Source organism: Myotis myotis, unplaced genomic scaffold (assembly GCF_014108235.1).
Source record: "Myotis myotis isolate mMyoMyo1 unplaced genomic scaffold, mMyoMyo1.p scaffold_m19_p_4, whole genome shotgun sequence".
Taxonomy (NCBI): Eukaryota; Metazoa; Chordata; class Mammalia; order Chiroptera; family Vespertilionidae; genus Myotis; species Myotis myotis.
The window spans coordinates 114345232-114417320 of record NW_023416346.1 but is presented as its reverse complement, the minus strand read 5'-3'; the positions used below and the strand labels follow the sequence as shown (position 1 = coordinate 114417320).

The window sequence follows — 72089 nt, the reverse complement described above, 5'->3', positions numbered from 1 at the left end:
AAAACTAGCATCTCTATTTATAGATCCCAGGAAGATGACAAAGCCACCAGTTATTGTACCTTTCCAAAGAGGAAAAGTTCAGTTCTTCATTTCATTGTTGCATATCTTCAGTTACTAGAAGATATTAGCTTAAACTGAGCAGAAATTAGCCTTCCTATAACTTCTACCCTTTGGTATCCTCTTGTGCATCAAAGGATCATTTCTTTATTTTATATCCTCGAGTGCATATATTTACAAAAAAAAGGGTATGTGCATCAATATCTCAAATGTTTAGTGTTGTGGAGTAATTTGGAGAATATATATATATATATATATATATATTTAAGGAAATACTTTTATATTAAATATAAAGGGTGTCCCAAAATTCACGCAAGAAGTAATCTTGATAGAAAACACAGGTTTATAATTAAAAATTGTAAAATTCTTATTGATTCATAAAGTATACAGTATAGGGTTATGTATGGAATAGGATATTCGGTAAATGGATTATCATGTCGCGATAGCGAGCACCATTAACTGTTATTGCCTGAGCAGCCGCTTTTTCAAAGAAGAATGGTCCGATGATGCCTCCAGCCCAAAATCTGCACCAAACAGTGACATGTTGTGGAGGGCTTAGTTAATCGACAAAATTGTCGCATTTGGGGTTCAGAAAATCCACGAGTGATTGTTGAGAAACAAATGCATCCACAACGTGTCACTGTTTGGTGTGGATTTTGGGCTGGAGGCATCATTGGACCATTCTTCAAAAATGCAGCTGCTCAGGCAATAACAGTTAATGGTGCTCGCTATCGTGACATGATAATCCCTTTACCTGAGATGCTATTCCATACATAACCCTATACTGTATACTTTATGAATCAATAAAAAAAATTACAATTTTTAATTATAAACCTGTGTTTTCTATCAAAATTACTTCTTGTGTGAATTTTGGGACACCCTTTAAATACAGTATCTTAAACAGAGTACTGTATTCTGAACATAATTTATATTGTGCTCAGTGATTATAGGTGATTGCCATTTATTAAAAGAAATTATTGTGTTGTTTTCTTTAGAGTCTGGGAGTTGGTAGTAAAATCTGTCCCTATACTACATGTTCACAGAATGTTTATGTTTAGGGTGATGTACTTTTTCCCTCTACATTGTTTCCTATTGTTTCTTGGTATCCGATTATGTGATCTTGATCCTACCACTGGGCCTCCCTCTAGCTGAAGTCTCTGTGCTTCTAATCTGATGTGACCTTAGAAATGAAATAGGCAAACACATTACGAAGGTTTAAAAGTGCCTCTAGGTGAGAGTTTTGCATAAATTAAATACATAAAAAATGCACACTGTGTTGGACAGACTCTGAGGTGGCCCCATGACCCCTGTCCCAGGGTATTGAAGCTTTTGTGAATTCCCTTCCTCTTGAGTGTGAGCAGAACCTATGACTTGCTTCTAAACAGAATATGGCAAAGGTGATAGAACGCCACTCCCTTGATTAGGCTACAGTAATGGCACTGTGAAGGGATTTTGTAGATGTAATTAAGGATGGTAAATTGGTTGATTTTGAGCTATCAAAGAGAGACTCTTTTGGATGGGCCTGCCTTAATCAGGTAACATCCTTTTTAAAAATATTTTTTAATTGGTTTCAAAGAGAAAGAGAGAGTGAGAGAGAGATAGAAACATCCATTATGAGAGAAAATCATTGATCGGCTGCCTCCTACACGCCCCACACTGGGGATGGAGCCTGCAACCCAGGCATGTGCCCCAACTGGGAAACAAACTGTGGCCTCCTGGTTCATAGGTCAACGCTCAACCACTGAGCCACGCTGGCCAGGCTAGGTAACATCCTTTATAAGAGGAACTGGGCCCTCCCTGAAGATAGACACTCTCCCTCCAACGTTGCTATATTGTGAGAGGACCTATGGTGAACACCACGTGGCAAGGAGCTGTGGGCGACCTCTAGGACGTGAAGGCAGCTGACAGCTATTGGCCAGTAAGTGGAATCTCAATGGATTAGGATAATGCTCCTGAGAATGGTAGTTTTTAACCTTGTTTTATACATTACCATCAAAGGGGGAGCCCTAAATGGGTTACATGAAATCCATTGGTGATAGATGAGGGAGGTGGGAGAAAGCAGAGGGGAAACCTCTGGGATTGGATAAAAAGTAAAATGATAGACACATGCTTCTTTTACACAGGTGGGTACAGGATAGGTAACAGTCAACAATTAACATGATAGTAATAACAATGAGGGGCTCTGTGATATCTGTCCTGGTGCCCAAGGCATTTGGTTGTGCCCTGAGGGTTCAGGAAAAAAGGGAAGTTACAAGTTACTCTGACACATGGTACATGCAAAAACAAAATAGGCTCAGTTAAGGTAAAGACTGATCTTGTCAGGGAAGATACCGGTCTAGGATGTGATTACCCATCAAAATTGCTGTTAGTTAAAGTTTAACTTCAGACCATCCTTTGTGGTTACTTTAAGTCTTTGAGCCTGCAAGGCCGCCACGAAGGCCTTCCCTGATCTTGTCAGGTTAGCATGTGGCCCCTTTCGTCCACACCTCTGCCTTTTGTTAGTCCCATTTGTGTTCTTTTCCTGTGCAATGCTCGAGTGAAGAGAGTCTGTATCTGTTAAAACTTTGTCCATTCTCTATTTAATATTTTGGTAACAGTGCATGATGGGGAGTGAGAGGGAATTAGTAGCAACAATGAGAAGAAAGAAAAAGAACGTCCTTAAGTATTCCAAATTCAGTTCCAGAAAGTTATGGCCCACACCTGACTTTTCTTTTCCAATAAATTTTTACACTAAATGGAACTCCAAATTAATGGATTTCAGACAGCAGTTTACAAGGAGAGGTTAACCTGTGTTTCTTTAAATCATGTTTTCCCAGAGCTTAAATGGTATCAGAATAACAGTAACTACTCATCTCTCTAAAACCCTTGCCACAAGTTGCTCCAGCCTGCTACAAATTCCACTGTCTACCCCTATCCCAAGTTATATATGGGAGTCCCATGAAGCTGTTTTATGTGACACCATCAAATGCTCTTGCAGCAACTTGAGAATCTTCTAAGTCCTTCCCTTCTTTCTTTAACGACATCTCACCTAGGCCCAATAAGCCTTTTGTGTTATTTGCAAATATAAGCCACAGTTACCCCTGTCATCTCCTAATGCTGGTGCAGATACCAATCAATGTGATCTACAATTGGCATTGTGTCAATGACACAATGAGGTGTGTGTGACTTGGGACCCCATCTTAGAACTCTAATTCTGACCCATGAAGGTTGGCTAAAGCCTCATCCCCTACAGCATTAACATGACCTAGGAGCATGGGAGAAACGCAGAATCTCAAGCTATATTCTGGACCCTCAGACTCAGAACCCAAATGTTAACATGATTTGTTTGCATATTAAAGTCTGGGCTAAAGGCCCAATACCTGAGACAGATACATTGGCATCCTCTATAGCTGTCATAAATATGTAAGCTCCTCCTCCAACCTGTATTCCTCCTTTAGATCATCCTTATATCTTCCCGAATTTTATAGACTACCCTTTTGAAAAAACACTTGCATTTCATTTTTCACTATGCAAGGTTATACTAGAAGCTGTTGAATTTTTCACTAGAAACTGCTCTTTGTATGCAATATAAAATTGGACCTATTACCTCCCATTCTAATTGCAAAACCACTTTTTATCTATTTAAATCCCTGTTAATAAGATTTAAAATGTGCATACTTTTTAATCTGGCAATTATATTTCAGGGAATTTATCCTAAAGATTTGCTCAAACAAGTGCAAAATGATAGACATTCTAGGATATTCACTGTAGTACACTGATAATAGCACTGACAACTCTATAAATGTCAATCTATCAGGAAATGGTTAAAATAATTATATATCCATACTAGTGGCCTGGTGCATGAATTCATGCACATTGAAAGGAAATTAATTAGAAGAAATATTTTAATATCACTATTTGCCCTTTCTCTATAATAGAAGTGTCAACCAAATTCCTGATCAACAATGACAGATTGAAACACATGTGTGTGATTGGCGCCAGCAAGAGCTTTATATGTATTGCACATGCGCGAGTCAACTTAGCCTTTTATAGATATAGAATAAACTTGCTTAATTAGACCTGCTCTCTGATTTAGTTAAACTTTTTCCAGCCCAGCGAAGCACCCCAACTTCTCTTTCAGGTAATTGTCAGCAACACAGCAGTAAATATCAACACGAAGCAGATTATTATTGTAGACCACACAGGGAACAAAGGGTAAAATATTTAACTGCAGCAGTGTTTGACTATATTCTGCGCAGTGAGACAATCTGAAATCATTTTCAAGGTCCACCATTTCTTACTTCTTTTCAGTTGGGTCAAGTTTCTAAGCTTTCTAAATCTCCATTTTCCAGCTAATGAAAACAATATAGGATTCCACCGAGTCTCCTATATACCTACTCCAGGACTTCTGTGAGGATCAGATGAGATGAGGCATGGGAAAATGCTTCACAGACATTTGGTTAAAGTGTAAAATGTTTGCACCTAGCTATAAAGCAAGCCATGTTCCTGGGCTGAAGAAACTCCAAGGAGGCTAGTCGCTAGGGAGAGGAAGCTGGGCATTGCTATGTGACATCATTACCCAGCCCCTACAGCCACCATTTTTGTGCCAGGCTATGGGCCGCATTTTGCACCATGGGGTCTTGGCAGTGTTGGCTGCAATTTGGTGAGGTATTGCTCCATGGTGGTGGTGGAGCCTGTGTCCCACTTGGGGGAAGCCAAGTGTTGCTTTGTGGGCTCCAGGTCCATGGTGCCGTTTCTCTGTAACTGGGCAGTGCACATCATGGCAACTCCTGCGTTGAGGGTCTGTCTCCTGGTGGTCAGTGCACATCATAGCAACTGGTCGGACACAGCATATTAGCCTTTTATATATAGAGATAATCTTTGCCTTTACAAAGTATGAACAAAATCTGCACGTGCCTGATAAGTAAAGTAGTTCAATAAGTATTTAAGGGTACAAACCAAGCTATAAAATTATATTTTATATGCTATCATTTAAATAACATATATATATCTACATGTGTGTATATATCTATATAGCTGTATGGATATATAGATATAGATGTATGCTGTATAGTTGTGATGGTATATTGGCTTATCTCACCTCATTTTATACTCTCTTCTCTCCTACCTGCCTCTCCTACGGAGGCTGTAAAAGATAAAAACTTGATTTCCCAGACTTTCTTACAACTAAGGTTGAGCATGTAAAACTGTTATGGCTAATGATATATAATCAGAAGTCTATTATTGCTGCCTCTTCCTCATGTTGTACCCTGCCTGGAGTGCCACTGTGAAGTCTGGACATGCACCAGCCATTTAGTGATCAGAATGGAATCATGAGGACTAGAACCAACACAATAGGGTAAGAAAAAAAAATGTGTTTGAGTCTCTCATGGTATCCTAGGGCAACAAAACCAGCACTGGGATACCTACTTCTGTGTTTTTTACTATAAAAAAATAATTAAATCCCTGGATATTTAAGCCACCTTGTAGGGTTTTTGTTGTTTTTTGGTTGTTATTATTAGTAGTATTGATACAACTGTCAATTCTGGAGAGTGAGATGAGAGGAAGAGGCAGTATTTTTACTTAAAATGTTTACTCTTTGTGACATATGAATTCTGTAGTATAAGAAATGACACACAAACATCACACAAACCGATTTTAAAATGCAATTTAAGTCAGTGAGTTTCATGCATAGTTGTTTTAAGTCCTGGCTTCTAAGAGAACTATTTTCCCTCACAAAATTGTTTGTGGTATTTATAATATTACTAATAACAGAAATAATTCAATGTGTCATGTCATAGCAGAGTGGTTGTTAAAAGGACAAACATAATTACATTAGTGATTATACAGTTTAATTGACAAATAGTTACTCTCTCACAGAGAGGAAGTAATTTCTCTCCTCTTGTTTTAAAAAAGATTAGTTAACTATGCCTAATGATAGGGATAGGGACTCATAGAGTTGAATGATAATGTCCTTTATCTATTTCTTCTTCCTTTTTTTCATTGTTGTCAGTATTACAGAAGTCCCCTATTTACCCCCTTTTCTGCCCCCCTCCACCCAGCCCCCGCCCCACCCTAGGCCTTCCCCGAACTATTTCTGTGTCCACTGGTTATGCATATATGCATATATGATCTTTGGTTAATCCCTTCCCACCCCCTACAGCCCACACCCCACTGAGATCTGTTATTCTGTTCCCTGCATCCATACCTCTGTACCTACTTTGTTTGTTCATATATTTTGTTCATTAGATCCCACAGCTATGTGAGCTCATGTGATATTTATAAATCTCTAACTGCTAATTATACTTAGCATAATAGTCTCCAGGTCCATCCATGCTGTTGCAAATTGTAAGAGCCCCTTTTTAAAAGCCACAAAGTATTCCATTGTGTAAATGTACCAACGCTTTTATATCTACTCATCTACTGATGGGCACATGGGCTGTTTCCAGATCTTTATTAGCTACTGTAAATAATACTGCTATAAACATAAGGGTGCATATTTTTTTTTCTGATTGGTGTTTCAGGATTCTTAGGATATATTCCTAGAAGTGGGATCACTGGGTCAAATGGCAATTCCATTTTAAGTGTTTGAGGAACTTCCATACTGTTTTCCACAGTGGCTGCAGCAGTCTGCATTCCCACCAGCAATGTATTAGGGTTCCCATTCCTTCACATCCCTGCCAGCAGTTGTTGTTTATTGATGTATTGATGGTAGCCATTCTAACAAGTGTAAGGTGATATCTCATTGTGGTTTTAATTTGCATCTCTCTAATGATAAGCGACCTTGAGCATTCTTTCATATGTCTCTTGGCCATCTGTATGTCCTTTTGCCTGTCTGGTTCCCAGACAAAAGGCCCCCTGGGAGACACAGTCTGAAATATCCAAGCTCTGTGTGACTCTCTGGTCTCCCTGTGCCACTGAACTCTGCAGGATGGGGCCAAAATCCAAGCTCTGTGTGGCTCTCTTATCTACCTGCATGGCTAAAGTCAGCAGGATGGGGTAGCTAGGTGATTCTACTGGGAGAGTAAGAGGGAGGGGAGACAAGTCGTCTCTCCAAAGCTACACAGTTTAGTCATTGTCTGGTTCTCTGCCAAAAACATCCTCAGAAAAAATAGGACCCCTCAAACTCACTGTGGGGTGTAGCCAGAAGACACCTCTGCAGGACCCGAGTATGGCAACTTGGCCTCACCAGCAGTCAGAGCCCAAACCATGCACTTCCCAAGCTGGCGCTGTAATAATAGGAGTGCTCATCCCTGGGAGAGGGTCTCCCAGGCAGACTGAATCCCCACTGATTTCCACCACCAGATGCTACACAGACTCCTCTTCTGATCTGGTACTCTGGGTTGGGGATCCCTGCATGGGGTTAAGACCCCATGCTCCTAGGGGGATGGAGTTTTCAGCCATGATATCCCTTTGGCTTTTCAGCTGCTGCAGCACCTGATTACAGGGACTTTCCCTTTCTTTGTTTCTACCCTTCCTACCAGTCTCTATGTGGCTTGTTCTATAAATCCTTGGTTATTGTATTTCAGTTCAGGTAGCCTTCAGTTGCTAATTCAGGTTGACTGCTATGTAATTTAGCTTGAAATCCAGTTTGGGGCTGGGAGCAGTTAGGTGTATCCCCTCATTTTCAACAATATAAATGGAACTGGAGGACCATATGCTACATGAAATAAGCCCAAAACAAAACAAAACAAAACAAACACCTACTTGATCTCACTTATGTGTGCAAGCTAATAAGAGTCAAATACATAGAAGCAGAGATAGAAGCAGAGAGGAGAATGATGGTTACTAAGGTTGGGGAGGTGGGGGAAATGGGGAGATGTTGGTCAAAGTGTACAAAGTTGAAATTATATAAGATAAATAAGTCCAGAGCATGATGATTGTAGTTAATAATACTGTATTGAACACTGGAATTTTGCTGAGAGTAGATTTTAGGTATCCCTCTATGAGATCCTATCAACATAAAAAAAACATTAACTACTTGAGGAGATAATATGTTAATTAGCTTGATTGTAGTAATCATGTCTATGTATATCATATCATCATGCTGCACACCTTAAAAATATACAAATTTTCCCTAGACAGCATGGCTCAGTTGGTCATCCCATACACAAAAGGTGGCAGGTTCAATTCCCGGCCAGGTTGCAGATTCAATCCCTGGTTGGGGCAAGTATAGGAAGCAACCAATCAAATGTTTCTCTCTCTCTCTCTCTCTCTCTCTCTCTCTCTCTCTCTCTCTCTCTCTCAATAAAAATTATATATATACAATTTTTTAAGAATAAAAATAAGTCTTAAAAGTAGATTGCCAAGTCCAATAAAGCAATATATATTAAACATGCTTTTATTTTATTTCTATTCTCAGAATTTGTCATTAATTTTGTAGAATAAAGGTACCTGCTGAGCTTTTGTGTGGATGCATAAAAATTTATAACATCAACTGTATGAATTTTCTATGTCTGCCATAATAAATTACCACAACTTATGTAAAACAACATAAATGTATCCTTTCACAGTTCTGGAGGGTATAAGTCTAAAATCACCAACACTAGGAAGAAATGAAGATGTTGATGCAGTCATACTCTCTCTGGAGGCTGTAGGGGAGAATCTGTGCCTTGCCTATTCCGCTTTACATGGCTGCCGGAATTCCTTGGGCAGTTCTGGGCTTGCAACTAGTACATCCCACTCCAATCTCTGGTTCTATGCTCACAATCTATCTCATCATTCTTCTGTGCCAAATTTCCCTCTTCCTTTCCTTACAAGCACAATTTTGATTGCATTTACGTTTTATCTAGATAAACCAGGCTAACATCCACATCTCAACACCCTTAACTTAATCACATAGGCAAAAGACTCATTTTCTATATTTACAGGTTCCAGAAATTAGGACGATATCTTTATTTTTTTTAAGACGATATCTTTAGGAGTCATTATTTAACCTACCACATCAGCCAACTTTAAATTATAAAACAATATTCTTTATCAATCTATCCATTGCACACTTATATCTCATTAATAGGATGGAGTTGGAGGATACACACATTAAAATAGGCATGGCTTTCATCAACTAAGGAGAAAAAAATATAAATTCCATACATGGAAACACTTCATGGGAAATACCTGATATTGAAGGTCAAATCATTATCAAATTAAATACCACAGTTAATTCGAGTACTGAATCAGTGCCTATGAGACAGATTAACTGGAGTGCACCCAAGACCATATGCTTCTGAATTGCTAAATTAAGATCATCAACTTTTATCAAAAATCAGAAGCAAACAGGCAGTTTTTTCACTGTTAGAAAACCCAAAGTGACCAAATAGTTATTAGATGTAATTATTTATATATTAAAAGATGGCTATTTACATTCACCTTTTAGTGAGTCATATCATGATTCACCACACACTTCCTTTAAATGACAAATTCCATTAATTTTATTCTTGGTCATTGTAGGAATACATTATTGACTTCCTATGAGAAATTATCAATGATAAACTTGATGTCTCCTCCCATGTTAAAAAATGTTTTAAAATTTTTTGTTTAAATTATATTTTTCTTAACTAACAAGTTTTAATTTCAATATATTTTTCAGCAACATCATTAAAATATTTTCACTGTCTTCTAAATTTTTAAATATAATGTTTGCATGCATATGTATAAATGAAACTAATCTATAATGACTTTTATTGCTACTAGTTTATTAAATTTTTGTATAAAATTAACCTTGCTTCATAAAATCAGGAGATTACCACCTATTCTTTGGTGTGCAATTTTTAATAGTATTTGAATAATCTATTTTTACAAGGTGAGTTGTTAATTGATATGATGCCCTATGTTCTTTCAAATAATATTTTTAAAATATATTTTTATTGATTTCAGAGAAGAAGGGAGAGGGTGATAGAAACATCAATGATGAGAGAGAATCATTGATTGGCTGCCTCCTGCATGCTTCCTATTGCGGATCAAACCCGAAATCCGGGTATGTGACCTGACCGGAAATCGAACCATGACTTTCTGGTTCATAGTTTGATGCTCAAGTCACACCGGGCCAGGCTCAAATAATATATTTCTAATAAATTTTCTATAAGTTCTATGAAAACTAGCTCAAATAAATTTGATACTTTGTGTTCTGTTAAAAAATTATCCACCTCATTTTAGTTGTCAAACTGTCCGTTTTAGGTAACTTTTTTCTGAATTATTTTAAGCTCTCCAATACAACTGATGTTTCCCTTCATATAAATATCTTAATTAAGCTCATGAAATATTTATCTATTATATGTGATAAATACACAAATTGGAGTTCATCTTGCTAAAGCAGAAAGACCTGGGTAAACCCCCAGGCTTTTAGATGATTATCTCTGAACAACTACATTCTAGAACTAATAGCAAAGGAGAAGACCAGCTCTCCCAAACTATGAAATCCAGACTCAAATAATCTCAGATCCATTATATCACTAGAGGCCCGGTACACAAAAATTTGTGCACTCGCAGGGCAGGGGGGTCCCTCAGCCTGGCCTGTGCCCTCTCACAGTCTGGGACCCCTCGGGAGATAACGCCCTGCTGGCTTAGGCCTGCTCCCGGGTGGCAGAGGGAAGGCCTAATCCCTAGGTGCAGACCCTGGTCGGGCTCACAGCAGGGCTGATTGGGGAGTTGGGGCGCTGCCGGGAGCCGGTCCATGCTTGCTGTTTCAAGGGATCTGGCACATATGGCATACTGTTCTTAATATGTTTGCTCACCTTCTTGGCACTATGTGTTTTAACCAAGGTCTCCTCTCTGAGAAAGGTTGTTTCCCCAGGTAGGGATTTTCCCCTGAAGTTAGGGAGGGAATAAAACCTCTTAACTAAGTGCCAGGCAGGTAATTAATCACTTTAACTACGAACAATCGTGCTTAAGCTACATAATCTTTACTCCCTGGAATGAAGATAAGAAACGCCCTAACCTTTGTAATAGAGATTGATAGGATTGAATCAACTGGTATAAATACAGATGCAACAAGACAGAAAGAGACAGAACTCAGAACACAGAATGAAGAAGACAGAACTCAGAAGAAGGAACCTACACAGACAGAAGAACTTCGCTGGAGAGAACATGACAAAAGATCCTGCACTGAACCTGACTACAGAAATTGGCAAGAGAACCTGACTAGAACCTGGTGACTGAACCTGGCTGGAGAACCTGGACAGAACCTGGCTGGAGAATCTAGCAAGGGAACATGGCTACAGAACCTGGCTGGAGATCCGAACCAGAACTTCGCTGGAGATCCAGAGCAGAACCTCTCTGGAGATCCAGACCAGAACTTGGCTGGAGATCCTGGCTAGAGATCCTGGCTAGGCTGCTGATCAACGGAACACTGTCTCCGTGTCCCTCCTTCTTCACCGACTCTGTCCACACCTTTGGGGACCCCTGGACCTGCTGGGGTTGGACCCCAGCAGGGCGCCACCCCCTGTCATGCACAGAGCAGGGTGGATTGGGAGGTTGCAATGCCACCTTCAGTCATGCTCAGGGTAGGGCCGATTGGGGGGTTGGGGCACCGCCCCCTGTCACACTCAAGGCAGGGTCGATGGGGAGGTTGCAGCGCCACCCCCTGTCACGCACAGAGCAGGGCCAATCCAGGGGTTGGGGCGCTGCCCCCTGTCTCACACAGAGCAGGGCCCATCAGAGGGTTGGGGCTCCTTTCCCTGTCACGCACAGAGCAGGGTCGATCAGGGGGTTGGGACTCGGCCACTGTCACACTCAGGGTAAGGCCGATGGGGAGGTTATGGCTCTACCCCATCACACACAGAGCAGGGCCTGTGAGGGGGGGGGGGGGGCGCCGCACCCTGTCACACACAGAGCAGGGCCGATCAGGGGGTTGGGGCGCCGCACCCTGTCACACACAGAGCCGCAGGGCGATCAGGGGGTTTGGGCGCTGCCCCCTTTCATGCTGATCCCGGTGCTGGGAGGCCTCTCAGCTCTGCTGATCCCATTGCTGGGAGGCATATTACCCTTTTACTATATAGAGTAGAGGCCTCGTGCATGGGTGGGGCTGGCTGGTTTGCCCTGAAGGGTGTCCTGGATCAGGGTGGGGGTCCCCACTGGGGTACCTGGCCAGCCTGGGTGAGGGGATGATGGGTGTTTGCAGCTGGTCACACACCATTCAGGGTGGGGGTCCCCACTGGGGTGCCTGGCCAGCCTGGGTGAGGGGATGATGGCTGTTTGCAGCTGGTCACACACCCTTCAGGTTGGGAGTCCCCACTGGGGTGCCTGGCCAGCCTGGGTGAGGAACTGAGGGCTGTTTGCAGCTGCTCACACACCCTTCAGGGTGGGGGTCCCCACTGGGGTGCCTGGCCAGTCTGGGTGAGGGGCTGAGGGCTGTTTTCAGGCTGGCGGGTGACTGAAGCTCCCAACCGCTCCTTTTTTTCTTTTTCTTTTTTTTAATTCTGGGCCAGCTTTAGCTCTGAGGCTCCAGCTCTTAGGCCTCCGCTGCTGAAAGTAGGTATCTGGTTTGTTTCAGTTCGAAACAATGTATAACTCCAGCTCTGACTCCAGCTCTGAGATCCCAGCTCGCTGAAAGCTGGTTTCTGGGTTTTTTTTTTAGCTTCTATATTTGTTGCAATGTTTCAAACTGCAGGCTCAGAGGCCGGCAAGGCAGGCGGGGAACGTTGGTTTCCTCCGTCACTGAAGCAAGCAAGCCTCATGTTAGTTTCAAGCTGCCTGGCTGCCGGCCGCCATCTTGGCTGGCAGTTAATTTGCATATCACCCTGATTAGCCAATGGGAAGGGTAGCGGTCATATGCCAATTACCATGTTTCTCTTTTATTAGATAGGATGGTAATATACCCATATCTACCTTCTTGACAGAAAATCAAATCATCCCAGTAGAAAGATAACATTATCTAGGGTTTCTAGGAATTATTAAGCATTATGTCTAGCATTTGATCAAAATTATGAGGCATGTATGCCATGCAAGGGAATACTTACTAGTCATCAATAAAAAGGAATGAGCTATCAAGCAATTAGAAGACATGGAGGGAGTGACATTACCAAGAAGGAAAGGCAGGTTTTACTAGAATTAGCCCTTACAGAAAGAACAACTAACAACCATTCAATAACAAAACAACACTGAGAGGATCCTAGAACATGGGTGTGAGGCCGAAGCACCCCCTGCACCACGTTGACCACATTTCCCCATCCCCCAGGCCAGTGCAGCACCATGCAGAAAGGTCTCCCCTGAGCCTCTGGTTCCTCCAGTAAGAAAAAGAGAACATAGGAGGGCAATCAGCTCACCCCCAGATTGTGGGTCGTCTCATCATGGGAACCCTTATTCTGTTCTCACCCCATGGGTCCTGCAGGTGTATCTGCAGAGCTCAACCCCTGAGAATCTGACTGAGATAAAGGTGGGAGAGACTTGAAACAACCAGAACTCGAATCTTGACAGACCAAGTTCATACCTGCAGTGCCCAAGAAGTAATCCCAACCAGCAGCTTCATGATCTACAGAATAAAGTGGGTGCTGCACTCTGAATAAGAAACTTGTTGGGGTACAGCTCTGCCTGATTTGGTTCCTCAAATGAGGAGTTTTGCCAGCCCTAATGCCTGATTTTCCCACACTCAGGACAGGAGCTGAATTATAGCCCCATCCACTGTGGAGAGTGTCTCCCAGACACATATGACCAGAGGAGCTGCAGGAACACCTGGTATGGTTGCCTAGCAACACTCAGCTGAGAGTGGGTGGGCAGAGCAAAGCCAGGAGCAGGCATGGAGAGATCAGCTATACACAGACAGGAGGATAATTCATGGCCAAGCCTGAGGGCAGTGCATGGCCTCCCACAATCACAGAGCCTGTTTGGGAAACAGAGTTGCCTAGAGTGGCCCCTCCCCTTTCCATCCAGCCAAGGAAGCTGAGACATAGCCCACCATGCTGTGGCTAGCAGTCTCATCTGACCAAAAGGGCTAGTGAGAACCCCTGGAAGCTACTTTAAAGCTGCTTTAGCGCTGGTTCTTCAGCTGCTCGCTATCCAAGTGAAGATCTTGGTTGGGATCTGTGGTTGCCTAAATTCTCTGGTCAGGATTTAGACGGTCTGGACTGGGTACTATATTCAGTAGTAGGTGGCTACCAATTAGCTTCTCTGCCCTGGCAGGGTGGTACCAGGACAGGACATAGGACCTATATGGCTTATTGATTATGGACCCAAATCAAGCAAGAATGTGTACTGAATTCCATGATGAGGTGAGGCTACCAGTTTTGCTCTGCATTTGGGGAAAGCCACAGTCTAAGCTCTTTTCAAGTGCCACTGTAAGCAGGGCTTTGGGATGGGCTATGCAGCTGCCCATGTGCTCTTGTTAATGTCCTTGGGTAGGGAACCCAGGCAGTAGTCCTATCCAACTGTTCTCAGCCAACGGCAACCCCACCCCCATTCCTGACTGCAAAGCTTGAACAGTGGCCTTGCTCCAAAATAGACCATAGTGGCAAGCCCCACCTGCCCAAGGACATGACCAGCTGACACACCCAGAAATCTAAACGGCTGATGGTGCAGAGATGGCTCTGCCAAAGCAAACCTGTAAAGTCTGGAAGAGGAATCAATTACTCAAAGTACAGGTACCAATGTAAGAAATCAAGGATCACCAAAAAAAAGGGGGGCAGCTAATTATGAAACCATGACAAAAGGAAATGAATCACTAATAACATATTAAGGAGATGGAGAAATATGAACTGTCAGATAAAGAATTTGGAATAATCATGGAAGGGGGGGTCATTGGGGGAAAAAACAAAGAGGACACCTGTAATGCTTTCAACAATAAAGATAAATTTAAAAAGTAATTAATTAGTTAATCAATTAATTAATTAAAGAAGTTCAGTGAACTCTGAGAAGAGACAACTAAACAAAATCAGAAAAACAATTTATGAATAAAATGAGATCAACAAAGCAATAGAAATCATAAAAAAACACCCAGAAAACATAGTTAAAACATACAATAACTGAGCTGATGAATTCAATAGAGTTTCAAAAGCAGACTTGACCATGCCAAATAAAGAATCAACAACCTAGAGCAGTGAAGGCGAACCCTTTGAGCTCGGCGTGTCAGCATTTTGAAAAACCCTAACTTAACTCTGGTGCCGTGTCACATACAGAATTTTTTTGATATTTGCAGCCATAGTAAAACAAAGGCTTATATTTTTGATATTTATTTTATATATTTAAATGCCATTTAACAAAGAAAAATCAACCAAAAAAAATGAGTTCGCGTGTCACCTCTGACATGCGTGACATAGGTTCGCCATCACTGCCCTAGAGTATACGTCATTAGAAACTATGTAATCAGAGGAGCAAAAAAGAAAAATAATGAAAAGGAATGCAGGAAGCATCTGAGACTTATTGAGGCTAAAATGTGAGGCAGAGAAGTAAAAGTACAAGGTTTAGAAATTCCTTGAAGTTAAGTTGTTATCAACTTAAAATAGGGTGTTACAATTTTAAGATATTTTTTAAATATATTTTTTATTGATTTTTTACAGAGAGGAAAGGAGAGGGATAGAGAGTTAGAAACATCGATGAGAGAGAAACATCCATCAGCTGTCTCCTGCACACTCCCTACTGGGGATGTGCCCGCAACCAAGGTACATGCCCTTGACTGGAATCGAACCTGGGACCCTTGAGTCCACAGACCGATGCTCCATCCACTGAGCCAAACCAGTCAGAGCAATTTTAAGATATTTTTTGTAAACTTCATTATAACCACAGGGGACAAACCTATAGCAATTACACAAAATTACATGATAAAGAAGTTAATGCATACTGATACCAAAAGACATCAAAACACACAAAAAAGAGCAGGATGAGGAACAAGGAAAAATGGATTGACAAACAACAAAACAAGTAACAAAATGGCAAAAGTCCTTATCTATCAATAATTATCTTAAGCATAATAAACAGATTAAAGTCTCCAATAAACATACCTAGAATGGCTGAATGGATTTTAAAAAACCAAGATCCAAAAATGCAGCCATCATAAAAAAGACAATAGAAAACAAACACCGGCATGGATGTGGAGAAAAGGGAACCCTTGTGCACTGTTGCTGGGAATGTAAATTGGTGCAGCCACTATGGAAAACAGTATGGGAGATAATAAAAAAATTTAAAGTAGAACTACCATATGATCCAGCAATTCCACTTCTCAGAATATAACCAAAGAAAATGAAAACAATGCCTCGAAGAGTTACAAGCACATCCATGTTCATAGAAGCATTACTTATAATAGTCAAGACAAGGAAACAACCTGCGTGGCCACTGATGAGTGAATGGGTAAAGAAGTGGTTACACACACACACACACACACACACACACGGTGGGGCCAAAATAGGTTGAGAGTTATGAGTACATGAAACAGTTTACTCTTATATTATTACTTATTAATTATTGTATTATTTTACATACAAACAACTATAAACCTACTTTTGCTCCACCCTGTATATATATACATATACATATACTTACTAGACTACTATTCAGTCATAAAAAATGAGGAAATCATATCATTTGTGATGACATGGATAGATTTTGAAGGCATTATACTAAATAAAATAAGTGTCAGACAGAAAAAAAATCCTATGATCTCACTTATATCTGGAATCTAAAAAAATAAATGAATAAACAAAACAAAACAGAAGAAGACAACAGATACAGACAAAAAGCTGATGGTTACCAAAGGGCAGAAGTTGGGGAATGGGAATAAAAAATAATAAAAGTCAAAAATTTTAAAACACTAAACTCATAAAAAGAGATCACATTTGTGGTTACTAGAAGTGGGTGTTGGGAGAGGGGAGGAGGGGGAGGAAGAAGTTGGTCAAAAGGTATAACTTTCAGTTATAAGATAAATAAGTACTTGGGATGTAATATATAGCAAAATGACTGTAGTTGACACTATTCTATGATATATAGGAATTTAATGAAAGTAGATCCTAAGAGTTTTCATCTCAAAAAGAATTTTCTTTTTATTATATCTTTTTATCTTAATGAGTTGATGTATAACTGAAATTATTGTGGTAATCATTTCACAATATATGTAAGTCAAACCATGCAGTACACCTTAAACTTATGCAGTGAAGTATGTCAATTATTCATCAATAAAACTGGAAAAAAATGGAAGAATTTTAAATGCATATTGTTTAGGGATTTAAGTCAGTCTAAAAGGCTTCCTACTGTGTGATTCCAACTCTAGACATTTTGGAAATGGAAAACTATAGAGACAGTAAAAATACTACTGGTTGCCAGAGGTTCAGGGGGGGAGAGGGGAAGCATAGGGGATTCTCAGGGCAGTAAAATTATTATCTATATATATAAAGACATAATATGCAAATTAGGTCAGGATGCCATAACGGTCACAACCACCTCAGGAGGATGGGCTGGGCGGCTGGCGCCTGAGAGAACAACACGCAGCCACAGCCCAGAGCTGGAGAGAACAACCCTGCAGGCCCCAGCCCCGTGGCTGTGGCGCTGGGCTGCTGGGGCCGGAGCCAGCGGAGACACAAACCCGCAGAAGATGGCCCTGATTGGGCTGGTCCCTATGATGCCCAGTGTAGCCAGCAAACCAGCTGATCAGGGGTTGGGGCCTTTGGCCAACCTCGCAGCCCCTCCCCTCTGCCGGCCTGTCTCGGACTCTCCCATCCCGATCAAGAGCAGGGTGCACAGAGCCTGGAACCTTCCTCGTAGCCCTGAGTCTGTGGGGTTGAGAATTCTGATGGCCCTGCCCGGAGTAGAGGTGGCTGACAGGCAGGGACAGGAACCACAGGCCTCCAGGGAGCACCGCAGAGTTGGCAAGGAGAGGAGAGGGCCTGCGAAGGGGGAGGAGGTGAAGCCAGCTGACATCAGCTCAGAATTCAGCCCTTCCCCTCCGGAGGCAGCAAGACCTAAACCCAGAACCCCAGCCGGAATCAGAAGAGCCCGAAGGAGGCTTCAGGAAACTCTATGCAAAGCTGCACATTGAGAACTAGAGACTTCGTGAGGGCCTGACCCAGACCACGCTGGCGCAGCTCAAGGTGGAGCTGGAGCCCACCACGCAGAGGCAGGAGCGCTTTGCAGAGAGGCCAGCCCTCCTGGACCTGGAGAGATTTGAGCGCAGGGCCCTGGAGCGCAAGGCCGCTGAGCTGGAAGAGGAGCTGAAGGGCCTGTCCAACCTCCAGGCTGACAACCAGCACCTCAAGGAGGAGAACACGGCCCTGATCCGCATCATCAGCAAACTGTCCAAGCGACCCCGGAGGACTTGCCCCTGCACCCGCATTTATACAGCTGCTTCTGCCACATGCACCCCTTCCCCTCCCCTGTGTGAACACGAGTGACAGGGCTGCCGGGGAGTCTCTGAGAAGCCATAGCCTCCCCTCGGGACCTCCAGGCTGGGAGGGGAGGACAGAGCCCCCAGGAGCCAAGGGGGCCATCTGAGTCCAGGATGGAGACAGGAGGCTGATCCAGGTAGGGGGACCAGGGCTGCAAGCAGGACCAGAAAGGAACTGAGGACCAGTAGCCAGGACCAGAGTGGGCACCCAGAGGTCCCCTTTCACGTGTGCTGCCACCAGTCACCCCTCCAGCCCCTGAGCAGGGATCCGAGAATGTGCCAAGCATCCCGCCAGCCTGGGCCAGGTGGGCCTGTATATAGGGTTTGTGTGCAATAGCGAGGGACGTCTTCTATTTTTTGCTGGCCCCTCCCCAACACTGTCCTGGGCAGGAGGAGAAGGTAGTTTTGAGACATAGCACAGGCACCACAGATAAAAGTCGTGAAGTTGCAAAAAAAAAAAAAAAAAAAAAGAGCTGGCTGGCTGGCCAAACACCCCTTCCCTTCACCCCACCCTGGATCAGCCTGCCCCACCACAATAGGCCCACAGCCCCTTGCCGCTGCTGCCTGCCCCTGATCGTACCCCCCCCACCCCAATAGGGGGCTGGGTCGGCCAGCCAATCTCCTGCAGCCCCTCCCTCTGCCCAGCCCCACCCCAGATCAGCCCTCCCACCCCAATCAGGGGCAGGGCTGGCCGGCCAACCACCCATGGCTCCTCCCCCAAGCCACTGGCCCCTGATTAGCCAGCCCACAGACCACAGCCCTGCCCCCACTCAGTCCCCCAGCCCCAATCAGGCCAGCAGGGGGGGCATTTGGGGGCAATCAGGCCGGGGGGGGGGCAGTTGGGAGCAATCAGGCTGGCGGGGGGGGGGGCAGTTGGGGCAATCAGGCCGACAGTTGGGGGTGATCAGGCTGGCAGGCAGAGTGGTTAGGGGTGATCAGGCAGGCAGGCAGGTGAGCGGTTAGGAGCCAGCAGTCCCGAATTGTGAGAGGGATGTCTGACTGCCAGTGTGGGATCGGACCTGAACCAGCAGTCTGACATCCCCCGAGGGGTACTGGATTGGAGAGGGTGCAAGCCAGGCTGAAGGACAGCACAAATTTCATGCACCGGGCCTCTAGTGATATTATAATGGTAGACACATGACATTATGCATTTGTCAAAACCCATGAAACTACACTACCTAAAGAGTGAACCCTGCCGAGACCGGTTTGGCTCAGTGGATAGAGCGTCGGCCTGTGGACTGAGGGGTCCCAGGTTCGATTCCGGTCAAGGGCATGTACCTGGGTTGCGGGCACATCCCCAGTGGGAGATGTGCAGGAGGCGGCTGATCGATGTTTCTCTCCCATCGATGTTTCTAACTCTCTGTCTCTCTCCCTTCCTCTCTGTGAGAAGTCAATAAAATATATTAAAAAAAAAAGAGTGAACCCTAACGTAAACTATGAACTTTAATTATCAATAATGTTATCAATGTGGTTCATCAATTTTAACAAATATACCATACCAAGGTAAGTTGTATTTAATAGGAAAATTGTGTGTGGTATGGTAAGGAGAAGAGAGTATACATGGGAACTCTCTGTACTTTTTGCTCAAATTTTTTTATAAATGTAAACTGCTCTATAAAATAATCAATTAAAATAATTACCAGAGACTGGATCAAAGAAGTTAAAATGGAGAGATATAATATCAAAAAATGAAATAGGTCCACAGATGATGTAGATATTAGAGTTTTCAGACTTGAAAATAAATAAGATTAATTTGTACAAGAAAATAGATGAAAAGATGGATAATCCTGCTAGATAACTGGGACCTATAAATGGAATTAAATGGAAATTATAAAACTACAAAAGAACAAAAATAACTGAAGAATAATGTGTATATTATAGATACAGCAGAGGAGGAAAATAATTAAATGAAGATAAATCAGTATAGAATATTTTGAGTAAGCTTCTTTAAGTCTTAAAAGTAGAGAACAGTTAAACTTATGTAACCTGCAAATATTTCCTCCAAAAAATGAAATATATTTATTTTCAAAAGCAATACAAGATTTTGGGAGGAGGACAGGGATCAGCAGACCTTTATTAAAAATATATGCTAAATTATATTCTTTGGGCAAAAGAAAAATTATTTCAAGTGGAAGTACAGTAATGCAGAAAGAAATTAAGTCCTTAAGATAAGAAAAATAAAGAGAAATTTGAATACACATCATAATTTCAAAATATAAAATTTTATTTGTCTGTTGTATATAAAAAGCATATATGAGGTAAGCACTCCAAGGCTGGTAGGCAGCTCCATGTATCCAGCACCTTCTACCTTCCTACCCCATGACAACCAACACTTCACAAACTTTAAGATGGATATATCAGCCCATTCATCGCATCCACATTCCATCCAAGAGGGATGAAGAACATGCTTCTCCCTGATTCTAATTGGAACAGGGCATGATTCTTTACTAATTGGAACAAAACACTTCTATTTATATTCCATTGTATAGACACACTTGGCTGTTAAACAAGCTGGGAAATGTAGTCTTTATTCGGGCCACCATATACCCCCACTAAACATCAGGGGTTCCATTATTAAATTAGAAATTGAGAAGGGCCCATCCAGCATGGCTCAGTGGTTGAGCATTGACCTATGAACCAGGAGGTCACAGTTCGATTCTGGTCAAGGGCACATGTCCAGGTTGCAGGCTCAATCCCCAATGTGGGGCGTGCAAGAGGCAGCCGATCAATGATTCTCATCATTGATGTTTCTATGTCGCTCTCCCTCTCTCTTCCTCTCCAAAATCAATAAAAATATATGAAAAAAAGAAGAAATTGAGAAGGGGTTTATTTGGGGACCACGGAGCAGACTTGTAACCCAACTATCTATGAACATCTTTTTCTTATATAAAATTGTATCAACCTATTACCAAGAGAAAACACTCCAATGTACCATAGAATTACTGCATCTCAAAATAAGCTCTGTGGGTGATAACCATCTTCTCCCTCAGATTCATATATGGTACTTATTTTCCAGACATGTTTTATGACCTCTGATTATTTAATATTACATGATGGAGTACTAATAGAACAACTAAAATGAAGCTCCCACTCAAAGAATGGACTATAGAAAAAACACACAGCAGTCACTGATTGGTAACCATTATTAAACCCTGCAGGGCAGGAACTGTGAAAATTCCATATTAGAGCAATGCAGTAAATGGAAATCCCTCTGGTTGGGCCTTCTGTGATTTTTTTTTCTTTATTTTCCTCTGTGGTACCTGTCTTTATCCTTTGGGAAACTTTTTCTTTTCTTTCTTTTTTTTTATTATCTTCCATGGCCATGTTTGAAGAATAGTGGCAGAACTTTTTGCAACTGGTTTCACGCTGATTCAACTTCAGAGGCCTGGTGATTGCTTTATGGGTGAAACAGTTACAGGATTTTGCAGTCCTAACTTGTATTTTGTGTTTGTTTGTTTTCTTTGGGATTTTATATGGTAAAAATCTTTACTTCAAAACATAATTGATTTCTGGCCTTTTTGCTACAGGCCAGTTCTGTATTTAGACATGTGTTTAAGCCCTAAGACTCTAGTCTTTCATTTACCGTGCTCTCAGTAATAAGCAACCGCTGTCTCTCAGCTTGTGGCCATCTGAAACCCTAGACTCTGGCGAGAAGGAAATATCCTGAATCCCCTCCTTGATTAAAGGTCGTCTGCCCCTTTTGGCAGAATATCCTGCTAAATCTACCCCTTGAAAATGCCACTTCTATAGAAGGTTATTTGTCACATACATGAACAAATTCTGGAAATAAATGGGGCTTCAGAATCTTCATGTATTCTAGCATTTTCTATCTTGTAACTCCATCAAACTCAATGTGTGGCTTCCAATTCATGAACTAAACTAACTGCTGACCTCTAGCCATCACAGATGCATCCCAGCCAGAATAGAGGACTTTGCTGAAAATGTAACCTTTAAGTCAGGCAGCCATTTAGGATTCTATTACTTTAAAAAAGAGAGGCCAATGGGCATTAGAAGAAAATGAGTACTCTCCACGGTTATCATACAGGCTAACTTTTGAATTATTTAATTTTTTAAAAATCTGCATTTAATTCTCCCTTGTCACCGCTTCATCAATACTGTGTTTGTTTTTCTAATTTCTTATGCTTTTTAATTTCTTAACATGGTTATTCTTTATTTTTGAGCATTCTTCTTTAACAATAAATGTATTTAATGTATAAATGCAACTTTTGCTCTATCCATATACAGGGGTTGGCAAAAGTAGGTTTATAGCTGTCCATATGGAAAATAACACTATATCATAAAAGTGATGTAATGGTGTCACTACCAAATGAGCAGCGGCTCTCATGGTGGGCGGGGTGGGGCTGCAAGCACAGCCAGGCAGCATGGGTGGGTGGGGCCACGTGATTTCGAGCACTGGGCTTCTAGTAAATAGTAATAGAAGACTAAACTCTGTATTCCGTGTATTTAACAACTATAAGCCTACTTTTTCCAATCCCTGTATTTAGGTATGAAGTGTTCTCTTTTACACTGTTTTATAAGGAGTAATTTTCTATGTGATTTGCTTTTTGATGAAATAGCTATCTAGTAGTATATGTATTTGCTTCAAAGATGCTAAGAATTTTAGTAAAATATTTTACATAATTATGTCTATTTTTATTGATTTATTAAAATTAATTAAGGTATTCTTTGAGGCAAAGGACAAGATTAAATTTCAAGTGATTCTAGGCACAATCAAACTGAATATACCTTAAGTGGCATATGTAAGGCTCTGTGTGCATGCCTGCTTTTATATAAAATCAAGAGTTTGAAATATTTATTCTTTAATAACACAATTTACCTTTTTCAACAAGATCAAGCCAATCCTCAGAGAGCTGTGTTGACCTTAGCCATGACAATTTTATTTTGCTTAATGTGTTTATTTCTAGCTCCATTATTTCTTACACATTATTTTGTAGATGAAAAATCTGTTGCACGTTTGCTTTCTTTATTTTTGTGTAAAAAAGCTTTTTCCCTCCCTTGAAGGTTTTTAGAATTTTCTTATTATCTTTGCAGGACAAAAATTTAATCAATATAACTCTTTGGCTTTTTAAAATTAAACTTTTATTTTGAGATAATTATAAATGTACATGCAGTTTTAAGAAATAATATAGATTCCTTGTACTCTTGATCCAGTTTCACCCAATAGGGGCAGCTTGCATCTATAGTACAAAATGAAAATCAGGATACTGCCCTTGATACAAAATATAGAACATTCCCATAATCACCAGGATCCCACATGTGGTCCTTTTCTTCCCATGCATATTTCCCTGCCCCCTGACCCCACCCATCTCTAGTCTCTGGCAACAAGTAGTCTGGTCTTCCTTTCAATAATTTTGTCATTTCAAGAATGTTATGTAAATGGACAATCATAGTATGCAAACTTAACTTAGGTGTTAACTTTTTTTTTCACTAAGCTAATTCCAGGGAGATACAGCTAAACTATTGTTTGTATGAATAGTCTGTTCCTTATACTCACTGAGTAGTAAGTTCATGGTATAGACTTGCCATTGTTTAACCAGTCACTCATTGAAAGATTTCTGGGTTGTTTAAATTTTGGGCTATTTGTGTGGATATAAGTATTTACTTCTCTGGGATAAATGCCCCAGAGTACAATTGCTGAGTCACATGATTGCTGCAAAGTTAATTTTATAAGAAATGACTAAACTGTTTTCCAGAAGGGCTATACCATTTTACATTTCAACCAGTAATCTATAAGTAATCCACTTTCTTAGCATACTGTCAACATTTGGTATTGCCACTTTTTAAAAAAAAACTATTCTGATAGTTGTGTATCGAAATAGCATTGTGGCTTTAATCTGCTTTTCTTTAATGGCCATGATCTTGAACAACTATTTTTCCATCTGCATATCTGCATATCCTCTTTATCTTTGGTGAAATGTCTCTTATGTCTTCTTCCCAGTTCCTAGCTGACTTTTTTTTAAACAAGTTTTAAGAATTCTTCGCAAATATTTTCTTCCCATGTATAGCTTATGTTTTCACTTTCTTAACAGGTCTTTCACAGAAAAAAATGTTTTTAATTTTGGTGAGGTGTCAAGTCTGAGAACTTGTTACCTAGCTAAGATCCAGAAGATTTTGCCTTTATTTTATTCTAAAAGTATGTTTTATATTTTACATCCATGTTTTTAATCAATTTGAGTTAAATTTTTATTAAGGTGTATGGTTTAGGTCAGGGCTGTTATTGTTATTTTTATTATTATTTTGGCTTATGGGTATCCAATTGTTGCAGTATCATTTGTTGAAAAGGCTATCCTTCTTCCATTAAATTCCTATTGCACTTTTGTCAAACGTCGGTTGGTCATACCTGTGAGGGCATATCTTCTGGGTTCTATATTCCTTCCATTGATTGATATGTCTATCTCTGCTGGTACCACACTGCTTGATTTTTAGAACTAAACAGCAACCCTTAATATCAGGTAAAAGGTTTCTTCTCACATATAGCAGTGTTAAATGTAGTCATCATGTTGTACATTATACCCCTTGTACTTATTTATAATTAGAGGCCCGGTGCACTAAATCTGTGCACTTGAGGGGGTCCCTCAGCTTGGCCTGTGCCCTCTTGCAGTCCAGGAGCCCTCCAGGAGCCCTTACGGGAGTGGGACTAAGCTGTCAGTCGGACATCCTTAGCACTGCCACGGAGGCAGGAGAGGCTCCCGCCAGCACCACTGAGCTCACCAGCTGTGAGCCCAGCTTCTGGCTGAGCAGCGCTCCCCCTGTGGGATCGCACTGACCACCAGGGGGCAGCTCCTGCATTGAGCACCTGCCCCTTGGTGGTCAGTGTGTGTCATAGCGGCTGGTGGTTCTGCTGTTTGGTCAATTTGCATATTAGCCTTTTATTATATAGGATTCAAAGTTTATACCTTTTGAACACCCTCCTCCAAGTGCCCCTCCCAGCGACACCCACTTCTGGTAACCACAAATATGATCTCTATTTCTATGAGTTTTGTGTTTGTTTCTTTTTAGATTCCACATATAAATGAGATCATACAGTATCTGTCATCTTGGTCTATCTGACCTATTTCACTTAGTATAACTCTTTCAAGGTCCATTGGTGTTGTCACAAATGATAGGATTTCCTCATTCCTTATAGCTGAATAATATTCCACTGTATATACACCACCATTTCTTTACCTATTCAACCATCAATGAATACGTAGGTTGTTTCCATGTCTTGGCTATTGTAGATAATGCTGCTATGAACATGGGGGTGCATTAATCTTTTTGAGTCAGTGTGTTTCCTTTGGACATATTTCCAAATATGGAATTGCTAGATCATATTATAGTTCTATTTTTTATTTTTTGAGGAACTTCCATATTGCTTTCCATAGTGTCTGTACCAATTTCCAACCCCACCAACAGTGCACAAGGATTCCTTTCTCTTCACATCCATGCCAGAAACTCAAATTCCTTAACATGATATACAAGGCCCTTTATAGCTTGGAATTAAATCTTTCTCCTTTTCTGCTGTCCATCCTCACCAAATGTTTCATCTTTCTTTTTTAAAAAATATATTTTATTGATTTTTTACAGAGGAAGGGAGAGGGATAGAGAGTTAGAAACATTGACCAGCTGCCTCCTGCACACCCCCTACTGGGGATGTGCCTGCAACCAAGGTACATGCCCTTGACCAGAATCGAACCTGGGACCCTTCAGTCCGCAGGCTGGTGCTCTATCCACTGAGCAAAGCCGGTCAGGGCTTTTTCATCTTTCTTTAATCAAGGTATATATGTACCTCATCATAATCTTCCTTTGTCTTATCATGATTTCTTCTTGGAGTGGCATTGTTCTTGCTCATCTCCCGAAACCCACTTTCCTAGTCATCTTTCAAAACCGATTCAAATGTTATTTCCTCAGTCTTCTTTAAGTGCCCGAGGCAATAACAGTTCTTATCTTATTTTCTCCGTGCCTGTAGCATTTTCCGCATTATTTTTATGGTTTAGTACTTGATACTAAAATGGTTTATTTGTATGACTCTCTAACAGACTGAGGGCTAGGGTCTTGTCTTAATTTATCTTTGTATATTTAGGCTATAGTTCAATGTTTGATGTATACTCAGAACTCAGTAAATGAAGACTTAATTAATTAATCATCAATAAATCCATACATTGCCTCAGTCTTCATGTTGAATATCGACCTCTTAATAATACAACCATATCTGTAAAATGTGAAATAAATTGAACTGCATCTTTTTTTCCAATTTTTTTTCCAATCAGTGATTACAAATAATGTTAGACATTTTCCTACCTGTATTGGACAGCTAGTGTCTTTCCAGAGTGCTGCATTAAGGTTCCACATCTTGAGGATGAGAAAGTTAAAAGTACATTGTTAGTCCTAGCCGGTTTGGCTCAGTGGATAGAGCGTTGGCCTGCGGACTGAAGGGTCCCAGGTTCGATTCTGGCCAAGGGCATATGCCTGGGTTGTGGGCTTAATCCCCAGTAGGGGACATGCAGGAGGCAGCTTATCAATGATTCTCTCTCATCATTGATGTTTCTATCTCTCTATCCCTCTCCCTTCCTCTCTAAAATCAATAAAAATATTTTTTTTAAAAAGTACATTGTTTAATCAATGATAAGTGGATGAGGAGCTTGATAGTTGGATTTATGCTATCCATTTGCCATCCCTAGTCTTATTTGTTTTCATAAAGTCGTGATATCAATTTCTTTCAAGTCATGTTTGAATTTTGGGGGAAGCCAAATGCAAGAGACAACAGGGAAAAGAGAAGTACAGCTAAGAATTTCTGATCACAACATGTTTAAATTGAATTTTGCTAATGTGTAAACTCTGGATATGCTGTAAAGGATCCACAACATACGCAGTTTCCAATCAACTCGTGCTGTAGTGATTTCTGTTCTTATGTGATTGATCTCTTTAACATCATAAAATTCTAAATGATTTGTTACCAAACATGGTTTGTGAAAACAGAAAGTATATTAAAATAATAATTTCTTTTGTTCTTACATTTCAAAAATAAAAGGAAACCAAGTAGAACCCAAGAAACTGATATGAAAAGGAAAAGCATGACATGCCCATAGATCAGTAACTTTTTACAGTCATTTAAATGCCAGGAGGGATGGATGAATTATTTATAAGTACTCAAAATCCCTTATCTGTAGGTATTTCCGTTTATACTCTCTTGATTCAATGCCTAAAGGGAGTTTGGTAGCAAAAGGAGAAAATTCCTGGATCTACAGCCACACAATAGTTCACACAGATAACCTGTGCACTCCTTATGAGTAAATACAGACATCAATAGGAGTCTCAAAAGACTACCTCTTGTGAATGCATTTTGATTTCCATCCACTCACTTCACACTCTAAGTTGACAACCCAATGTTATCTCTGCAAGAATATTTAGTATGTGTCCTTACATCTAACATTTGCTTTCATTTTTTTCTTTTAATGTACAACTATAGAAAATGGAGACAATCTTAAAAAGCAATGTTTCTAGTTAACAAAATGTGAATGGAAGGGCATTTGACAACACTCATAAATTAGAACTAAATATTAAAAGGAATGCCTTCTAAGTGAAGAAATACTTGTAATGGAAAGATTAAATGAGTCTCTTCTTTCATATTCACAAGTAAAATAGTAATATTGCAATACGTCCAAGTCTCAGTTATTTAGTATATAATCAACCATTCATTAAGCACTAATATTGTTCACAGTACTATTCTAGTTAGTGAATGTTTAAAGAAATGAAAGATATATAAACAATGTATGAACTAGCTGTATTTACAATTGGTGCTCACCTAGACATCCTCCACATATCCAAATGCCTGATGGAAAGTTACAAATTGAAGATGTTTACAATCTGCTGACCTCAATATATCTGCTTACTATAAGGTATTAGGCACTACCCTTGTTGAAATTATGCTTGAAATGTCTAATAATAAATTCACTTTTCTGCTGAAACATCACAAGGATACTGAATTTCATAATATTTAAATAATTTAGAATAACATAATAAACTGAACTGGCTATAATTCCTCCTCCATAAATATATTAGCACAATTTCATGGCTAATTTTATTGGGCTCTCTAGTTGTGACCTTGGAAATTAGAAAAAATACCTCCAAATTGATCATACCCAAAGCAAGTCCTATTTCATGTTAAGAGAAGGGAATAGCCGAAACCGGTTTGGCTCAGTGGATAGAGCGTCGGCCTGCGGACTGAAGGGTCCCGGGTTCGATTCCGGTCAAGGGCATGTACCTGGGTTGCGGGCACATCCCCAGTGGGGGATGTGCAGGAGGCAGCTGATCGATGTTTCTCTCTCATCGATGTTTCTGACTCTCTATCTCTCTCCCTTCCTCTCTGTAAAAAATCAATAAAATATATTAAAAAAAAAAAAAAAAAGAGAAGGGAATAAAGTAATGGGTTATACCTTTGAAAAGCAATTCAAATAGGACTATTTACAGAGGTAGGGCCTTGTATAGTCCTGTTTTTTTTAAAGTGGATTAGATAAGTATTGCAAAAGGAAACTTGCATATGTTTGCAAATTTTGCATATTTACATATATTTGCCTGGATGTCTTTCAGTATGCATTTTCTAGGCTACAACGTGACCATGTTAGCACTTAACAGTGTAGAACTTGAAAGTCTATTCTTCATTTAATATCAAATCTCACCGGATCTCACATTATTCACCCAAGCTCTCCCATTTCACACATGGGAAAATTACCTTAAAATTCCTCTTATCCCCACAAAGGCTCGTTATTTTCCTATGAAAGTAGAAGCATGAAAATTCACTAGTCTAAATAAATATCCCTTAAAAATGCAAGTTTTTGTAACATAAGAGGTATCAAAAACATTTCATTAAAAGTATTCATCATTTATTATCAATTAAAGAAATGTTCTTTGTGATTGAATGTTTACTATGTGCCAGGCACGGTGCTAAGTTCTAAAGATTTCCTTTGATTAAGGCAGAAGTTCTTCCATCATTAAGCTCATAATTTAGAAAGAAAAATAAACTTATATCCACATATGAACTTTTAAAGTGCTATAAGAATTCAGAGGAACTAACTAATTTGGTAACATTGTATTGCATTATGATATGCCAAAAACTTTCACATACATGTACTCATGAATTTCTCACATCACTGCAAGAATAATTACAGAAAACTAAGAATATGATTTAAGAACACACACATATGTAATTAAGAAGACCATACAGTAAAGTATCTGCTTTCTTGTCAAGAAAATAATGTATATTTAACAGAAAAAAAAGCATTTAATTTCTAAGAGGCTTATAATTTTATTTATTCATTTTTAATATTTTTATTGATTTCAGAGAGTAAGGGAAAGGGAGAGAGATATAAAAACACCAATGATGAGAGGGAATCACTGATTGGCTGCTTCCTGCACGCCCCACACTGGGGACTGAGCCTGCAACCCCGGCATATGCCCTGACCGGGAATCAAACCCTGACCTTCTGGTTCAAAGGTTGATGCTCAACCACTGAGCCATGCTGGCTGGGCTAAGAGGCTTATAATTTTAAAACTTTAATGTTTTACCATATAAATTATAACATTATTTTTACAAGGTTATCTTCTATTAAAAGAAACAAGTTTCAACCATTATCAAGGCATTGTTATTGCATTTTAGGAAATGGTTAGAGAATGGGGTTTTAGTTAAACTGAATTTACCATTTAACTGGCAAAATTTAATATCAATTTTAATAAGAATCCCCTATGTGTTAAATGGAACAGCCTAAGGCAAGGACACTGATGCATAAGCTATGGGAACATGTGGCCCAAAAACCTCTCATGAATGGACAATTACATGGCTTGCTCTCACAAGTTATTTCTTTTTAGAAATATAGCCCTTACCAACCACAAATCTTTAATATAGTGAACACAGCATCAACCACAAAGTTGAAAGACAGGTCAGAATTCACAAAGTTTAAGTTATTGCTTCTGGCATTCTAGCAGACTAAGTAACCTGAACAACTCTGTTGATGGAAAAAATAGGGCAAAAAAAAAATTCTGGACAAAATATTTAAAAATATCTTAACGGCATCCAAGAATTGAAAAATTGGTAAAGAAACACTCAGAGGCCAATAAAATAAATGTAAACTAAAACCCAGAGGAAAAATATGTTGAGGGATAGCTTTCAACCTGATAACACTTGACAAGAAGGTGAACTTGAACTTTGGTTTTTCAGGCCCTATCACAACACAGAGGAGAATGGGCAAAGCCAAGTTAGGGTGTTTAGTAAGAAATACCCCATCATAGAGTTATACCTTCAAAATAAAAAATATACTAGAAGCAAGTCTGCCTCACTTCCTGCCTACAGAATAATGCCAAAAAAAAGTCCAATTGAACTTTGGCACTGAATGCACGGGGGAAAAATTAAGTCCTTCTTGGAAATTTGTAGCTAAAATCCAGCCCTTAGATGCTTTTATAACCTGATTTCCCACTACATGAGTAGGCTGAAAAATCTCTAGCCAAAAATTTAGTTCAAAGTGTCCAGAGTTGGTAAAACCTCTTGATAGCTTGCAGAAGAATATGAAAATACTCTTTTGAGACACTCATTCAAAACCTAGATTTCAAAGGATTCTCTGAGGTAAATTTTCCAAAATTATGAAAATTAAAAAATTACAAAATACAAAAGCAAATAAAGTATTATATATGAGAACCAGCAAAAGCACCAGACAATTAAGTCAAACCTGCAGATACTCCATATATTTGAATTATTAGAAAAAGAACAGAAAAATAAGTACAATGGTAGTTTTAAAAATAAAAGAAGTGATTAAATATGAGGAAAATAAGGAAATATGAAAAGGAAAAAACAGATCTAACAGTATCCATATTGAACTTGAATTAAAAATATAATATATTAAGAGCTAAATAGGCGAGGAAAACATGTTTGATAAAATGTAATATCAATTTTTAATTTAAAAATAATTTCAAAAGAATAGAAGAAAATTTCCTTAGTTTAATAAAGTATAAAGAGTCTTAGCAGCATTGTCTTTATTTTATTTTATTTTTTAATATATTTTATTGATTTTTTACAGAGAGGAAGGGAGAGAGATAGAGAGTTAGAAACATCGATGAGAGAGAAACATCGACCAGCTGCCTCCTGCACATCTCCTACGGGGGATATGCCCGCAACCCAGGTACATGCCCTTGACCGGAATCGAACCTGGGACCTTTCAGTCCGCAGGCCGACGCTCTATCCACTGAGCCAAACCGGTTTCGGCCTTTATTTTATTTTTTAATATATTTTTATTGATTTCAGATAGGAAGGGAGAGGGAAAGAGAGATAGAAACATCAATGATGAGATAGAATCATTGATTGGCTGCCTCCTACATGCCTCCTACTGGGGATTGAGCCCATAACCAGGGCATGTGTCCTTGACCGGAATCAAACCCAGGACCCTTGAATCCACTGGCCAACACTATTCACTGAGCCAAGCTGGCTAGGGCAGCAGCATTGTTTTTAGACCAAAACCTGGAAACAACTCAAATGTACACCAACAATAAAATAATTGAAATAATATATGAATCACAGTATTAAAGGAATACTATGCAATATAATTCTATACAAATACTATAAAATTGAAGAATCATATTTACAAATAACAAGGGTGAATACAAAATACTAACATTTCTAGACCTCAGACTCCTTGTCTATAAAATCAAGGGTTTTCCGAGAAGGGGAATTTGTATTATCCCAAGCAAACTGAAAAAGAAAGCCTGTAGGAACAAATTATCTTATTTTAAAATCAGAATATTCAATAAAGGATAATTCAGGATGTACATATTATACAGAACTTTGGTGATTTCATATGGGTAATTTTTCACTTAACTCTTTTTTTTCTCAATTAATAGGATATTTGTCTGCAGAAGGAGGAAGAGTCTGTAGTGCAAGGTTATGCCCATGCAGAATTACTGGCCGAGGTGGGCTAAAAATATGACTAGTCACAAGATTTTCCTGAGATATAGTAATCATCAGGAAGCAAGTTGCAGAAGTGCCCCATCAAAAGGGAAAATGTAATTCCAAAGCTGAATGGAACAAAGTGCTGAGAGAAGAGAGAAGGCAGTTGATAAGTAACATCTGAGGAAGATAAGCTACAAATACAGTGGATGTTTATGTCAAAAAACACTGGGAGAAGAAGCTCAAAGTCTGAGTAGGGTGGTCATGCTATTTCTGGTGGGAGTGTTTCTTTTTTAAAAATATATTTTTATTGGTTTCAGCAAGGAAGGGAGAGGGAGAGAGAGATAGAAACATCAGTGATAAGAGAGAATCATAGATCGGCTGCCTCACGCATGCTCTACGCAGGTGATCTAACCCGCAACCCAGGCATGTTCCATGACTGAGAATCGAACCATGACCTCCTGATTCATAGGTCAATGCTCAACCACTGAGCCATGCTGGCCAGGCTGCAGTGTTTCTTTATATTGGCAGAACAACACTGGACATCTTAAATGGCTCTATAAAAAGAAAACCAAGATCAGATGAGCTTAGTTACGTTCAGGGTTGTATTAAAAGGAATTTTTAGGGGTAAGGTAGGAGTTTTTAGGGGTGAAATAGGCAGGTTTAAGAAATTTTAGGAATTGAGGGATCTATGGAAAAAGCACAGGGCCACAGAGCTGCAAAGGGTACATCTCCATAAGACAAGGGAGCTGGGAGTGGCAGAAGCTACATTTCCATAAGATAAGGAAGCTGGGAGTAGCAAAAGGTACACATTTACAAAATAGAGGGAGGAAGAAAACCCAGAGGGAATAGGAGAACAATAAGAGAGAAGAAGGAGGGAGCCTCACATACCATACCTCACATGAGGTTTGACCTTTAAGCTCAGGAGTTGCTATAGTGACCAAATCAGAAGGTGATAGTGACCAATCAGAGGGGATATCAAGGCACAAAGATACGCAGCCTTTATAAACTGTAGGGAAAAGGGACTCAGTGGAACTCTTTCCCCTCCCCACATGGGAATCTGTGCTTGTTTCTAAATTTCCACCTTTGCTATACCATCCTCCGTCCGTGGTTTTATTCTTCAACTCCAATGGACAAAGAGCTCAGGAAGCCATCCTACCCAGGGGAACACTGTGTGATTCCAGTCCAAATTTCCCCTTTCATTGTGGTGGTTTTGAGAGTATTATACTGAGTGGAATAAGTCAGACAGGAGAGGACAAGAACCGTCCGATTTCACTTACATGTGGGATATAAAACAAAAAGCAACAAACAAACAAAGTTCATTGACACAGACAACAGTAAGGTGGTTATCAGAGGGACTGGAGGGCTGGAGAGAGAATGAAGAGGGTAAAAGGGGTAAACTACATGGTGATGGGAGGAGATGGCTTTTGGGTGGTGAGCACACAGTAGAGTAGGTAGATGTTGTATTATAAATTAGTAAACCTGAAATGTGTACAATGTTATTAACCAACTAGAGGCCTGGTAAACAAAATTTGTGCACTCAGTGGGGGGTGGTCCCTCAGCCCAGCCTGTGCCCTCTCGCAGTCTGGGAGCCCTTGGGGGATGTCTGACTGATGGACATCCTTAGTGCTGCTGCACTTGCCAGCCATGAGCCTGGCTTCTGGCTGAGCGGCGCTCCCCCTGTGTGAGCACACTGACCACCAGGGGGCAGCTCCTACATTGAGTGTCTGCCCCCTGGTGGTCAGTGTGCATCATAGAGACCAGTCATTCCACCCTTTGGTCAATTTGCATATTAGCCTTTTATGCCTGTGGGATCGGGCCAAAACTGGCTCTCTGACATCCCCTGAGGGGTCCCAGATTGGAAGAGGACACAGGCCAGGTTGAGGGACCCCACCAGTGCATGATCAGGGCTGGGGAGGGACACAGGAGGTTGGCCAGCTGGGGAGGGACTGCGGGAGGGCTCCAGGGCATGTCTGACCCATCTCTCTCAGTCCGAATCAGCCGGACCCCAGCAGTAAGCTTACCTACCAGTCGGAGCATCTGCCCCCTGGTGGTCACTGCACTTCATAGCAAGTGGTTGAGTGGCCTTAGCACAGCCGTGGGCAAACTACGGCCCGCGGGCCGAATCCGGCCCGTTTGAAATGAATAAAACAAAAAAAAAAAAAAAAAAAAGACCGTACCCTTTTATGTAATGATGTTTACTTTGAATTTATATTAGTTCACACAAACACTCCATCCATGCTTTTGTTCCGGCCCTCCGGTCCAGTTTAAGAACCCATTGTGGCCCTCGAGTCAAAAAGTTTGCCCACCCCTGCCTTAGCATATCATTAGCATATTATATGTTGATTGGTTGAATGGACAACCTGATAACCGGACACTTAGCATATTAGGCTTTTATTATATAGGATGTTACTAAAACAAATTTAATTAAAAAATAGAAAAACAAACCCATTTGAGAGGTTGAGGCAGGGAGGGGAGTTTACCAGCATTACAAATGAAAATTATTTTTCAGTTATTTCTCCATCCTTGAGAAATTAATTACATAATCAGCAGCAGAAAAGAAGGCACTAGAATGACATAGTAACATGGAGATTAAATTGTTTTAAAATATATTTTTTATTGTTGATAGTATTATAGGTAGCTCCCATTTCCTCCCCCTTTACCAGATATTAAGTTTAAAAAGGGAACATGTATGATTGCAGTAAAGTGTCTGCTTTCTCTTTCATGATTTATTTATTTGTTTATTTATTTATTAAAATATATTTTTATTGATTTCAGAGAGAGGAAAGGAGAGAAAGAGGGAGATAACAGCATCAATGATGAGAGAGAATCATTGATCAGCTGCCTCCTGCCTGCCCCACACTGGGATCGAACCTGCAACCAGGCATGCGTCATGACCAGGAATCTAATGTGACCTCCTGGTTCATAGGTCAATTCTCAACCAGTGAGCCATGCCGGCCAGGCTCATGACTTATTTAAAATTAAAAAATAACAGTAAGTACAGTTAGCATACAATATTAGTTTCAGGTGCACAGTATAGTGATTTGACTTTTGGATACCTTCTGATGTGGTAACTACACTAAGTCTAGTAAACATCTGTCATTATGCAATTTATTGCAATATTATGAACTATACTAGTGTCCCAGTGCACGAAGGGGGGGGTGCCCCTCAGCCTGGCCTGCACCCTTTCCAATCTGGGACCCCTCAGGGGATTGGGCAGTCTGACATCCCTCTCGCAATCCAGGACCACTGGCTCCTAACCGCTCACCTGCCTGCCTGCCTGCCTGATTGCCCCTAACCACTCTGCCTGCTGGCCTGATCGCCCCCAACTGCCCCTCCTGCTGGCCTGATCGCCCTCACCTGCCCCCCTTGCCGGCCTGCTGGCCCCCAACTGCCCCTCCTGCTGGCCTAATCACACCCACCTGCCCCCCCCTGCCAGCCTGCTTGCCCCCAACTGCCCCCCCTGCTGGCCTAATCGCCCCCACCTCCCCCCCCCCCCGCCAGCCTGCTCACCCCCAACTGCTCCCCTCTGCTATCACGCTTGCCCCCAACTGCCCCCTCTGCTGGCCTGCTCACCCCCAACTGCTCTCCCCTGCTGGCCTGATCGTCCGTAACCATTTCTGCCTCAGCCCTACCACCATGGCTTTGTCCAGAAGGATGTCTGAAGGTCTCCCGGAAGGTCTCACAGTCTAATTAGCTATTAGGCTTTTTTTAGTACAGATTCCCTTCACCTTTTTCACCCATGCCCCACTCCGTCCTCTCTGGCAACCATCCGTTTGATCTCTGTTTCTGCAAATATATTTTTGTTTTGTTTTGTCTTATTTTTAATAAAAAAAATCAACAACTAGACATTCAGATCAATTTGATTCTGTCTGCTGGGAGACAGGATCTCTGTAGTATTACTGCCTAGGGATCTGAAGTTGTGTTTCTCGGCTGCTGGCAATTGGATTACCGGCTCATACTTTTATTGCTTTGTACCTATAACTACCTTGGTCCCCACCACTATTACAGCAGTTGGTTGCTTTACTTTCCTTATTCTCCCTCTCCGACCTGGATCCAGACCAAACAGGTAATCTTCAAGCTCACAATTCTGAACCATTTTTGTAAATGAATGATGGGTAAACTAAAGTGATTCAAATTCCTGCACCAGACACTGTGATGTATCAATTCTAATGTACTGCTATCCTTATCCTAGGTAGGTAGTAAAGGCATAGTAATTAAATATCTTCTTCTTTACAATAAACCATTGGGAGATAAACACCAAACTCAAGTGAGGAATAATTTAATATCGAATATCAGGAGTGTTGTGTTGGTTTCCCTTAAAGGCAGAGACAGAGAGAAGGATTCTTAAACAAATAATTTATTGAGGGAGTGCTCTCAGGATAAAGGAAGTGAAGGAAGCAGATACAGCAAGAAAATTTAAAAAAAAAGTCAAGCAAGAATCTAGTCTAACCTGGAGTCTAGATTGAGTCTGATCCTACAGGGAGTTCTGGAGCATGAACTGCATTACAGGGTAGGTACTGCCATACTGCCATTTACATGTCCATCATTGGCCAATGGCTGCTCCTGGAAATGGTGGTGACATTAAAGGGGGGAGGGGTGCGGTATTTCCCAGGCAAGATGAGGGCAATTCTCTGGAGAGGGGCCAGCTATGAATGTTAGCAGTCAAAATTCACAGCAGCTGAAGAACAGCAGCAATAGCCAAGATCTTGGTATGGCGCCAAGATCTACTAGAAGCAGAAAGAAAATTTCTAGAAATACTTCCACTGTTTATTGGATCATGGAATTGGTATAATAAAACTTGGCAAGTTTGAATTCTGTATAATATATTGAGTGATACTTCACAAGCATATTTCAATTTACTAGAACAAAAGGAGACTGGGTTTTTAGAATAACCAGTTTAAAATGAAACAGGATCTACACTTTCAGGGCATAACTACTAATAAGATTTCACTGAGTAACAATACTTATAAACTGAATCACTGATGATGGTCAATTGGAAGAAACTATACCAATGCAAATTGCAACATTTTCAAATAGTTGACAGAATAATGAGAATTTGGGGTATTTCAAGACTTTCATATAATCTTTGAAATATCATATTTACAAAATAGAAGTAAATCACATTTATCTAACAAAAAAAGGAAAACTTCATAAAGGGAAATATTTCCCCAGATATATCACTGAGCAGAAACATACAGCTTTTCCATAAAAAAAATTCTAAAATCAGCATTTATCATCCATCACAAATCAGATAGAATTTTTTAAAATCTACTACTAATACATTTTATGATCATTTATAAGCAGAAGAGAGTACCAATTATTATAATTGGTACCCATTAGCCAAAAGCCATCAAGATCTTAAGCTGCAGCTAAGGCTCCAGCTGCTATCCAGTTTTAATACAAGGACCTTAATGCTTCCCAGCTTTCCTCTCCTCCCACGTCATGTAAATGAGAGTGCAATCCTTCCATACCACTTAATGTAGGACCTGAGAGCTTCCCACTTCTGCTGTTTCTGTTAACACACTGAACACGGCTCCATGCCACTGCTCTCCTTTCCCCTCTTTTGAGAGCAATAGTAATTTCTTTGCAAGGGGAAAGTGAAGGTTTTCAATATTTGTTGAAAATCCTTTAGGAAACAGGATATGGCCTGGCTGGCATGGCTCAGTGTTTGAGCATTGACCTATGAACTAGGAGGTCACGGTTCAATTCCCAGTCAGGGCCCATGCTTGGGTGTCAGGCTCCATCTCCGGTGTGTGGCGTGCAGGAGGCAACCAATCAATGATTCTTTCTCATCATTGATGTTCCCATCTTTCTCTCCCTCTCTCTTCCTCTCTGAAATCAATAAAAATATATTTTTTAAAAGAAAACAGGATATGTACATTTTTAATTAAGCAGTAAGTGTTCACATCCAGGGTCTTTTAAAATAACCCTATAAAATATTTATTCCTATTCTAAAGCCAAAAACAAAAAACTTAAAGAAGCTAAATAACTTGCCAGAATTCTCACAAGTAATACATGACTGGACAGATATTTGAGTCCAAAGATTGGCCTTTTAAAAAATCTGTGCCCTTAGTCCCTGGACCAGCAGCACCAGCAGCACCTCAAAACTTGCTAGAAGTAAAAAATCTTGTACCTTATTCCAGACTTAAAATATCAAGAAAATAGGAAAACCAGCCACAGACTGGGAGAAAATATTTACAAAAGCCACATCTGATACAAAGAACTTTTAGAACTCAGCAATAAGTAAACAAACAACCTGATAACAAAATGGGCCAAAGACCTTAATTTACAGAAATTTCACCAAATAAGATATATAGGTGGCAAATAAGCATGTGAAAATATGCTCTACATCATATATCATAAGGGCAATGCAACTTAAAGCAATGAGATATCACTATGTAACTATTAGAATGACCAAAATCTGAAACACTGACACCATCAAATGCTGGTGGGGATGTGGAACACAAGGAACACTCATTCATTGGTGATGAGAACACAGAATGGTTAAGCCACTTTGGAAGACAGTTTGAAGGTTTCTTGCAAAATTAAAAATTCTCTTACCATAAAATCTAACAATTGCATACCTTGGTATTTGCTGGAACTGACCAGCAGACCCTGAGCGATGAATGAATGGATTACTTTGACACATGTTTCTGTGAAAGGGAGGGCTAAGGGACTGCTTGGCTATAGGAACCAAACAACCCCATTCACCTGCCTCCTTAGGCTTTTTTTTGTAGCAACAGCTTGAATTAAAATTAACTACTAGATACTATCAGTAGGATAAGCACCCTTGAGAAAACACATGCTTCTGTAGCGTCTTTTAAACAAGGACATTTTGAAGTCTAAACATAAAGATTCTAGTAAAACATCCAGGGGCTCAGACTTGTTTGGAAAAGTCAAGGCAGGGTCTGCTGCCTTTGGCAAGGTTCCCTTAGAGGCCCCTGACCTTTCAGAGATTCCTCCTTACAGACTTTCCAACAAAGCCCTGTGCTTCCCCACAGGTATTTACCCAAAGGAGTTGAAAACTTATGGCCACATAAAAAACCTGCATATGCAGCTTTGTTCATAATTGCCAAAACTTGGAAACAGCCATGATATCTTTACATATATGAATGAATGAACAAACTGCGCTACAACCAGGTAATGGAATATTTTCAGTGTTAAAAACAAATGAGCTGCCCAGCCATGAGAAGATATGGAGGAACATTTTGTTTATATTACTGAGTGAGAGAAGCCAATCTTAAGACTATATACTTTATGATTTCAACTGTATGACATTGTGGGAAAGGTAAAACTAGGAAGACAATGAAATGATCAGGGGTATCCAGGGGTTGGGGGTGGGGAGATAAATAGGCAGAGCACAGAGGATTTTTATAGGTGAAAATACTCTGTATGATATTATAATGATGGGCATACATTTGCCCAAACTCATTGAATGTACAACACGAAGAATGAACCCTAAGGGAAACTATGGACTTTGAGTGATTATGATGTATCAATGTAGGTTCATCCTTGATTTAAAAAAAAGTACCATTCCAGTGAGTGATGCTGATAATTGGAAGGTATACATGTGTGTGACCAGGTGGTATATGGGAAATCTATATACCTAATGGGTAAGGCATCAGCCTCCATTTTTCTCAATTTTAATGTATACCTGAACTGCTCTAAAATAGTTTTTTTTAAATTATAATTTCTATTTAAAAAGCAATTTAGGTTCCTTTAAAAACTTCCATTTCTTCCTTAGCATTTTTTTTTTTTTCGCCAATGTGAATGTGTGGGAAGAGAAGCTATTTTTCTAAAAGACTTCTAAATGATCATTTTTTCTAGCTACAAATTTTGAAAAGCATTTAAAAACAGTTTCACAGGGTACTCTCCCAGATAACATCTTTCCTTTGATGCAGAAGAGTGACTTTTTAAAAGTATTTTTAAATAGTTGGTCTCCCTAAGTCTAAAGTACCTCACTCTAAAGTCTTTTGAACCACTTAGCCCTCTTCTCCCTCCATTATTTTTTTAAGTCTTTCAACACTACTGATAAAATTTCTCAATATTTTTTAAATATATATTTTATTGATTTTTTACAGAGAGGAAGGGAAAGGGATAGAGAGTTAGAAACATCGATGAGAGAGGAACATTGACCAGCTGCCTCCTGCACACCTCCTACTGGGGGTATACCTGCAGCCAAGGTACATGCCCTTGACTGGAATCGAAACCGGGGCCCTTCAGTCAGCAGGCCGGCGCTCTATTCACTGAGCCAAACCGGTCAGGGCTCTCAATATTTTATTAAGTGGACTGGGCCAAATGAAATATTTGATTCTATGTTGCCATTAATTTTGAAATTATAAAGAAAAATATTGTAGGTAATAGGACTCAATTTTCATACGGGTTTAATTTCCATTACACGTTCTAATTAACTCTACCATTTCTCTCTGATTTTCTTTTTTTTTAATGAAAGAAATACAAAAAACTCAAGTCTACATTGTTGGAAGTAGAAAGGTAAAGACTAAAATGGACTTACTTTAAGTGTTCAACAAGTAAAAATGAATAAAATCAATAATGTTTTGGAGTTTCACTGCAACACCCACAATAGCAGGAGAGGGGTGTCATATTCAATATGTCCTTTCTTGATATTTCAGCAGACTGTATAATGTAACTCGGATTTCTCATGCCTTGTTAATAACACAGAAAACTCATATTTGTATATGAACTTTCTTTTGGAGAGTTCAAACCTCTGTCATGACATTTTCTCTAACCATGCAAGCCAATATTCTAACCAGGCTTAGTGATTTATTTGTTCCCAATGCTACAACTGAGAAAGTGGGACATACAAATCTCGGGAAGTCTGAGAAATTGTTGAATCAAAACTATGATGCATCTCGTAAGTTCCAATTCAGCTTTATTCTTTCATAGGTTAAAAGTAAACATTTATTATTTAGCATATGAAACACTCTTCTACCCATGACTGGACTTACCTTCCTGTATGAAACAACAAAAAAACAAGACAAAATATGTATTAAAAATGGTTTAGACAATGATCCCTAAGATAAGGAAAGCCAGTGGGATGAGCCCATGATTGCAGCAGCTTTCTGTGTAGAGAGTTCCTAGTCCCTAGCATAGAGATGTAGGGCCTAGGCAGATCCTGGAGGTCACCCTGATTTGAGGAGACTGAGCTAGAATATGGGGATACCGTGGCAGCTACCATTTTCAAGGCAGTATACCAGACAGGAAAATTCTGCACTAAGAGAGAACTCCCGAGATCTGAAGAGGGTCCCCACATCTTCTTCTAAGTATAGCTCAATACACACATGTAAGGACATTTCTTGATGCTAGGGAGACAACTGTGCAGACCAATTCTCTATGGGTCTTTGTATTAGTCCACCAGGGCTTCTATAACAGAATACCACAGACTGGGTGACCTAAGCAACATAAATTTATTTTCTTGCAGTTCTGGTGTCTGAAAGTCCAAGATCAAGATGCTAGCAGGGTTGGTTCCTCCTGAGGCCTCGCTCCTGACTTGCAGATGGCCACCTTCCCATTGTGTCCTCCCATGGTCTTTTCTCTGTGAGTGTGCATCCTTCATGTCCTTTCCCCTTCTTATAAGGACATAAATCATATTGGATCAGTGCCCACCTGTAGGACCTCATTTAATATTTACTACTTTTTTAAAGACCCTAGCTCCAAATATAGCCACATCGGGGATTAGGGCCTTAAGATATGCATTTTGGGGATTACAATTCAGTCCATAACAATCTCTTTTGTTTCTGCATATCTTACAAGCAGATTCACTAAGTGTCTTTGTTCTACTATAACTTTTCAAGGATATTGCTATAGTGAACTGTCATAAAAGGCAGACATAATGTGTTCCTTGGAAGTAAAGGACAGGCATGCTACTGTCGAGTATAAAAGACCTAGATTCACTAAGTGTAGGCTTTCCTTCCTATAATGTAATTTACTGCATATAAAGGAGTCCCCTGGTCCTCTTTACATTGCCCTGGGAGAATTGGGGCTCACAAAATTGGTAAACTCTGTCCAGAGTATTATGTCAGCATCCATGACACTGTGGTAGCTAAATAGCCTGCAAGTAGAGCAAAAGCTCATACTCTTCATAGATATTCAAAAGAACAGCACTCCAAAACTAGGATAATCGTCATATCTCCAAAAGGGCCAGCAACAGTTCATGTTCCCAACAGTTAACATGTAAACCCTTTAATTCACAAGAAGTGGGGGGAGGACTCAGAATGATATTGTCATAGTGAGGAGAAAATTCAGCCCTAGATTAAAGGCTGCTCTAGTGTCATCTAGTAAGACTTAAAAGCAAGTATTGAAAGAATTAAAGTACTACAAAGTAAGTTAACTGCAACTCAGAAGAAAGTTCAAAAATATTTAGGGCCTTATAAGGTAATTGTGCATTTCTGGCATTCAATGTTTTAAAAATAATTAGGCTTGCAATGAAGAAGAAAAATATTACCCATAATAAGGAGAGAAAAAACAACAACAAGTAAATAGGAACAAATCCAAAAATTATACAAATATTAGAATTAGTAGGTAAGGGCTTTAAAACAATTATCATAACTATATTCCATACTAGAGGCCCGGTGCACAAGATTCGTGCTCTCACAGGGGTCCCTCAGCCCAGCCACAGCCCTCTTGCAGTCCGGGAGCCCTTGGGAGAGTGGGCCTAAGACATCAGTCTGACATCCTTAGTGCAGCCATGGAGGCCAGCTTCTGGCTGAACAGTGTTCCCCCTGTGGGAGCACACTGACCACCAAGGGGCAGCTCCTGCATTGAGTGTCTTCCCCCTGGTGGTCAGTGTGTATCATAGCTACCGATCATTCCCTGTTTGGTCAATTTGCATATTACCTTTTTATTATATACGATGATCAAAAGGTAGAAGAAAGACTGAGCATATTAACCAGAGACAAATTCACAGAAATCAAAACTACAATGTTTGAGAAAAAATACATTGTAAATAATATTAACAGGAGATCAGCAACTGAAGGAAAAGAAACAAGAGTAGTGAACTTGAAGACATACCGGTGCTAAGTGCCCAAAATAGTAAAAAAGACATTAAAAAAATGAACATAGTGTCAGTGAAGCTGTGGGACAATATTAAGATGTCTAATATATATGTAAATGGAGCTCTCAAGAGTGAGGAGGTAGGGGATAAACAAACATATTTGAAAAAACGATGGCTGACATTTTTCTAAATTTGATGAAAAACATAAACCCAAGATTCAGAAAGCTCAAAAACCCACAAGCACAAGAAATGTGAAGAAAAATACACTGTAGCACATCACAATCAAATTGTTTAAAATGAGTGATAGAGAGAAAGTCTGAAAAGGAGCCAGAGGTCAAAAGACACCTTATATACAGGGTAACAAAGATAAGAATTACAGCAGACTTCACACTGGTTTCAATGCAAGTGAGAAGACACTAGAGCAGTGGTTCTCAACCTTCTGGCCCTTTAAATACAGTTCCTCATGTTGTGACCCAACCATAAAATTATTTTCGTTGCTACTTCATAACTGTAATGTTGCTACTATTATGAATCCTAATGTAAATATCGGACATGCAGGATGGTCTTAGGCGACCCCTGTGAAAGGGTCGTTCGACTACCAAAGGGGTCGCGACCCACAGGTTGAGAACCACTGCACTAGAGCATCATCGTTAAAGCCAAAGTTAAGAAAAAAAAAAGGAAACTATAAATCTTGAATTACAGCATGCCAAGTGAAAATATCTTTAAAAAATAAAAATGAAATAAACTTCTAAAATAACTACTCATGAAGACTTAAAATACAAAAGAAAATGTTAAAATAATTCTTCAGGCAGAATGAAAATGATAGTAGATGCAAATCTGGATTTTTAAAAATATATTTTTATTGATTTCAGAGAGGAAGGGAGAAGGAGAGAGACAAAAACATCAATGATGAGAGAGAATCATTGATTGGCTGCCTCCTTCATGCCCCCACTGGGGACTGAGCCCGCCTTTGCCCTGACTGGGAATACAACTGTGATCTCCTGGTTCATAGGTCGATTCTCAACCACTGAGCCACACCAGCCAGGCTGAAAAATCTGGATTTTCACTAAGGAATGAAGAACACCAGAAATAGAAAACAGAATTTGAAAATTATTTGTAAAACTCTTTAAAATATAATTATCAGTTTAAAGCCAAAATAATAATAATACAATGTGTGCCTAATAGCATATAGAGAAGTAAATGCATGACAACTATAGGCTAATGGGAGGGAGGTGGTAAGGTTCTAATACCATACGTAAAGTAGTATAATGTTAATTTAAGGACTATGATAAGTTAAATATGTGTCCTAAAATCCTAAAGCAATCACCATAAAAAAATTATAGCTAATTAGCCAACAAAGGAAATAAAATTAAAGCATAAAAATGTACTCATTCTAAATAAAAAACAGGACAGGAGGTAAAAAGGAAACAAGTAACAGATTTATTTAGTAGAAACAAATATCTAGATGGTACATTTAAACCCAACCATATCAATAATTGCATTAAATTTAAGTGGTTTAAATACCCCCAATAAAAGATACAGATTATCAGAATAATATAAAAAGGAAAAGCAAACTATAGGTCAAAATAAGAAACCCACTTTGAATATGAAGACAAAAACAGGTTAAAAGTAAAAGAATGACAAAAGGTATGCCCCAGTAAACTAATCAAAAGAAGGACAGCCCTAGCCGGTTTGGTTCAGTGGTTAGAGTGACTGCCTGCAGACCAAAGGGCCGTGGGTCCAATTCTGGTCAAGGGCATGGTACCACAGGTGGAGGCTTGGTCCCTGGTCCTGATGGAGGTGCTTGCAGGAGGCAACCAGTTGATATGTCTGTCACACACGGATGTTTCTCTTTGTCTCCCCGCTCCCTTCCATTCTCCCTAATAAATAAATAAATAAATAAATAAATAAATAAATAAATAAATAAAACATTTTAAAAAATGAAAAAAAAAAATTTTGGGTGAGGATTAACAAAAAACAAAACAAAAAGACTATAGAAGCTATATTAATACCATAAAAAGTAGATTTCAAAACTACAAAACTAAGAATATTCTTTTAAAATTCATTTTTATTATTGAAAGTATTCTACATGTCCCCCATTTCTCCCCTCTTTGCCTCCCTCCACCCAGGGCCCATTGTACCTCCAGGCCTTCACTGCACTACTGTCCATGTCCATGGGTTATGTATATATATGTGCACATAAGTTCTTTGGTTAACCACTCTCTGACCCCCGCTTCCCTCAGAGATAAGTTAATCTGTTTCATTCTTCTGTATCTGGTCATATGCATCTTTTTTCTTTATTTTCCTCAGATATGTGATAAGGGATGAGGACTCAGTGATTCTTAATTCTTGAACATTATAAGAAGTCTAGATTTTAGTAAGGTTTTCATCACTGAAAATTGTCAAACTCATGGGTAATGCTTTTGATGGTATTCATGAATGATGTAAAATATGGCCATTACAATCATCAAGTTTCTTATAAAACTGGAATTTTAGGATCTTATTTCAGTATCAGTAACCAGGTATTTTATACAAGTTCATGAATTATTTAATAAAATAAAGACCTCACAACTCAATGGCTGTTTTGTTGGTGGGTCCAAAAAATATTCTTCCTTGAAAATCTGACTAAACATTTAAAAAAGAATGTTCACTTTTAAATTTCTACATTGGGAGATGAAATCTTGTTTCAATGCTAAGCAACAGATGGAAGCTAAAAGATATCATCATACACCTTCAACCAGGCAGGATAAATTGTTCAAATATATTTTAACAGCTGTTAAAGCAAATAAAAATACAGATGAGGTAAAACAAATAAACAAAAGAATTTTAAATAATCCTATGGAGACTAATTAAGGAATTGTGCATTTTTAAAGCTCCACATTTCGGTAAATTCCATCCTTGTCTACGTTCTTAATTTTTCTCTTTAAACTTTTTTTAAAAAATATATTTTATTGATTTTTTTACAGAGAGGAAGGGAGAGGGATAGAGAGTTAGAAACATCGATGGGAGAGAAACATCGATCAGCTGCCCCCTGCACACCTCCCACTGGGATGTGCCCGCAACCAAGGTACATGCCCTTGGCCGGAATCGAACCTGGGACCTTTCAGTCCGCAGGCTGATGCTCTATCCACTGAGCCAAACCAGTTAGGGCTCTTTTTAAACTTTTAACACATCTAAGAATTGTTATCCTGTGTCTGGTGCTCTGTCCATTCTAAAGAATGACCAAGATGTCCACAGCCATCTCCTGAGGGAACGTGAAACTCAAGTTAACCAAGTCCAGATCAGTTTCTAGACCGAGAACTGATTGTTGTCAACACTGAAATGCATATCCTGATTGACTTCTGGAATTGACTTGACGGTTGTTAAATTTGAAGTCACACTGAACAAGAGGTGGTATGCTGAGAAGAATAATGGTCCAAGAGTCGGGCGACGTGTCTTTGTTATGGGAGTAACAGTTATGGCAGCCCTGGTAAGTTACTCAGTATCTCATGGCTCAATTTTTTATTTATATAGTAGAGGCCTGGTGCACGAATTCATGTATGGGTGGGGTCCCTCGGCCTGGCCGGCGATCAGGGCCGTCTTGCCCAGTCCCAAACTGGGCTGGCTGGCCAGCCAGGGGGAGGGTCTACAGGAGGTTGGCTGGCAGGGGGGAGGGACTGTAGGAGGTTGGCCAGCCACAGGAGGTTGGCTGTGAGAACACACTGGCCACCAGGGGCAGTTCATGCATTGAGCATCTGCCCACCTGGTGGTCAGTGCACATCATAGCTACTGGCCAGTCATAATGGTCACTTAGGCTTTTATATATATATAGATAGATATAGATAGATATAGATGGGGAAAATCATCCCTGCTCTGCCTGTCTCAGAGGCCTTTTATGTTGACCAAATTATATAAATTATATAAAACATTTGCTAATAGTAAATAGAAAAAAGAAAAAATGTACAACTGGGAAAAATCAATTATTTATGAATCATTCTAAATATTTTTTAATTTAGGGTGTTTAATATTTTATTAATTTGATGAACATTTTATCATTGTATTATTTACTTTCATTGTATCATTTTTTTGTTTTATCATTTATCATTTTATTATTAAAACTACCCTTTGAATTATTTAAGGAAAATATTCCTAGCCTTAAAAAAAACCTGAAAAAGATTTGCCCAAGTTCGAAACCTAATTCATAACATAGTCATCGACCTATCTTTTGTGTGAGATAGACTTTTCACAACAATTTCAGCTGCTCAGAAAATGGAATAATCTGTCTTCTAAAGTAATGAGTTCCACTTCTGTAGATATTATAAGAAAGATTATTCCTGCATTGAAATGAAGGAGATAAATGAATATTAAATCAACCTCAGGCTGCCAAAAGGATCCATGTCACACAAAAAATGCTAAAGAACCCCGAGGGCTAGTTATTCTCCGACATAATGGGGCCTGGCCTTGATGTGTAGGCAAAGGCAAGATTTAACAAACTGTGGGAGGCAAAGGAGAGGGAAACTTGAACAAACTGGATCATTCTATAGGATAGAAAAAAAACAATGTATTACACCATCCTCTGGATGTGATGTGTGAATAGCATGTCCCCCAGTTAACAATGGCTGAGGACATTCTGGTGTCCAGTTTAAGAACGTGAAGTAAGCAGTCACTGTTCTGGAACATTAACCAAGCCTGGTAAAATTCTGGTTAGATGAACTACTGGAAGACGTAAGGTCAACATTACACACACACACACACACACATACATAAACACACAACTTTGATATTTTTCCAAGGCATTATGATTCCTATTTCACCACATTTAAAATAATAAATTGCATACACTCTGGTATCAATAGGTAGCTATAATAATGAAATGTCAATTCCCACACCTATACATAATTCAAACCATGAAATGGACCTATGAGATACTCGTATTCACTTAAAAAGAAAAATTTTCGGGAATTATATTTTGGAAGAGATGCAAATATTCCCTAGAAGTTTATGTCCCAGTATTTTCTTTCATTGTAAATAGCACTTAAAAATTTAAGAATTGTTATCAAAACACTGTTTTCCACCAAGTTTCCAAGATAAACAGTATTACATTAATGTTATTAATAATGAAATGGTAAATTTGGACTGGAAATGTGTGGTGTTCCCCAGGCAGGATGGCTTCCTAGGCTCTTGTCCAGTGGAGTCAAAGAATGAAGCCAGAGACTGAGGATGGTATAGCAAAAGGTGGAAATTTATTGAGAAAAAAGCACAGACTCCCATATGGGGAGGGGGAAAGAGTCCCACTGAGTCCCTTTTTCCTAGGATTTATAAAGGCTACAGTTTTTTTGTGCCTCAATATCCCCTCTGATTGGTCACTATTTCCCTTTGATTTGGTCACTATAGCAACTCCCGAGCTCAAGTCTCACATGAAGTTCCCTCCTTCTTCTCCCTTATTGTTCTCCTACTCCCTCTGGGCTTTTCTTCCTCCCTCTTTGAATGAGGGGCTTCCTTCCCTTTATTCTGTAAATGTGTGCCTTTTGCTACTCCCAGCTCCCTTATCTTATGGAAATGTAACTTCTGCCACTCCCAGCTCCCTTGTCTTATGGAAATGTACCTTTTGCAGCTCTGTAGCCCTGTGCTTTTTCCATGGACCCCTTAATTTCTAAAATTTCCTTGCCAAAACCCGTTTGGCTCGGTGGATAGAGCGTCAGCCTGTGGACTGAAGGGTCCCAGGTTCGATTCTGGTCAAGGGCATGTACCTGGGTTGTGGGCACATCCCCAGTGGGGGATGTGAAGGAGGCAGCTGATGGATGTTTCTCTCTCATCGATGTTTCTAACTCTCTATCTCTCTCCCTTCCTCTCTGTAAAAAATCAATAAAATATATTTAAAAAAGAAAAAATAAAAAAAATAAAATTTCCTAAATCTGCCTATTTCACCCCTAAAAACTCCTTTCAATAAGAAATATAATAATACTATATTAAACAACTACTATTCCACACATGATCCTATGAGATAGGTACTATTATTATTTCCATTGCAAAATTAGAGTTTGGAATTTAGAGAGATTAAAGTACTTGACCAAGGTCACAAAAGTGGAGAAGCCTGGATTTGAAATTATTCATTTATTCCATCATAGCTGTATGCGATGACTGTACAGCATAAACCATTGCAAGGAATTTACTTACACTATTCCATTTAATCCTCTATAATCCAATTAATTTAGTACTATTATCATACTCTTTATGGATGGGCAAACTGAGATTAGTGAGATAGAGTCTCCCAGGTAGGATACCACAGATCTGAGATTTCTCCCCAGGCAATATGACTCCAAAGCCATTTATGTTTAATTCCTGCACTCTACTGCTTTTGCAAAATAAAAGAGGTGCTTAAAATGCCTTTTGCATAGAAATACTATGATCATTTTATCCTTCATCTTAACACAGGAATATAAATCCTTTCAATTCTTTAATCTTTATCATATTTTTCATTGGTATTGAGTAACTCTCTTAAGAATGTGAAACACATTAAGAATTTTAACAACATGCACTCACTTGAGTATCATATTGTGTTATGTAGACCTAAATTTTCTCAATGTGTGACTAACACAATACCTCTTTCGATAGAAAACTCCTTGCTGTTAAATATAGCTGCACAGTAAAAGCCTCTCATATTTAAAGGGAGAAAAACCCCAGCTACTTAGAGAACTACAAGGCAACTAAATTGTAGAAATCCATTTCCACAATATTATTTATCTTTATTTTACATTTCCAAAAACAAGGAGGGGCATCATTTGGCAACATTTCCTGAAAACCCCAAACAATAGTCTACTAGTAATTGCTTCTTATAAAGTGTATATCATACAAATCACTTCTGTGGTGTTCCAGTTAAAACTGTATAAGTTAAAACTAATCATAAGGAAACAGAAGACTAACTTAAATTGAGGAACAGTCTACAAAATAACAGCCCAGTACTCTCCCAAAATGTCAATCATGAAAGGCAAAGAAATCTGAGGAAATGTTTTAGATTAAGGAAGACTAAAGAAATATAACAATTTATGCCCTAACCAGTTTGGCTCAGTGGATAGAGCATCAGCCTGTGGACTGAAAGGTCCCAGGTTCAATTCCGGTCAAGGGCACGTACCTTGGTTGCGGGCACATCCCTAGTGGGGGGTGTGCAGGAGGCAGCTGATCAATGTTTCTCTTTCATCAGTGTTTCTGACTCTCTATCCCTCTCCCTTCCTCTCTGTAAAAAATCAATGGAATATATTTAAATAAAAAAGAAGAAATATAACAATTTAATGCAATGTGGCTTCTGGATTGGATAATGGACCCGGAAGAAATTTTTTTTTTCTTTCTAAAAAAGACATTATTGGAACAATTGGCAAAATTTGAATCAGATCTGTGGATTAGCCGATAGTATTATATTACAATTTCTTGATTTAAATAATTATACTGTGGTGATATAATATGATTTTTTTTGTTTTAAGGAAATAATTAGAGGTAAAGGGATATTATCTTTGCAATTCTCAAATATGTCATAAAATATATATCCCAATCCACTGTTTTTATGAAACCAATTTAGCATGCTTTAATCCCTATTAAATTATACATGGGCTCATTGAATGCCAGGAGCCAATTTGTTTATTTCTGAAGCACTGGACATGTATCAGCATTTTAGAAGACATGGATATAATATTGACAATGAAATTTCCTATATTCACTTTATTAAAAATCTGGCTTTGAGTGATTACTAAGCTATAGATATGGTTTGAAACCCTGTTATATCCTAGAATTTGGTTTGGCTTCTCCGAGCAACATGAGAAAGGCAGGGTCTGATGATATTTGGTTAACATAATTTGCCCCCGGCTCTCATCCTCATCAAATCTAACATCCAGCTTCATTGGTCATTTGTTAGCCAGACCTGCACGTCCTGGATAGTCCATCAGGTAGTGGACTCTGATCCCTGGATGATTTAGATCCTGTCAATATACTAATCTTGATGTACCTTCTACCTTATTGTGAGCCTCAAATTCTTTTTTTTTTTTAATTTATTTTTGTTGACTTCAGAGAGGAAGGGAGAGGGAGAGAGAGAGACATCAATGATGAGAACATATCATTGATTGGCTGCCTCCTGCATGCCCCACACTGGAGATCAAGCCCACAACCTGGGCATGTACCCTGACCGGGAATTGAACCGTGATCTCCTGGTTCATAGGTCGATGCTCAACCACTGAACCATGCTGGCCGGGTGTGAGCCTCAAATTCCTGAAACTCTCTGACTATGACCTCAAATTAACTGAGGGCATATTTTTTTGCAGGAATATATGGATCCTTAGATTAAGAGGCACACTCATGCTCCCAAATCTCCAAACTGTCTAGTTTTAAAATAGTAAAACTGCCGAAACCGGTTTGGCTTAGTGGATAGAGCGTCAGCCTGTGGATTGAAAGGTCCCAGGTTCGATTCCGGTCAAGGGCATGTACCTGGGTTGTGGGCACATCCCCAGTGGGCAATGTGCAGGAGGCAGCTGATCGATGTTTCTCTCTCATTGACGTTTCTAACTCACTATCTCTCTCCCTTCCTCTCTGTAAAAAATCAATAAAATATATTTTTAAAAAAATAGTAAAACTTAAAAATTCCCACTTTTATACTCTATTGACTTTTTGAGTGCTAGATTAAGTCCTAAACTCTGGCCATTTCTGAGGGATAACTTTGAAAGAAATATAAAATATTTGGTCAAAGTAATTATCATGTTACATATTATAAGAATTAGTGGATCTTTACTGACTCTCCCTTGGGAAAGAAAATCTTTTCTTAAAGTAATCCTCAGATGTATTTACTATATATCTGATTCCTCATACAATATTAGTATAAACAAAAGAGAACTTCAAATACTTCCATGCCTTATTGTCTTTTGTGGGAAAATCCATTTTACAATATGCTATGGACTGCAAAACTATTAACTGTCCCTTGCTTTTACATCTCGGGAGGGTGCAGCAGTTGCCAAGAGGACTCAGGACTCAGTGCCTCCATACTCTGAGGGCGGGTTCCTGCCTCAAACTTCGCCCTCGTGGGAAACAGCTCGGGGAGGGTGCAGCCTTTGCCAAGACGACCCCTGCAGGACTGACTTTCTTCTGGTTGGTCGAGCCTTGGTCGTGATGGGTGTTACACCCAGGGTTTTTATATAAATAAATACTTTCATACCTAGTACATTTTTCTTATTTTGACCCCTATCATTCTGTAATTCCCTCATCAATTACAACCTCTCAACTTCCTGATTTCTGCCAAGTTCTTATCTATACCTCATGCATCAAGTACAGTATCACCTTCCCACTCACTACCTTCTCACCCAAGATACTAGTAAAAATAAGAATTGTCTCATAGCACTTTCACACATACAAACTGGAATATTTCACATGGCCTTTATTAATCTTGGGTGGGTGTGATGGTAAATTTTGTACCAACTTGACTATGCCACGTTACCTAGATATTTGATCAAACATTATAATAAATGTTTCTATGAGAGTATTTTTTTATATGAAAGTAACACCGAAACCAGAGGACTTTGACTAAAGCAGAATACTCTCCATAATGTGGGTGGGCCTCATCCACTCAGTTGAAGGGCTTAAGAGAAAAAGACTGCCCTCCCCCTAAGAAGAGAGAATTCTGCCCAATAGGTGACTTCAAACTTTAACTGCATTAGAAACTCCTGGGGTCTCTAACTTGCCGGCCCAACTTGCATATTTTGCACTTGCCAGCCTTAAGAATTGCTTGAGCCAATTCTTTAAAATCTCTCTAGACAGACAGATAGGCAGACAGACAGACAGATGGTATCTACCTATCTGAATCTATAGAGATATCCCTATCCCTTTTCTATATCTATATCTATTATCTGTATCTATATCTATACGTAATATATATATATATATATATATATGTCATCTATATGTATCTATCTATCTATCTATCTATCTATCTATATATCCATATCTACATGTTCTATTTGTTCTATTTCTTTGGAGAACCCTGACTAAACTAACACAGTGAAAGATACAAGAATGTTTGATTTTGACTCTGTATTTTTCTGTCTTTCCAAAACTAAGATCCTACTGAAATTTAAATACAAAATAATGAAAAAAAAGCTCTTTTGTTAAATTGGTTGCCCAAACACAAAAAATGCTAACAATTGTTTTCTTAGGGTGACTTTCATACTTTCTTTCTTTGTTTACTCTCTATTTTTAAAGTATCTTGTAAAGTAAAGCACTTGTATGCATGCATATAAGCACACTGCCGAGACATAAGACATTGGGGGATAGGGGAGGCCAGGGGATTGTCAAGGGCGGGGAAAAAAAAGGACACATATGTAATACCCTTTGTAATACTTTAAGCAATAAAACAATTAAAAAAGAAGAAAGAAATAAAAGAAAAAAGATTCATTAAAAAAAAAGTATCTTGTAAAGAACTATATTGTTTATGTTAAACAGAAAGAAAAAAAAAATCCACATTCTGTGACAAAAGCATCAACAATCCCTTTAAGTTAGTTCGAGATCCATTTATTCCCAAGGCTACTTGCTCAAAGGTTTGAAAGCAGTTGAATAAATGCTTGAGTTCAGCCATGTTGGAAGGTTAATAGGAAATAATCTACCTATATAATAGAATAATATGCTAATTAACAGGGACTCCGTAATGGTCACGGCCACTTAGCAGGCCTTGGGGATGGGGGCAGGGCCACAGTGGCCCAGGAACAGGAGCCTGTGGTGCCTCCTCTGGAGTTGGGGAGCTAATGACAGACTGGCTCTGGTCCACCTCCAACAGCCCTCTCCATTAGGCATGGGGTTGCTGAGACCCAGGCCGGGCCTCCGGGCACAGATCCACAGTTTCGGAGATCAACTCTACCAGGTCTCCCAGAGGCCATGTGGCTGGGTCGCAGGGTGCTGGAACCTGGTGCTCGTTTAAGACGTGAAACAGAGAGGAGGTGTGGGAGGAAATCCAGAGAATGGGATGTGGGGGTTCAAGACTCACTTTTTGGACTTTGTCCTTCTTGGTTTTGGTCCTTTTCTTTCGGGCCTGGAGCGCAAGCACTACAGGAGAGAGGGGTGGATGAAGGGCGAATGTGGAAGAAAGGAGGTGACCCAGGTGAGGGTGGAGACCTAGCAGAGGCGTGAGGTCTGATTGAGGGGCCGCCTGAGCGGTGGCTCCCAGGCAAGCGCCACGGCTTTGGTGAAGCTGCCGGCCAGGAGGCGGGCGGCCCAAGGGGTGCAGAGCGGAGTCAAGGCGGGGTGTACCAGAGGGGGCTCGGCACGGGCAGGGGGCCAGTGGGCGGAGATCTGCCTCGCCTGCGGAGAGTGAGGTTCTGCAGTGGCCCCAGGATGCGTGTTGGCCCAGCGGGGAACAAGGTGGAAGGATGCGGGGTGGACCCGCAGCCATGAGGGGGTAGGGGGGTTTGAGGGGTGGCGCCACCTCAGTGGAGGGGCGCCACACTGCCGGGTACCGACTACTGCGGTTAGGAGAAGTTCCAGGTGCAAACCCGGCCTCGCCCTGGTGGCCTGTGCACTTGACAGGCAGCAACTCCTGCTCCTGCCTTGGCCCAAAAGCAAGCCTGCGCCTGCCCTGCCCCATGGCGGCACACACCTGCGTGGTGAGTGCGAAGCCTACCACCTGCTCCGGAGAAGGAGGGGCAGTAAAGAATGAGGGCGGGGGGCGGGGGAGAGGAAAGAATGTGGAGCATCCGCAATGAACAGGTGCTTGAGAATGAGGCTCAGAAGTCTGGCGGGGAGGTTTGTTCTGTTTGTCTCCTGGCTGCCCCTTAGGAAGGGCAGAGAGCCCTGCTGTGAGGGCTCCCTGTGCGCTCAGTCATGTTCCGCAGCCAACTGGAATTGGCCTCAGTTTCCTGGTTTGTAAAATGTGTTAAGTGTGTCCCAATGCCTTCGCTGACCTTTGAGGGCCAATTGAGATACTATATAAAGAAAATGAGGGCTTCCTCTCGCCAGGCGTCCTCGTGGGAGTGACATCGTCTTTAAACCCTGTGTGGCAATCCCTGACGCTCTGCTGTGATGCCCAGGGAAGACAGGGTGATCTGGAAGTCCAACTACTTCCTTGAGATCATCCAACTTCTGGATGATTATCCAAAAGGCTTCATTGTGGGAGCAGACAATGTGGACTCCAAGCAGAGGCAGCAGATCTGCATGTCCCTCCGCGGGAAGGCTGTAGTGCTGATGGGCAAGAACACCATGATGCGCAAGGCCATCTGAGGACACCTGGAAAACAAGCCGGCTCTGGAGAAACAGCCGCCCATATCCGGGGGAATGTGGGCTTTGTGTTCACCAAGGAAGACCTCACTGAGATCCGGGACCTGCTGCTGGCCAATAAGGTGCCAGCTGCTGCCTGTGCTGGTGCCATTGCCCAGTGTGAAGTCACTGTGCCAGCCCAGAACATTGGTCTGGGGCCATAGAAGACCTCCTTCTTCCAGGCTCTAGGCATCACCACTAAAATCTCCAGGGGCACCACTGAAATCCTGAGTGATGCACAGCTGATTAAGACTGGAGGCAAAGTGGGAGCCAGCGCAGCCACAATGTTGAACATGCTGAACATCTCCCCCTTCTCCTCTGGGCTGATCATCCAGCAGGTGTTTGACAATGGCAGCATCTACAGCCCAGAAGCACTTGACATCACAGAGAAAACTGCATTCCCGTTTCCTAGAGGGTGTCCGCAATGTTGCCAGTGTATGCCTTCAGATTGGTTACCCAACTGTTGCATCAGTTCCCCATTCTATCATCAATGGGTACAAATGAGTTCTGGCTTTGTCTGTGGAGACTGATTACACCTTCCCACTTGCTGAAAAGGTCAAGGCCTTCTTGGCTGATCCATCTGCTTTTGTGGATGCTGCCACCACTGCTGCTCCTGCTGCTGCTGCAGCCCCAGCCAAGGGTGAAGCAAAGGAAGAGTTGGAGGAGTTGGACGAGGATACGGGATTTGGTCTCTGATTAATTACCAAAAAGCAACCAGCTCTGCCAGCTCTATTTGAGAAACAAGGAAATAAAGGCTTACTTCTCTTTAAAAAAAATGAAAGAAAGAAAGAAAAGAAAAGAAAAAAAAAGAGAAGAAAAGAGAAGAAAACAAAAAGAGGGAAGAAGTGAGAAAGAAAAGGAAGGGTGAGCAACACAAAAGAAAGATCAGAAGAAACCTGTAAACCTATTGTCACTTAAATAGGGAATATAGTCAATAGTGTTGTAATGATGGTATGATGTCAGGTGGCTTTTGGAAATATTGGGGAACACTTTGTAAAGTATATGATTATCTAACCACTATTCTGTAACTAATATGAAACCTGAAACTAATACAAAGTAATATTGAATGTAAAGAAATGAAAATAGTGAAATTTTTATAAATTTCAAAGTTTAAATAAAGGCTGTAAAGGAAGGAAGGGGGAGAATACAAATAATGTTTTTCATTTTACCACTTTATTGTCTTTTCAGTACATGAAGAAGACAGTTGTCTTTAAATGGTGCTTTTATACTTTTCTAAGTCATTATCTCATTTGATGTTCAGGGCAACTTAAAGACAAGATAATTATTCCCTCAACTATTCAAAGAAAGAAAATCTTGGTGTCTGGCCCCAATGATTCAATCGCCACACCCTTATTGTAAAGCAGGGTCAGTGAAATTTTCTGTGAAGGGTCATATCCTATCTAATAATAGACAAACATGGTAATTAACCGTACCTCCGACACGCTTCCCATTGGCTAACCAGGGTGATATGCAAATTAACTGCCAACCAAGATGGCGGCCAGCAGCCAGGCAGCTGAAGCGAACAGGTGGCTTGCTTGCTCCAGCGATGGAGGAAGCCAAGGTTCCCCGCCTGCCACTGCTGGGCTCTGAGCTTGCACTCTAAGAAACAATGTCGCAAGTATAGAAGCTAAACAAGCCCCATGCTTTCAGCCAGCCAGCCGAGCTGGAGTTGCAACAGAGTTTCAATTATAGAATCCAAACAAACCCAGATCCCTGCTTTCAGCAGCCGAGGTCTCAGAGCTGGAGCCGAGCCTCAGAGCTAAAGACGGCTCTCAGTTCCAGTGAGAGCCATAGAAGGCAAATAAATCCCAGAATAAAAAAAAGAGAGAGAGAAAAAGGAGAGGTTGGGAGCTTCAGTCACCTGCCAGCATGAAAACAGCCCTCAGGTCCTCACCCAGACTGGCCAGGCACCCCAGTGGGGATCCCCACCCTGAAGGGGGTGTGACCAGCTGCAAACAGCCATCATCCCCTCATCCAGGCTGGCCAGGCACCCCAGTGGGGACCCCACCCTGAAGGGGGTGTGACCAGCTGCAAACAGCCATCATCCCTTCATCCAGGCTGGCCAGGCACCCAAGCGGGACTCCCACCCTGACCCAGGACACCCTTCAGGGAAAACCAGCCGGCCCCCACCTGTGCACCAGGCTTCTATCCTATATAGTAAAAGGGTAATATGCTTCCCAGCACCTGGATCAGCGGAGCCGCAAGGCCTCCCAAACCGGGGATCAGCAGAGCCACGAAGCCTCACACCCCGGGATCAGCGGAGCCGTGAGGCCTCCCGGCACTGGGATCAGCGGAGCCTCCCAGCACCGGGATCAGCGGAGCAGCGAGGCCTCCCAGCCCCGGGATCAGCGGAGCAGTAAGGCCTCACTGCCCCGGGGTCAAGCGGAGCCGCGAGGCCTCCTGGCCCTTGGAGCAACGTGACACCGCGCCCAAACCCCCTGATCACCCTGCGGCTCTGTGCGTGACAGGGGGTGGTGCCGCAACCTCCCCATCGACCCTGCCTTGAATGTGATAGGGGGCGGTGCCCCAACCCCCCAATCGGCCCTACCCTGAGCATGACTGGGGGTGGCATCACAACCTCCCAATCCGCCCTGCTCTGTGCATACAGGGGGCGGCGCCCCAACTCCCCAATCGGCCCTGCTCTGAGCCCAACCAGGGGTTGCACCTAGGGATTGGGCCTGCCCTCTGCCACTGGGAGCAGACCTAAGCCAGCAGGTCGTTATCTCCTGAGGGGTCCCAGGCTGCGAGAGGGCACAAGTGGGGCTGAGGGACACTGCCACCCCTGCCAGTGCACAAATTTTTGTGCACTGGGCCTCTAGTCTATACTAATAAAAGCCTTGGGGGTGATCAGGCCAGCAGAGGAGGGCAGTTGGGGGCTATCAGGCTGGCAGGGGAGCAGATAGGCATCAGTCAGGCCAGCAGGGGAGCAGTTAGGGGGCAATCAGGCTGGCAGGCAGAAGTGGTTAGAGGCAATGAAGCAGGCAGGTGAGCAGTTAGGAGCCAGGGATGTCTGACTGCTGGTTCAGGGATCAGACCTGATTGGAGAGGGTGCAGGCCAGGCTGAGGGACACCCCCCCATGCACAAATTTCATGCACTGGGCCACTAGTAATAAAATAAAATAAAATAAACTATGGTGAACTGGAGACTATGGAGTCCATCAATTAATAGCAGGGGCTGTGGGTCCAGCAGGCCACAGTTTTAGTTTTAAAAATGTCAGACTTTTCTTTTGAAATATAACAATTTTTAAATGATGGCAACTAACTAAAAAAAGAAAAATTAACCATTTTGTTTTTCAAGCAAATAAATCATTGAGAACTCTGTTTTTGGCCTCAGGCTGATACACGTTAAAAATGATTTCACATCCCAGAAATAAATTGATTTAGCATACCCCACTGAGAATATCATGTTTCAGAGGGGTACTGCATGCTTTTACATGTTGTTGAGTAGGGTATGGATTTCAGAGGCAGAATTAAAGAAATGTAAATACCCACTGATGTATAACAATTTACTTCACTTGAAGCAGAGTGGTTCTATGATAATCTATATTTGTCTCTCTTCAGTCAATTTAAGTTTTCTCTCAAGCTAAAAATTACTCATTCACATAATTCTAAATTATTTTTTGTTAATTCTCGCCTGAGGATATGTTTCCACTGATTTTTAGAGAGAGTGGAAAAGTGGGAAGGAGGGGAGGGTAGAGAGAGATGAACACCGATGTGAGAAACATTGATTGGTTGCTTCCTACATGCTCAACTGGGGCCAGGGATCGAACCTGCAACATAGATATGTGCCAATGACCAGGAATCAAACTCGTGACTCTTTGGTGCTTGGGCTAATGCTCTAACCACTGAGAAAGACCAGCCAGGGCATTCTAGGCTATTTTAAAAATATATATGAAGAATAGGCTTAAGAAGTCTCAATGAGATCTCTTGCTGACATCAGTTGTTTGGGTCAGTTATTTGTTAAGGGGGTTGGTAGTGTTCATTCCAGGAGAACATTTTAGATTACCAAATTGATGGCTGTGCAGAGTTAGTACTAAAATGAAGTAGAAAGAGGTCCATAAGTGCTCCAGATAGTCCCAATTATAAAGAGCTATTCTGCCCCCCCCCCCCCCCCGCAGACTTTCAAACATCCACAGTAAATGTGCATGAACATGAAAATCCTCTTCATCTGTGAGGATAGATAGCCTCATTCCATTTTCCATAGAAACACAAAGCATGTTTGTAAAGTTTTAAAACCACCTCAATTTTCTAGATAGGCAACTTCATGTAGATTGAGGAAAGTTGTGCTTTGCTCTCTTGAGAATTTTGCCAAGAGGTGCTCACTCTTCCAGAAAGTTATGCTAAATGAAGTCAATGCTGCCCATGGTATTTGAGTAGCCATGTTTCACAGCTATATCTGTTCATGTAGATGTCACAAGTCCAGTGATTCCTTGGACAGCTACCAGCATTTGACGACCTCATATGTCTCCTAGCATGGTCATGCCCCAGCACTTACACCTATGTCTCCTTTATATAAGAGTACTAGAGGCCCAGTGCACAACATTCGTGCACTAGAGGGGGGAGGGTCCCTCAGCCCAGCCTGCACCCTCTCACAGTCTGGGACCCCTCAGCAGACATCCCCTGAGGGGTCCTTAGCACTGCCATTGAGGCAGGAGATGTTCCTGCCACCACTTCTGCACTCAACAGCTGTAAGCCCAGCTCAGGGCTTCTGGCTGAGCAGTGTGAGCACCACTCAGCCAAAAGCCAGGCTCGCTGCTCCTTAGCGCTGCCTGGGAGGCAAGAGAGGCTCCCACCACCACCACTTAGCCAGCCAAGAGCCAGGATTCTGGCTGAGTGGTGCTCCTGCTGTGGGAGCACACTGACCACCAGGGAGCAGATCCTGCATTGAGCGCCTGCCCCCTGGTGGTCAGTGCACATCATAGTGACTGGTCATCCCGCTGTTCAGTAGATTTGAATATTAGGGTTTTATTATATAGGATTATGGTGCTTTTAAAAATCTATGTTTGTCAGAAGGTTCCATTATCTATATATTTTATTTCAGAATATTAAATGAGGCATTTAAATATTTATTATGCAAAGAAATTGTTAGGCCCAATTGAGTTGGGAAATACTAACTTAGAATCTATCCTGATTGATGAGCCTAATCCACATTCATATCCTCAGGGTAAGAATGCAGTGCAGTCATTCCATCTCTGAAATATAAAATGTTTCATTTTTGCCAAATTGTGGACTTATCACAGTTGAAGCATCATTTCTGAAAACTTTATGGAAGCTTTCTGTGTAAAAATTCAAGGACTTGATTTCCCACCTCATTTTTTTTTTTTCAGAATCATCTAACAAGTTTTAGGTATGATTATTCTACCACTTTTCATTGCTATGATTTGTACTACCTCAATGAAGAAATAGTTTAAAAACCTTTAGTGTATTCATTAAGTACTTACAAAATTTCATTTATGTATACACCTTTACTTGAGAACCCCAGTTATCAATGATGCATTGAAGACTATTACTATTGCCCAAATCAGAGCCCCATGAGCTATACTGCCATCCAATAATTTTTAGGTTATGTCTAAAGCACTTGGTATATCAAGCTTAAAATGTTATAATCTCATTGAGATTTAACTAATAATCACATTTGGTGGAAATAAGGCATCTTTGTTTATATATCTATATCTATATCTATATCTATATCTATGTCTATATCTATATCTGATATCATAGATATATATCATATATAGATATATCATATATAGATATATATTGATTTCAGACAGGAAGACAGAGGGAGAGAGAGATAAAAACATCAATGATGAGAGGGAATCATTGATCGGCTGCCTCCTGCACGCCCCCTACTGGGGATCGAGCCCGCAACCAGGGCATGTGCCTTTGATCAAAATCAAACCTGGGACCCTTCAGTCCACAGGCCGATGCTCTGTCCACTGAGCCAAACCAGCTAGGACAAGAGTCTTTGTTATTAATGATTTAAGATAGCTAAATTCTCCTTTAAATTTACCTTCAGAACTTTTTGGAAGTTCTATCTGGAAGTCAGATTCAGCTGTATGCTTATCAAAACCACTGAAGTAAGTCATCTTCTTAAATGAAGCATGAAACTTCAGAAATAAAACAAGATGAGTGGTTAATATAGGAAGGGGCCACCCACCTAGCCAATTAGATGAGCTAAATTAATTCTGGACGAATCAATAGGTTTAGGCAGCCAGAACCCAATTTCATCTGCCAGAAATATCTTCCCAGAATGTCACCTGAATCTACCTAAGCTAGTCAAGTCTGCAGCAGGCATTCTCCTTATTGTGTGGTATGAACTCTTGAAAACCAAATTAGAATGCAGCATAATAAACAAACAAGTAAGTGCATTAAAAACAATCTCCTTCCAACCTTTGCTTTCACCATTGCCCTAATACTTTGATCCTTACCATTTCACAGAACATCTATCTCATTCCTACTTTCTTTAGCTATTTAAAGAAAAAAAAAAACTATTACTTTTCCTCCTTTATTTATTTTCAAAATATTTATTGTTGAAAATATTACATATGTACTCTTTTTTCCCCCATTGACCCCTTCAAGTCTGTTCCCGCACCCTATTCCCCTCCCCAGGCCTTCAGCACACTATTGTCTGTGTCCATGGGTTATGCATATATGTATACAAGTTCTTTGGTTAATCTCTTCTCACCAGCCACCCACCCACCCTTGCCTTCCCTCTGAGATCCCACAGTTTGTGCCATGCTTCTATGTCTCTATTTTGTTCAACAGCTTATTTTGCTCAGCAGTTTGTTTTGTTCATTAGATTCCACATATGAGATCATGTGATACTTGTCTTTTTCTGACTGGCTTATTTCACTTAGCATAATACTCTCCAGGTCCCTCCATGCTGTCTCAAAGGGTAAGATATTCTTCTGTTTTACTGCTGCATAGTATTCCATTGTGTAATTGCACAACAGCTTTTTTTAAAAATATATTTTATTGATTTTAGAGAGGAAGGGAGAGGGAGAGAGAGATAGAAACATCAATGATGAGAATCATTGATTGGCTGCCTCCTGCACGCCCCCTACTGGGGATCGAGCCTGCAACCCAGGCATGTGCCCTTGGCCGGAATCGAACCTGCGACCCTTCAGTCCACAGACCGAAGCTCTATCCATTGAGCCAAACCAGCTAGGGCAGACAACAGCTTTTTTATTCACTCATCTACTGATGGGCACTCGGGCTGATTCCAGATCTTAGCCATTGTAAATTGTGCTGCTATGAACATAGAGGTGTATACATTCTTTCTGATTGGTGTTTGGGTTTCTTAGGATATATTCCTAGAAGTGGGATCACTGGGTCAAATGGCAGTTCCATATTTAATTTATTGAGGAAACTCCATACTGTTTTCCATAGTGGCTGCACCAGTCTGCATTCCCACCAGCAGTGTACTAGGGTTCCCTATTCTCCACATCCTGGCCAGCACTTATCATTTGTTGATTTGTTGATGGTAGCCACTCTGACAGGTGTGAGGTGATACCTCATTGTCATTTTAATTTACATCTCTCTGATGATCAGTGACTTTGAGCATTTTTTCATATGCCTCTTGGCCATCTGTATGTCCACTTTGGAGACATGTCTACATATTGGATCTTTGCCCATTTTTTAATTGGATTGTTTGTCTTCCTTTTGTTAAGGTGTATGATTTCTTTATATATTTTGGGTATTAACCCTTTATCAGATATATCATTGGCAAATATGTTCTCCCATACAGTGGACTCCCTTTTCATTTTGTTGATGGTTTGTTTTGCTGTGCAGAAGCTTTTTATTTTGATGTAGTCCCATTTGTTTATTTTCTCCTTAGTTCCCCTTGCCCTAGAAGATGTTTCCTCAAACATGTTTCTAAGAGATATGTCTGAGATTTTGCTACTGATGGTTTCTTCCAGAATTTTTATGGTTTCATGACATAGTTTAAATCTTTTATCCATTTTGAGTTTATTCTTGTGTATGGTATAAGTTGGTGGTCTAGTTTCATTTTTTAAATGTATCTCTCCAATTTTTCCAATACCATTTATTGAAGAGACTATCTTTACTTCATTGTATGTTCTTAGCTCCTTTGTCAAATATTAATTAACCATATTGGTGTCAATTTCTGGGGCCTCTGACCTATTCCATTGATCTATAAGCCTGTTCTTGTGGCAGTACCAAGTTGTTTTGATTACATTGGCTTTGTAGTATAGTATGATATACAGCAGGGGTCCTCAAACTACGGCCCGCGGACCACATGCAAATACAAATATTGTATTTGTTCCCATTTTGTTTTTTTACTTCAAAATAAGATATGTGCAGTGTGCATAGGAATTTGTTCATAGTTTTTTTTTTTTAAACTATAGTCCGGCCCTCCAAGGGTCTGAGGGACAGTGAACTGGCCCCCTGTTTAAAAAGTTTGAGGACCCCTGATATACAGTATTGTGATCCCTCCAACTTTGTTCTTCTTTCATAAGATTGCTTAGAGTATTCGGGGTCTTTTTGGTTGCATATACATTTTTGGAGTATTTGCTCTAGATCTGTGAAATATGCCATTGGTATTTTAATAGGGATTGCATTGAATCTATAGATTGCTTTGGGTAGTATGGACATTTTAATGATATTAATTCTACCAATCCATGAACACGGTATATTCTTCCACTTGTTTATATCTTCCTCTATCTCTTTTTTCAATGTCCTGTAGTTTTCCAAGTGCAAGTCTTTTACCTCCTTAGTTAAGTTTACTTCCAAGTATCTTAATTTTTGTTGTTGTTGCAATGGTAAATGCAGTTGTTCTTTTTTTGTTTTGTTTTGTTCCTTTTTCTGAGAGTTCATTATTGGCATATAAAAAATGTCACAAATTTCTGGATGTTAAGTTTGTATCCTGCTACATTGCCAAATTCATTTATCAAATCTAGTACAACTTTTGTGGAGTCTTTAGGGTTTTCTTTGTAAAATATGTCATCTGAAAATAATGTTTTCCTCCTTTCCAATTTGGATGTCTTTTATGTTTTCTTCTTGTCTGATTGCCCTGGTTAAGAGTTCCAGTACAATGTTGAACAAGAGTGGTGAAAGCGGACATCCCTGTCTTATTCCTGTTCTTAGTGGAAATAGTTTTAGGTTTTGCCCATTGAGTATGATGTAGGTTTGTCATATACGGCCTTTATTATGTTGAGATATGATCCCTCTATTCCCACTTTGCTGAGAGTCATTATAAAAAATGGGTGTTGGATTTTGTCAAGTACTTTTTCTGCTTCTATTGATATGATCATATGATTTTTGCCTTTTGCTTATGTCATGCTTATTGATTTGTGAATATTGTACCAGCCTTGCATCCCTGCAATAAATCCCACTTGGTCATGGTGTATGATTTTTTTAAGGTATTGCTGTATCAGTTTGCTAATAAATTGTGGATGATTTTAGTGTCTATGTTCATCAGGAATACTGGCCTGTAATTCTCTTTCTTTGTAGTGCATCTGGTTTTGTAATTGGGATAATGCTGGCCTTATAAAAAGAGCTTTGACATGTTCCTTCCTCTTTGATTTTTTTGAAATAGTTTGAGGAGGCTAGGTGTTAGGTCTTCTTTGAATGTTTGGTAAAATGCCCGGTGAAACCAACTGGACCAGGGATTTTGTTTCCTGGGTTTTTCTTTTTAATTATTGCTTCAATTTCATCAGTTGTTATTGGCCTATTCAGGTTTTCTGATTCTTCCTGATTCGGTTTTGTAATATTGTATTTTTCTAGGAATCCATCCATTTCATCCTCATTGTCCAGCTTATTGGCATATAATTGTTCATAGTATTTTCTAACAATCCTTTGTATTTCTATGGTGTCAGTTGTTACTTCATTGCTTTCATTTGTGATTTTATTTGGGTCCTCTCTGTTTGTTTCTTGATTAGTCTGGCTAACAGTTCATCAATTTTGTTTATCTTGTCATAGAACGAGTTCTTGGTTTCATTGATCTTTTATATTGTTTTGGGGTTGTTGTTGTTTTTTTAGTCTCTATGCATTTATTTCTGTGTTGATCCTTATAATTTTCTTCCTTCTACTTACTCTGGTCTTCTCTTGTTTTCATTCTAGTTCTTTAAGTTGTAGTGTTAAATAGTTTATTAATTATTTTTCTTGTTTTTTGTAGTGCTATGAACTTTCCTCTCAGGATTGCTTTTGCTGTGCCCAATAGATTTGGGGTTGTTGGGTGTTCATTTTCACTTGTTTCCAGGAAGTTTTTATTTCTTCCTTGATCTCATTGGTAACTCATTCATTGTTTAATTACATGCTATTTAGCCTCCATATGTTTGAATGTTTTTGAGTGTTCTTACTGTAGTTGATTTCTAAATTCGTTATTGTGTTCCGAGAAGATGCTTAATATGATTTGAATCTTCTTGAACTTGTAGAGACTTGTTTTGTGTCCTAACATGTGGTCTATCTTTGAGAATAACTGATGTACATTCATGAAGAATGTATATTATGTAGCTTTGGGATGAGATGTTCTGTAAATATCAATTAAATCTATCTGATCCAGTGTGTTATTTAGTTCTCTGTTTCCTTACTGATTTTTGTCTGGAAATTCTATCCAGTGAAGTCAGTGGTGCACTAAAGTCCCCTACTATGACTGTATTATTGTTCATCTCATCCATAAAGTCATCCAGAAATTTTTATATATCCTATATAATAAAGAGCTAATATACAAATGATCATCACACCATCATGCCGTAACGGCTCAGACACTCAACACTGGGGAGAGAGGAATGGAGACCAGCCAGGTACAGATGAGCTCACGAGAGAGGAATGGGGACCAGCCAGGCTGTGGCCCAGGAGAGGGACAAGCTGCCCACCCTGTGGTCCCGGGTGCCAGTGCCAGTAGCTTCAGCCCAGGCGAAGCCGCCCGCCCATGGTCCCCTGTGGCTGCAGCCAGCCCAGGCAAAGCTGGCCTGGGTCCCAGGTGCCTGTGGCTGGCCAGAGGGAGGGAAGCCTGGGTCCTGGGTGCCTGTGACCAGCTGGTGGAGGGAATCCTGGGTTCTGGGTGCAGAGTGAGGCAGAGTCGGTTAGGGGCGATCAGGCAAGCAGGGGAGCAGTTAGGGGTGATCAGGCAGGCACGCAGAGGTGGTTAGGGGTGTCAGGCAGGCAGGCAGGTGAGTGGTTAGGAGCCAGTGGTCCCGAATTGTTAGAGGCAGTGGGACATTCCCCGAGGCATTCTGGATTGGAGAGGGTGCAGGCCGGGCTGAGGGACCAACCCCCATGCAAGAATTTCATGCACCGGGCCTCTAATATATATATATATATATATATAATGTATGTATGTATTTAGGTGCTCCTATATTGGGTGCATATGTGTTTACCAAGTTTATATACTCTTGTTGGATTGATCCCTGTAATATTATGTAGTGACCTTCATTGTCTCTTGTGATGGCCTTCATTTTGAAGTCTATTTTGCCAGATATAAGCATTGCTGCCCAAGTTTTTTTTTTCTGTTTCCATTTGCATTAAAAATTTTTTCCCATTCCTTCATTCTCATTCTGTGTGAGTCTTCTGTTCTGAGGTGAATCTCTTGTAGACAGCATCTATATGGGTCATGTTTGTTTGTTTTAATCCATTCAGCTACTGTGAGTCTTTTGATTGGAACATTTAATCCATTTGCATTTAAGGTTATTATTGATAGGTACTTATTTATTGCCATTTTAATTCTTTATGCCTATGTTTCTCTATATAATGCCTGTTTATATATGCCTATGTTTCTCTCTATATATTATATCTATCTATATCTATCATTCATATATATATATATATATATGATCCTAATAAGCAAATAGACTGAATGGCGGAACAACCGAACAACCGATCGCTATGACATGCGCTGACCACCAGGGGGCGAGCGTGGACCATGGTGGGTGTCGGCAGCAGAGTGTGGAATATGGTGGGTATTGGCTGTGGCAGAATAGTGGAGCAGGTGAGCGGGAGCACCAGACCAAGGTGGGTCACTGGTCACTGTCATCAGGACAAGTCTCTGGTGGCTACTGAAAATTCTTTGTTCCCAAGTGCCACGGTTCTGCTTGGTGCTCACACCTGCTGCTGGTGCCAGCTCCGCTCACACCCACTACTGGTGCCAGAGCCACCGCTCGGCATCATCAGCGGGTGCAAGTGGAGGCTGCTCGCCCTGATCGCCCCTGAGGGCTTCTCCACCTGCTCAGCTCCTGAGGGATGATCAGGGCGGCAGCCGCCATTCTCTCCCACTGCTGGTGCCAGCCCCAATCGCTCTGTGCCATCAGCAGGTGCGTGTGGGGCCGGCACCATCAGCATGTGGGAGCAGTGGCAACAGGAGTGGGGCTGCTGGCAGACAGGGGACTGGGGGCCATGGCAGGAAGGGCTGGGAGGGGGTGTGGATGATGGGCCGAGACCCACCCCTGTGCCCACCGCAGCCTTGTGGCACACAGTTCTTTTCAAGGTGCATGAATTTGTGCACTGGGCCCCTAGTATATATGTATGTGTGTGTGTGTGTATATATATATATATATATTTCTTGTTCTCTTTACAGCAGTCCCTTTAGCATTTCTTGCAATGCTGGTTTTGTGGTGATAAACTCCTTTAGCCTTTTTTTTTTCATTTCCTCCCTTTAAATTTATCCTCTTACATCTCCAAATAAATCTCACATTGTGTCATTTTTCTGGCACCTACAAAGTCAAACTTCTGAATCTGACATTATGGAACAAGTTGGACTCAGTGGGTTGACATCCTGAAACAGCTTTATTTAACTCACACTGCTTTTTTATAGCTTTTTTTGAAATATAAGTCATGTACCATACAATTCATTTACAGCATACAATCCAACCCTAAAAGAGACCTTGTACCCATAAGCAGTCAGTCCAAATCCTTCCTTCCCTTCTCCATCCCAGCCTTAAGCACTACTATTCTACTTTCTATCTCTATAAATTTGCCTATTCAGGGACATTTCCTACAAATGAAATCATATAATATATGTTTTCTGTGACTGAGTTATTTTACAAAATATGACATTTTCAAAATTTATCCATATTGTAACATGTATTCATACTTCATTTCTTTTTATAGATCAATAATATTCTATTGTATGGATATTTCACACTGTTTACCCTTTCATTAATTGGTAAACATTTGGGTATTTCCACTTTGGCTTTTACAAATAATGCTGCTATGAAGATTCATGTATAAGTTTGTGTGTGGCTCTATGTCTTCATTCCTCTTGAGCATATGCCTAGGGATCATTGCTAAGTCATATGGCAATGCTATGTTTAATCATTTGAGAAACCGCCAGCAAGATTTCCAAAGTAGATGCACCCATTCTATATTCCCACAAGTAATGTTCAAGGGTGGCAATTTTTAAGCATCTTTGTCAAATCTTGTTACTGTCCATATTACATATTTTATATTATAGTGATCATATAGGAGTGATCATAGTCATTTTGATTTACATTACCTTAATGACTAAGAATGTTGAGCCTCTTTCATGTTTTCATTGACCATGTGCACATCTTCTTTGGAGAAATGATTATTCAAATCTTTTACTCATTTTAATTAGATTATTTGTCCTTCTTATTGAGTTGTAAGCATTATTTATATATTCCATATGTCCCCAATGTTGGTCCGTTGTCAAATATATGATTTACAAATATTATCTGTGAGTTTTCTCTTCACTTACTTGATGGAAAAGTTTTTAATTTTATGTAGCCCAATTTATCTTATTTTTTATTTTGTCATTTGTGCTTTTGATATTATATCTGAGAAACCATTGACCCAAGCTCACAAATACAGAATGTCCCAAAAAACATATACACACTTTAATAGCTGATCACTCTATTGATATTTCTTTCTTTTCAGATTTAATCCATTGGAATTAGTAATGGGTTAAAAGTGTGTACACATTTTTTTTGGAACACACTGTAGCTACTCAAAACTTTTCTTCTAAGAGTTATAGTTTTAGCTCTTACATTTAGGTCTATGATCTATTTTGGTTTAATTTTTATACGCTTTAATCTAAAAATGGCCACCCTTCCTTCAGGGTAGAAAAGATGTAACAGGAATTGTAGCATCCCTTAAAGAGTGCTAATCATGCTGTGTTACCATTCAATGTTCCCAGAAGTGGAAGTGCTGGGTCATAAAGCAATTCCAATTTTAATTTTTTGAGGTAACTGCATACTGCTTTCAACAGTGGCTGCACTAATCTGCATCCCCACATTTCTTTTTCTCCACATCCTCACCAGTACTTGGTTTTTTTTTGTTGATTTGTTGATGATAGCCATTCTGACAGGTGTGGGGTGATATCTCATTGTGATTTTAATTTGCATTTCTCTGATGATTAGTGATGCTGAACATCTTTTCATTTGTTATTGGCCATCACCCATTTTTAAATTGGATTGTTTGTTGTTTTTTTGTGTTGAGTTTTTTGAGTTCTTTATAAATTTTGGATATTAACCCCTTATCAGATGTATCATTGGTGAATATATTCTTCCATTCAGTGGGTTGTCTTTTAATTTTGTTGATGGTTTCCTTTGCTGTGCAAAAATTTTTAGTTTGATGTAGCCCCATTTGTTTATTTTTTCTTTTGTTTCCCTTGCCTGAGGAAATATATCAGGATGAATTAAAGACTTAATTGTCAGACTCACAACCATAAAAATTCTAGTAGAAAACAGAGGCAGTAAAATCTTGGACATTTCTTGTAGCCCAGCAGAATCTTAAACAACAGAAGATATGCAAGGTCCTACTGGTGCCGCCACATAACCAAGAAATAGGGAAGAGATATTCTGGTTTCTCCCCTACTGCTATCTCCAGTGTTCTGTCATTGCTACCCACATGCTAAACCTAACCAGAAGCAAGTTTGCATAGCAAAAGTAATATACCAAGGTCAGATCCTTAAAGAAAGAGTAAAGAAGGGCGGAGAATGTAGCTGAGAGTAAACATGCAGACATCTGGCTCAGAGGTTAAGTATGTGTAAGAATCTTATCTCATTACTGCAGAGCCAAGATTTGGCTTGTTAATGCTCTCTTTCTATCCCAATATGAAACATCTCTAGAATACTTAAGGAAAAAAAGTAATGGAGGATGCCTGGAGTAACCTCAGTAACAGTCATTTAGATAGTGATTAATTTAGTAATATAGGTAACACTCCGCTTTTTGTCTAATAGAGACTCAGATAATTTTACTATTGCTAAAATAATACAAACCATACAACCAACCTGATTATTTATGATTTCTGTGGGTGCTTAAAAGAACCAATTATAGCTACAATGATATATATAGAGAGAGAGAGCTAGCTTAAGTACAGTGAGTTAATAATTTTATTCAGCTTATGGTACACTGTCCAATGCAAGGACCCAGTTTTGTCTACATTAATTGATTGAATACTTGACTAATGCCCTGCTCTCACTTTTCCACTCTTGTCTTTGATCCCCATTTAAATTGTATCGTTACATATGTTCTTGCAAAATGTATATTGTTTTACATGCACACATTTTTTTTAATGCATGTGAAAGTAGTTAACTTTTAGTTCTTATTCTGTGTATTAGTTTTTGTCACTAAACTGTATCGATGCTTTTTAAGATCTACACAAGTTGCTCTTTGCACATCTAATTGGGTGCTTCTAAGTGCTCAGATATTTCAAGTTGCATCTAAAGATTCCCCATTGATGTGTGTGTCACAGCTGTATCAAGTTCCTGTCTATGGCTGTCTATGAATACACTTTGGTGTTCATTTGTTGAGCTTTTCTTGCTTTGACAGCACACTCTATTTCTCTTTGTTTTAAGTCTTCTTAAAATATATATATATATTTTTTTATTGAATCAGAGAGGAAGGGAGAAGAAGGAGCGAGAGATAGAAACACCAATGATGAGAGAGAATAATTGATTGGCTGCCTCTTGCAAGCTCCACACTGGGGATGGAGCCCACAACCCAAGTATGTGCCCTGACCAGGAATCAAATCTTGACCTCCTGTTTCATCGGTTGATGCTCAACCACTGAGCCACGCCAGCCGGGATGCTTTAAGTCTTAATATCTGATATGATCAGTTCTCCATCTTTACTCTTAGTTTTAATGATTCACCTAGTTATTCCTGGATTTTCATTTATCCATATACTTTTCAGAGTAAAAAGTGAGTTCATCAAGTTTCTCACGCATCATACTTTAATTTTTTATTGAATATTATTGAATTTATGAGTTAATTTTGGGAGAATAGATCTCTTTATAATATTGTCATCTTAATCAAGAGCATAGAATATTTTGTATCCATTATTATTTTTAAAGTTTTCTTTACCTCATTTGTTTTTGTTTAAATTCCTAGATTATTAATGATAAGTTGTTCTTTTATTATATGTTCTAAAGGACTATTTTTGATCATTTTTACAGGATGACCTTATTATAAGCAACACTGCAGTTAAACATTTTTTTTAAAAAATTCTTAATTCTGACAGTTTGTCTGGAATCTTCAGGTTTTTCTAGGTAAATCATAATTTATCAACAAGAATATCAATATTATTGTCCTATGTTCTAATTCTTATATTTCTGGTTTTCTTTCTGTAATATT

The 72089-nt window shown here is 40.2% G+C and overlaps 2 pseudogenes; both read left to right on the top strand.

The window, feature by feature from the left end:
- Positions 1–17083: 17083 nt before the first annotated feature.
- On the top strand, positions 17084–32298 carry LOC118653595 (annotated as a pseudogene).
- Positions 32299–55304: 23006 nt separating this feature from the next.
- Positions 55305–56234, top strand: LOC118654180 (annotated as a pseudogene).
- Positions 56235–72089: the final 15855 nt, after the last annotated feature.